At 53.5% G+C, this 69,756-nt stretch overlaps 2 protein-coding genes and 1 long non-coding RNA gene across 6 annotated transcripts in view; 1 reads left to right on the top strand and 2 right to left on the bottom strand.

The window, feature by feature from the left end:
* Positions 1-9,241: 9,241 nt before the first annotated feature.
* Positions 9,242-32,762, bottom strand: PSD4 (pleckstrin and Sec7 domain containing 4). The gene is given in 22 exon segments (XM_047746940.1): positions 9,242-11,520; positions 13,057-13,200; positions 13,472-13,616; positions 14,121-14,287; positions 14,410-14,480; positions 15,492-15,597; positions 15,599-15,653; positions 15,999-16,042; positions 17,162-17,251; positions 17,432-17,443; positions 17,445-17,492; positions 17,724-17,822; positions 17,967-18,038; positions 18,040-18,061; positions 18,476-18,650; positions 20,312-20,481; positions 21,237-21,618; positions 22,124-22,145; positions 22,147-22,203; positions 22,487-22,612; positions 23,709-24,819; positions 32,447-32,762. Coding segments are annotated over 21 exon segments (3,252 nt in total). The 5' UTR covers positions 24,696-24,819; positions 32,447-32,762; the 3' UTR covers positions 9,242-11,262.
* A 23,633-nt stretch (positions 32,763-56,395) lies between these two features.
* Positions 56,396-69,756, bottom strand: part of IL1RN (interleukin 1 receptor antagonist) — a 13,439-nt gene continuing 78 nt past the window's right edge. Inside the window, exons 1-6 of one of the 4 annotated variants that reach the window (XM_047746877.1) lie at positions 69,673-69,756; positions 69,516-69,590; positions 61,423-61,474; positions 60,035-60,123; positions 58,841-58,953; positions 56,396-57,700 (exon numbers count right to left, since the gene is read on the bottom strand). The exon at positions 69,673-69,756 is cut by the window's right edge and continues 78 nt beyond it. In XM_047746877.1, coding sequence (XP_047602833.1) covers positions 57,488-57,700; positions 58,841-58,953; positions 60,035-60,123; positions 61,423-61,474; positions 69,516-69,525 — 477 coding nt within the window. In that variant the 5' untranslated portion in view covers positions 69,526-69,590; positions 69,673-69,756 and the 3' untranslated portion in view covers positions 56,396-57,487. Of the gene's footprint in view, positions 57,701-58,840; positions 58,954-60,034; positions 60,124-61,422; positions 61,591-61,616; positions 61,660-69,515 lie in introns of those variants that run through there. The other 3 variants (XM_047746874.1, XM_047746876.1, XM_047746875.1) reach the window with 3 other exon arrangements.
* LOC125109730 (uncharacterized) lies at positions 61,793-64,791 on the top strand. Its single transcript, XR_007130362.1, has 4 exons — positions 61,793-61,845; positions 63,721-63,843; positions 64,144-64,263; positions 64,511-64,791. It is a non-coding gene; the product is annotated as an uncharacterized LOC125109730 (long non-coding RNA).

The following is a 69,756-nucleotide window of genomic DNA, read 5'->3' as shown; positions in this document are numbered from 1 at the left end:
CGTAGCAGCTAGAACAATCCCAGTCACAGCCCGTGTGAGGAGGCCTCCTCAGCTTTCCTGGCAGCTCTCCCTACTGTTCCCTCATCTTCACTCTTCCCCTTCAGTGACCTCTACCCCCTGCCCCTCCTAGCATGGCCAGGCCTGCCCAGTGTCAGGAGCTCACAGAGGTCTGAGCGGGCCAGGCAGCCCCTGCACGTGGCCGTAAGAGTTCCTGCTAGGAGACAGAGCAGCTCAGACCACTTGGGCCACAAGGTGAAGTAGAGCCCATCTTTCCAAGGTGGGCTGGAGCTGGTGTGATCCTCAGGCCTCTAGGAGTGCGGACAGGGGCAGCTGGGAGTCCTGCCTCCAAGGCCAGCCCCAGGCTGGTTCACGTCCCTGACTTCTCCAAAATTCTTGCCATAAGTTGTTACCAAAGAGAGTCTGTTTTCCATGGGGGCACACACTCCATCCTGGCAACAAGCTCAGGCAAGAGGAGTTGGTGGCCAGTCTACTGATAGGAAATAGGGGACCAGCAAGATTGAGGGGTTCGCTAGGGTTGCCCCTCTCCTGCCTTCCCTCCTCATCCTCCTGCTTCCTTCCCCCAAAGCACATACCTTTTCAGGTGTGTACCTATCTGGGTCCTCATCAGGTGATTCCTGATGTCCTTGTCCTTCAGGGGTGCCGGAGGAGAGGCCCAGAGTCCTCAAGGCCCCTAGTCGGTGGGACTGAGCTTCAGGGGCAGAGGGAAACCGGTGGGGATTGGGGCTCCTTGCCCGGTCCCCTTCAATCCCTACTTCACTCCCACCTTCATCTTCCCTCATCCTCAGTAAGAGTACTAACCCTTCACAAAGGCTTAGTTTCTGCTTATAAAAAAGCTCATTCGCGTCAATTTGTGTCCCTGGTTCTGAACATTGGCTCCATTTTGCACTTGGAGAAACTGAGAACTAAAGATGTCTTGACTTTTTTAACGTCATTCAGAGGAGGAGGGACCACCGCCCAACCCATTGTCCAAGGCCAACTCTGGGTCATAATCCAAGGCTTGGATACCCAGACGTGGCCAGGCCTCTGCAGAGACCTCAGGCAGCTGTGACTTTGTGCGGAGGGTCAGAAGGTCTGTGACCGCCTAGGGCACTGCCTTGCACACCTGACGGGGCCAGCAGTCCCGGATAGAAAGCCTGGACGTCAGGCTACAGGTAGAGGAGCTCAGGGCCGGGTTGATCCTGGTTCCCTTCTATCCCTGGCCCTGAGTTTCTCCTCAGGCCATCCCTTGGCTGCTGTTCTCCTGCCTTTAGGGTCACAAAGCATTTGGGTCAATAGGGGATTTCCCTGTTCCTCTGCCGCAGCTTCTGAGTCACCCTCCAGAGGGAGTGAGCCAACAGAGTGACCACCGTGGTGAATCTTGGGACGAGTCCTGTCCCTCTACCTCTCTCACCTCCTTGTCCTGACACTTTCATCTCTTAGTTTTTGTTCCAGTCCCTTCTCCTCGGGGTCTGATGAAATTATTCCTTTGATGCCCCCGAGCCTCCCCCACTTTGTGGGCGTCTGAAGGGCTGTGGACCTGTGAGAGAGTGGGCGAATGCTCAGGAAGGGCTTAGAGGTCCTGCATCCTGCTCCACAAGTGGTACCAACTCTCCTCTCTCCATCTCCTCATCGTTCGGCTCCTTGTTCTTCTCATTACCTTCTTCTGTTCCTCTTGCTCTTTGGGGACTCGGGAACACAGACATAGAGGCTCCCTCTCCTGGCAGGGGCACAGGCCCACAGCTGTCCACTCCCTCATGCACCCCACCACCTTCCGCCCCACCTGCAATGTCACAGGCCCTGGGACAGAACCCACAGCCAGGCCTTCGAAGAAGCTGGAGAAAGGGGCAAGACGGGCCCCTCCTGGCCAGCATCCTCTCCCCTCCCCCGAAGGCACCCCTTCTATTCTTGCGAAGGGTCGCGCGGGGATTCGGGAATTCGGGGCCAGGACTAGGGGCTCCCCCGGCGGCGGCGGTGGGAAGCGGGGCTCTCTGGGTGAGGGGGAGGGGAGCGGGAGCGGGGAGGTCGGGCCCAGCTCCTCCGCATCTGTGCCTGGTGGCAGCCGGCCAGGTTGTGGAGTGGAGCGCTGCCTGCGGCTCTCCCAGGGAAATGTGATTTCCCCTTGAGTGAAGCGGACTGTGCAGTGTGGAAATTGGCTCTTTTCTGAGCGAGCGGCGGCTGTTCTGGAGTCGGGGCGGGCTTGGGCCCGCGGGAGGCCGCGCTGGCCCCTGGAGTGAGCCGGGAGCAGCCATGTGCTGAGAACTCATTAGGGATAAATCAAACTAGTACCAGCATGAAGCCAACACCCTCCCCCCTCACCGCGCCTCCGGTCCCCACCTCCTCCGAGACCCCCTACTTCCACCTCCTCCTTCTTCTCCGCAGCCCAGGCCCCCTCCCCCACGTCAGGGAGCCGAGCCCACTGCACACAGACAATCACACAGGCCCGCAGCCTGTGGCCCACTCCAGGAGCCCGCCTCCAACGGGAGCCCAGTTGGCTGGCAAATAAATCTTTGTTGTTTGGTTTTTGCTTGTTTACTTTGGGGACAGGGGATTGGTAGCAAGCTGTAACTTCCAGCCCCCAGGCATACAGCACCCCTCCCCACCTCAGCCTCACCCTGAGTGTGGATGGGGAACTCACATTCAAACCCTCTCACCTTCCTGCCTTCTTTCCAGGCCTGCCCCTGCCTCCCCACATGGGTTCCCCCCACATATATCCCCCTGGGGAGATGAGAGCAGAAGTTCCCTGGGCCCAATCTTATCTATCTACCACAGGCCTCCCAGGGGACTTCACCGAAGCAGGACACACAAATCCTCCATAAAAGGGTGAGCTTGGTCTGAATGGATTGAATGTGAAACTCATTCTCCCACCCCCTCCCAGCCCCAAAGGAAGAAGAGAAGAGAAAGAGAAAAGCTTAAGAAGGAGAGGGAGGAGGCTGGTGAAACTAACCAGCTGTTGGTGCCAGGGAAAGGGGGCTGCTCTGCCTACCTTCCTAGGGACTGAATATGAGGGGTACCAGAACCTGCTGGTTCTTGTCATCAGAACAACGTCCTGGTCATCACCTTTGTTTCTCCCACCCCTCCCCGAGAGAGAGGGGCCAGTGATGGAGGGAAGGAGCCCAGAGCTGGGGGGTGGGCCTTGGACCCCTCCCCGTCACCTCCCCACTGGAGACCCCAGGGGACTCCAGTTTCCTCAGCTGTGAAATGCATGGTGTGGGCCATGATGTCCAGCCCTAACACTGTGATTCAATAGTTGCTGGGTCAGTGAAAGGCATTCCCAGCCTCATCTGACTGGTTCAGGTATGAAGACTCTTTTTCCCAAATTCCCCAGGTAACTTTCCATTGAACACCACAGGAAATGCCATATTTCCATATTTGGAATCAGGTCTCTGTTGGGGTGGAGTGGGGTGGCTTCTGGTGCCCACTCACGCAGGGCACTGGGGCCCTGCTTTGGCTGGAAGAGAGAAGCCAGGCTTCCAAAAGATTCCAGACAGGGACAGAAACCAGAGTGAGGCTAAGGCATCACAGTTAATGGTGGGGGTGCGGGGGAAGTCTGCTGAGCTCTCATGCTGACTGCCATGTTCATCTGGGGTTCTCTCGTGAACCATCTACTATGTCCCAGACTCGGTGACAGGCACAGAGCTGAGAACAAGATGAATCCGATTGGATTCCACCACCCACTGCCCCCCCACCCTCAAATCCCTCTGACCAGAGAAATGAGACTTCTAGGAAAGTCACTACAGAACAAAGTGGAAAAGTGATGAAGGCCATGAGTGCTCTCAGGTTTCAGACAATATTTGCAAAATCCTTCCTGTCCCTCCCAGGCCTTTCTCCGGCATCCCTGCCTTCTCGAAGATGAAGAAGCAGCCGTCAGGAACACCAACCACAAACCCTAAACCCCCCCAGGGCCTTAAAAGCCAGACCTGACCTCAATCCCCAGAAAAGGGCTGTTCTCCTGTGCTTGTGTTCCCAGGAGGGAGAAGGAGGGTACTAGATGAGGGAAACGCAAAATGTAAGCAAGATCCTTCTCAAACACTGACTCACCCCACTCCAGCTCAAATGCCACTAGCCGAGAGCCTGGGACCTGAAGCCCTGGGTTTTTCTCTGAGCTGCTTCTTTGTTCCTGCTATGTGGTGCCAGGCCAGGACAGGGAAGAGGGGTCTCAGCGTCTAAACCAGCTGGGCAGCTGCCCCTCCCTGTGTGGGCTTCACTGGTTCCCCCCCTTTGTCCCATCTCAATACCTGCCCCTCCCCAGCTCAGCAGGCTGCCCCCCCCTTCTCCAACCACAGCTTGGAGGAGCAGAATGGAAAGGAGGAGGGAGAGGTGTGGAAGGTAGGAAATGAGACATAGGAGAGCAGGGAGGGGATACATGGGGACGGAGACTCCAGCTGGCTGTGAGTTCTAGGTCCTTGGGTTCTTCTTTCCCATAAGCTTCTGCTAAGTGTTCGTGACAGAGACAGCAGTCTTGGGGGACAGGCCTCCCCTCCCCGATCCCTTCCCCCGCAAGCGCATTGCAGCCAAGCCCCACTTGGAGGGTGTAGGGAGAGGCCCATAGGGGCTGTAGCACAATGATGGGGGGGCGTCCTAGAAGGGGGAGCAGGTGCCTTCTTTCAGCAGCAGGCCCGGGGTGGGAGTTGGGTGGGGGTGGGCTGAGACCCAGGCCAAGGCTCAGGGCCCATCTGAGCATGTCGCCTGCTAAGGAGGAGCGGAGGCGGGGGAGGGGAGGGCGGGGAGGTGAATAAATAATAGGAAATAAAACTTCATGAAGCAGAAAATAAAAGGCAGATTATACAGATGTGGCAATTTGAAGGATCATTGCCTCTGTCCTCTTTTTAACTGCTGCATCTGGAGTTTTGAAGCGGCTTACCCTCTCCCTCCCTCAGCCATGTCCCCGCCTGGCTGGAGGCCCCCACGGGGCCAAGGCACGAGTGGGGACAGCACCTCTAACCTCTCTGCCGGTGACGGTCCCTAGCACCATGCGCTGCTGCCCGGCCTCCACTGAGCCTGTGGGTGGAGGGTGAAGGGGGGGTGCTGGGTGTTTCGGGGCGAAGCCCTGGGCGAGGTGCGGCTAGAGCTGGGTTTGTGTGAGGAAGTGGAACAGCTGCAAGACAGCAGGGTCTGGGTGAGGACAGGGCTGGTCATGAGGAAGGTCACAGGGCGGGAATGACAGGAGGGAACGTGGATGGTCAGGAACGGAGTGAGGAGGGGCGCCCCTTGCCAAAGGGGCTTTGGCTGAGGGGTAGCTGGAGGGTGAAGTTTAAATCTCCGTATCTTCCTGCACACAGCTCCTTTCTCCCTCTTCATCAAAATCCATTCGTTAAGCTTCAGTTTGACACTGTGCCAGGTGCCATATAAACAGACATGGTCCCTGCCCTTAAGGAATTTCCAACCTAAGACACACACACACACACACACACACACACACACACACACACACACTGACATTTTGTTTATTTTATTTTAAATATTAATGTATTCCCCCACCTTGTTCCAGAGAGGATTTGAGACAGCTCACAGGAAATGCATGCAATAAATTAGGAAAATACAAATAAGAACTAAAGTATTGGGACCCCAGAAAATGCAGAGTGAGCAGCCCTGAGCAGCCCCCATTGAGCTGGAGATCGGCCTTGAGTCTCGTGGCAGTGGCCAAGTGGAAGGGTTTCACGGTTGCTTACCTGACTGAGAGAGTCGTTGCTTTTCTGTCCATGTACCTCCTCCAGACCCTGTCTGTGTCACACCAGACGGAGACAAAGACGTCAGAAAACCAGAAGCTTCCGCCTGACACCAAAGGTGAGGCAAAGGCCCATTTGGCTCAAATATCCTCAGAATCCTGGTGTGTCACCTCTCAAGTCACAGAACTGTCACAGAATCATTAATAGAAACAGGGGAGTCAGAAGGGGACAGGTTTAGGGGGACGACACTAAATCCAGTCTTATGTGTAATAAGTAACATCTGTACGGAAACTTATCCTCTCCGGGAAGAATATTGAGGGCCGAGTCCTGCCCAGTTAGACCTCCGGGGCGAAAGTCAGGGCAGAGATCAGAGCTGAAGGTTTATTTACATCGGGAGGCTTTCCGAGAAGCTATCCTGAAGGCCTCTGAAAGCTGCACCTTGGGGGAAGACTGAGTTCGGGGGTAGGAGGAGAAAGCAGAGGAAAGACAGAGAAAGAATGTGGAAGAAGGGAGAAGAACCAGGAGAACATGGAGGCCAGAAGCCCAGGGGGATACAGCTTTGAGAGTTACACTTTTGGATTGCAGGTGTTGGCTCCTGAGCAAAGGGAACCAGCTTGCCCAGCTCCTCCCCTTGGGAAGCGTCTGTTCCACTGGGAGCAGGGACAGAAAGAAGAGGGAAGGGAATGGGGGGATAGCAGGGGAAGGGAGGGATGTAGAAAGTTACAGACCTAACTGGGGAGCAGGGATCAAGGAAGGCTTCCTGGAGGAGATGGCATCCAGATACAGTTGGTTTCCTCCCCATCCTGGTACCAGTAGTACTCAGAATTTCTCCACAGCTGGTCCCAGTCTCCATCCTTTGTGTGATACGGCCTCACCACCACCCCATCTCAGAAGGCGGACTCTGCCTATCCTAAGCCCCTGACCCTGGTGATTGGCTCAGAGATGGGCACATGGCTCAAAGTGGGCAGCTCAGAGAGACTCTGTTGCTGGACTTGAGTTTGAACTTCCCAAGAAGCAGATGGTCCCTCTGTGTTAGACTGGCACCAAGAAGAGGGCCACTTGGTAGCTCCTGGGGCCATCTTGGGACCACGAGGGCTCCTCCTGCTTCCTAGCCTGGGAGATGGAGCCCAGAAGAACAGAGCAGGGCCAGGCTCAGTGCAGAGCTCTCGCTCAAGCCTCACCTGACCTGGATATAGAGCGACTCATTATGGGAGGGATGAAATGTCCTCTCTTTTTTTGGCTAAAGCCCATTTGAGTTCAGATTTGTTACTTGCAACTTCCAGGCAGAAGAAAAACCATGGCCTTGCATTTGGAGAGCAGAACCCAAGCGGGGCCCCCAGGAGGGGAGGGTGCATGGGGTAAGGCCAGTAAGGCCGTGAGCTAATAGCTAACTTGCTAGGCTTTCCTTCAGTGCCAGGCATTGTTCTGAGATGTTTACTTGCATAATTCTACTTATTCCTCACAAGGACTCTGTGAGGTAAATAGCGTTATTATCCCTGTTTGATAAAGAAGCAATCTGGAGTATAAGAGGGTAGGTAACTGACCCATGGTCAGACGGCTAGAAAACAGACCACGGGGGCAATCCAACTCCAGGTTCTAGCTGCTGAGACCAGATCATGCTGGGCCTTGTGCAGGGCTAGGCACGTCTCTGGGTCAAAGGTTGCTGAGAGGTGAGGGGCACGAAGGCTGAGAAGACACTGGATTTGATGATCAAGGGTCACAAGTGGCCCTTCTGGTATGTCCCCATTTCAGAGATGAGTACCACAGAAACCAGTTTGCAAGGTGTGAATGGGAGCCAGGTGTGAACAGGAGCCAGGTGTGAATAGGACCCAGGCAAGGGAGAGAAACAGCAGGCGAAGACCACACATCTGTGGGTCTCAGCTACAAGAAGCAAGGAGTCAAATGCCCGCTTTTCTTTTTCTTTTTCCTTGCGTGGGCGATATACTGCAAGTTGTTTGCAAGGGATAAGAAGGGGGTAAAAGTAGGCCCAAAGACCCAGATGGAAGCCCTGAGGGAGAGAGGTCACGGCAGGCAGGAGAAGCAGAGGTGGTGTGTGGTCTCAGGGAGGAGGTCGGTCCCAAGAACGCAGTGAGCACCTCTTCTGCTAGAGAAGGGAAGAGGAAAGGACAGGTAAAGGTGTAAGCCACAGTGAGATGGCAAGGGGGCAGAAACATCCAGAAGAGTTGATGGAGAGGTGGTGGGGAGGAGCCGTCGTGGAGAGTGTGGCATTCAGGAAAGCCATAAGTACGTGTGAGTATGTACAGGCATGCGCCTGGGGGCGGGGGTCAGGGAGGGAGAAGGGCCAGATGGCGGATTGCCAGGTTGTCCTAAGTTTCCAGGCCACTGGTTTTTCACCCCCTTTTCATTTTTTATTTTAGACTTAAAAGAAGTTGCGCAGGTAGTACAGAGGGTCTCCAGGCCCCATTCCGACTCTCCCTATTGGCCCTATTCACTCAAGTCATTTCATTTTCTTAAAGCAGGACTCCCAGGCTGGCTGGCTGGCTGTCAAGCCACGAGTCTGGGCCTCTCCTGCTGGAAAAGCACACTCTTGGGCTGCAGGCAAGGTCCCATGTGACCAGGCCCCACCGCCCCCACTGCTGTGTTTCCCTTGCCCACCCTCACCCCAGTCCTGCAGCCCTGCTTCTTCCATTATAGCCCATCTGTTGTCACCATCGGACTCTGACTCCCCCAAAAGGAAAGGACCCAAGCCTTGGGCCTCAGTGGTCTTTTGCTCTTTTCTGGTACCCATCAAACAACCAGCAAATAAATGTTATCAGCAGAAAGCCACACAAAACAGAGATGCTGGGAGATCAGGAAGAGATTACATCTGGGGTATCACCTGGGTCATGGCAGGCCCAGGGTCCCAGAGGCTGAGTCCCCCTAGAAGGGAAAGGAGGAGCCAGAGACAAACCAGCCAGCCTTACAGAGCCTGAGCTAGTCACCAAGAACCTGTGCCCGTCCCATTGTCTGCAAAGAGATGCACCAACCCACTTCCCAGGTGGGAAAGGAAGCGAGGGTGGACACAAGGTCAGACATACGCCTGTGGGCCACATCTGCCCCACACCCCAGGAGTGGGACTGGGAGCTCACTCAGTGTTCACTTTTGTGGGGACAATTCTTTGCGGGAACTCTAGGCTGCCCCCATATGGCTCCAGAAACTCTTTTTCTTCTCCATCGGCAGAAAGATGTCAGAGTTGCAACCCTTCCCATGGCTGACTTCTCCAGAAGTTGGGGGGCCTGGCTTGGACCACTGGGTTTAGGGAAGTGGAAGGTCCTGGTTCTGGTGATTCCTGGGGACAAAGAGACTAACTTCCTCTTCTTCAGGGAGCAGAGCTCTGCCCCTGGACACCTGAGCACACAAGCTTGAAAGATGCAAGCCCGCCCCCCAGTGGTCGCATATCAGAACTGCAGCCTAGCCTCGCCCTCCCTACCTCCCCAGGCCTCTGGTCCAAGCCATGCCTAGCTGCATTGGCCAGGTGGGGTCCCACGGCCCCCATCTGTCTCTGAAGGCTTCAGGTGCCCAGGTGAAAGACAGGTGCCAGTCCCACATGAGCAAAGAAGCATCAAACTGCCACATACATGCAAAAATGCAGACAAACCTCTGCTTTTTATTCTGGTTTTAGAAAGAAGGATACACGTTCAGTGAGGTCAAATAACCCACTCAAGGCCAAGCTTGTATCGGTCCTGGGGCAATTCACCTCGATCTGATACTAGGTTTTCACCTATTAGCTGCACATCAGTGACCCAAGCTGCTTTAAAAATATTTATCCGTGCCTCTGACCCCAACCTACTGAATCCGAATCCCTGAGCAGAGTGGGAATGTGTCTTCCACATGCCTCTCCAGCAAGACGAAGTGTGCCTCTGCCCTAACAGCAAGGAACCAGAGGACAGGCGGTTACCTCCTGGAGGCCAGAGGCAGGTTCCATAAAAAGTGGTCAATATCAGTTGTGAAATGAATGAATGAACGAATGAGTGGGTGAACAAATGATTCCGAGGTCCCGAGGCTCTGACAGCCTGCACACAGTGTTCCACACCCGCACACGGACACGGACACACACATTCAGACGTGCACAGGTGCCCAGGCAAAGGGAGACCCAGCCTGGGATCCTGCAGGGGGTCCCAGCTGCGCCAATCCCCCTGACCCTCGGTATTTCGCACACACATGCACACCTCCTTCTTCACTGGCCTGCAGTTACTGTACACTGACTGAGTACCCGGCCCTGCCCTGAGCTGAGCCCTATCCAGAAAACCCCTGTGGTCTCCGAAGGGCCAGCCCCGCTTGGTGGCCTTCCAGGCCCCAGGGCTGGTTTCTAGCATGGATGGGAGGAGAGGGGCCCCAGCAGGAAGGCTGGAGAGGCCATGCGTCAGCCAGCAGGCGGCAGCCGGGCAGCAGAGGCCCCTCTTGGCAGGCAGCCTGCTCGCACACTTGGCTGAACAGAGACAATGGTGGCTGCTTCTCCATCCCAGCCTCCTTCCCACAGGCAGAGCCTGAGGTCCATCAGTGTCCGGAACCTCCCCCAGAGCCCAGCTGGGAGGCAGCCAGAGGGCAGCACAGGGGGACTTCCCAGGAAGGGCAGCAAAGCCCCCTGAGAGCTGGCAGGGGGGTGAGGGATTCTGGAAGGGTCCCTGGTGCCCCTCCTTGGGAATGCAACTTCATGGGATGGGCTGCGTGGGAGGCAGCCAGGCTTCCACCCGGCCCTCACAGCTCCCAGACCAGCTCCTTCCAAGAGGGCCCCCAGGGGATATATCATGGCCTCTTGCCCCTCAGCCTCTCCCAGGTCTGAACCTGAGGGACCTCCTTCCCTGCTCTGAGGAAACAAAGGCCCCTTGTTCCCAGGGCTCTCCACAGAGCTCTGGAGGCCCCATGCCCTCTGGCCTTCACTGACCACCAATGGTTCTGCTCTGATGATTAGCAATTGGGTGTGTGGGGTGTGGCCTCTCCCATCTGCCCCAGGTGCACGGGTGATTGTGGGGGAAAGCATACAAAGGCCTGGGGCCCCAGAGTCAGCATCACTGAGTTTGTCCTCAAAGCCCCAGGAGCCCTACCTCTCAGGGGGCAGGGCCGAGCCACCTTGCTCTCTCAGTCACCTGAGGCTGCCTGGGGTCTCCCAGGACCTCTCACCCCAGGCCACCTGACTCCAGAGCAAGACTGTCCTCAGGGCTGTGGCTCCCCTGGCTTGATTGCCCAGAGGCTTCTGCTGCCCCAGCCCCCCTTCTGGAAGCTCAGGGCCCGCGGGTTCTTGGATTCTCAAATGAGTGCTGAGCTGCCCAGGCCCAAGCAATGTGACCACTTTAGACTGTGGAACAGAGAAGGGTGACATGGGAGCGCAGCCCACCCCTTGACCTCTGTCCTCCCTTGGGAGTGAGCAGGGACGAGGGCAGCTGGGGGTTGCCGTGGGGGTGGGCACAGCAGTAGCGGGAAAGCTGCAGTGAGGACTGCAGAGGAGCAGGGGCTGTCCTTCAGCAGGAAAGGGAAGGCCTCCTCCCCAGTGTGGACCCACTAAAGCAAGTCTCCTCCATGGGGTCTCATCTCAGGTCCTTTCCCCCACTTCTACACCCCAGAACTCGGGGCCTGAGTCCGTGAGGCCGTCCCAGCTTCAGAGCTGATTGCGGTTCCTCTTGGGTATGATCTTCCGGTAAGTTCTGCGCTCTGAGATGTTGCGTTTCACCTTGGCCGTGGTGGGGGCCTCCTCCTGGTGCAGGGATGGGCTGGAGTGGGACTTCTTCAGGCTGGGCTTGGGCTCCTGAGCGCCTCCGGCTTCCCTCCCCAGCTGCTCTTCCCACAGGTCCAGGTCATCCGAGGGGCAGTGCAGACGGGCCACCAGCAGCTGCACGTAGGTCTCATAGCGGGTTTTCTGCAATACACGGCCCTGCCCCCTTAACACCAGCAGGGCTTCTGCACAGGAGGAGGCCAGAAGCATGCAGGGCAGACCTCTCCCACGTGTACAAAGCTCTTGACAGTAAAGATTTCTGCAGAAAGAGGGCTGGACACACAGCCAGTGTCTGCACTGAGCTTGAGAAAGCCAACTTTGCAGAACACGGCAGCCACATCGCCAAATCCTGCAATTACCTGGACAGGATTCTAACAGTACCCACCAGCCCAGCCCTGTTCTAACAGCCTCCACCTTGTAGCACTGTAACTAATGTCTCCAGAACATGTTCCATCCCCGAGACACTAAAAGATCCATAACCCGCTAGGCCTGATCTGTGCGGCATTGCACACAAACAGCTCACATCTGTACTGAAGCCTAATTGAGTCTGAATCGCATTTTAACAATTGGCATCTGGAGAGCGGGATGCTAACTACCTTCATCTGTTTAACACTCGGAAGGCCTCTGTAACTAGCAGCCTTCGGATAGGGTCCCAGTGTAGTAAGTGCCTGCTCACCCTCGGTGGCTGGGTGGCCCAGGAGTCCTTGTCTCCACTTGATCAAGAGGGCAATGAGGTCTAGGGAGGGCCTGGGTTTGCTACAGGTTGCAGCTGGTCATAGGTAGGGAGAGGCTAGAATTCTGCAGGCAGAGCTGGGTCCTGTCCCCCAGGACCTCTGGGAAGCAGTGCACCTACCAAGCCAAAGGCTGGGCCACAAAGGCAGGGAGGGGACAGCATGAAGCCCAGCACACACAGCCAGAGATGACACAGATGCTCCCTTCTCTGGTCTCTGCCTCTGGGTGGCTCTGACTCTCTCTGTTCTCATACTGCCCCTTACCTTCCCCCTCCTGCTTCAGGTCCCAGAATGTGCACACTGACCAGAGGCATAAGGTGTAAGGGGGGATGGAGAGATACTATGGGGGGTCAGGGGATAAAACAGTGCAGCATCAGTCAGAGGGGTGAAAAGGTCCTTGGTGAAGGCTATAAATGAGGTACATCCCTGACTGGAGTAGGATGTGAATTCATGGGGTTTGGACACGTTGTTCATTCCTCCTTGCCTGTGTCCTCCCTGTAAAGTGAAGATCATGGTCCCTACGGCAGTTGTTAGACAACTAAACAAGGTATACAGGCAGTATGACAAACGCCATAAATACTGCCTATTAGGACTAGGCAGGTATTAGGGGAAATAATTAAACTAAACCACAGTTTTTCTTTCAATTTAAGTGAAGCCAAGTACTCTACACTCTTAGGTGAAAGAAACTGATCAAACGTCTCCTGTGAGTGTTTCCAGAAAAGCAGCTTCTATGAGCCCCCAGGACAAGAAGTAAAGGGGTCTGAGTGCACACGGACGCACACACTTTGCGCACAGCCCTACACATGAATTCGCACACGGGGCCTCCCCCAGCCCTGAGCAACCCTGGGGAACGAAGGCTGCAAGGCCGGATGCGGCCACGAGAGGGCGGCAGAGGGCCCAGCCGAGGGGGTGGGAAAGCCCAGCGAAGGCAGAGACTCTGCAGCCTGACCTCATACTCCAGGTACTCCTTCCTCAAGCGGTACTCCTCCAGCTCGCGGCTGCGGCCCCGCCGCTCCGGTAAGTTCCTCTGCAGATCCAGCAGGTCGTCGGAGGCGGCGTCCAGGCAGTTCTCGTGGGATCGATGCTGCTCCTCCTGGGAGCGGGAGGCGGAGAGGGAAGCTGTCCCACCGCACCCCTATCCGTTCCGGGCCCGAGGTGCGCAGCCCACCGCAAACCCCTCAACGTTCTGGACCCAGGTGCGCAGCCCGCCCCACCCTCCCTTGGTTCCCGGGCCCAGTGCGCAGCCCACCCCCTCTCCCGGTTCCTAAGCCAGGCGCGCAGCCCCGCCCTCCCATCTCCCACTTCTTCCCCGGGGCTAGAAGCCCCCTTTCCCGCTGCACCCACCCCTTCCGGAGCCCGCGTACCAGGGAGCTTTGGGCGGGACCTATAGGCAGGATGGGCCTGACGAATCGGCGCTGGGAGCCCACCGCGGCGGGGAAGGGCGGCGCCGAGTGCGTGGCCGCGGCCAGGTTGATGCGCGCGATCCAGGAACTCATCTCCTTCGCGGTGCTGAGGGCAGAGGAGATCGTCAGACACCAAGGTGACAGAGTCGACCCTGCCCTTCTCCCCCCCCTCCCACCCCAACCTCCTATGGTCTGCACAGCCTTCCAGACTCGGGATTCAGCGCTTCAAAAAGCCAGAAGCCCGCCCACCAGTCGAGGTGGTTGACCTGTGCTGGTGGCTTTTATCATCCGTCAAAGAGGAAAATCTAGGGAGACGGTAGATTTTTAGATCAAATGGGGGGGGGGGGGATCGATCACTAGAGACTTCCTGGAATCCTGGGTTCAGAAGTAGGAGGCTCGACCAGGCGCTGGACCAGGGAAGAGGCCCAGTCGGAGGCAAAGTGGGCGGGGTCGGGAGAGCAGGTGCGGCCCAAGGACCTCTGCCACCAGCATTCTCCTGCTTCCACCATGGCCCCGGCCAGCAGCTATCAGAGGGTGATGAGTGAGGAACCCGGGAGAGGCAAGCCGGGGCCTTGCTGCTGATCCATCCCCCCCGCCCCGGGGGACTTACGGAGCCTGGAAGAGGTAGAGGCGCCAGTCGGCAGTCCGCAACTGGAAGACATGCGGCTTCTTGGTGTAATGGGTGGCCGGTGTGGCCAGCGAGTGGTGCACCCCCACGGGCTCGTCCACCATCTGCCCCACCAAACTCTCCCCTGCTGGGGGGCAGTGGTCCTCTCCCTGCCGGGTTGGGGGGGGCGGCACAGGGGCTCAGAAAAGAGGTAATCATCAGTTGCCCACCCTCCGAACCATTCTGGGCCCTTCCCTACCCTGCCTGTCAGGGCCATGCACCCCCTTCCTACCTTCAGGAAGTAAAGGACCATCCCTCGAAGCAACGTGTGGAACATCTTCCAGCCGCGCTTGCCCCACGGCGCTGCCCCAGAAGCAGAACACAACCAGACTCAGACACACACGACCCCCTCTCCCTGCCAACTTCATCCCTCACCAGGTGCACATAAACACGCAGCAACATGCCAGCACCACAAGACACAGTCACAAAGAAGCAGGTGCCACACCTCACACCCTGGCAGTTGCACTCAAGCCCCACCAACAACAAAAGCAGATGTCCACACCGACTGTCCCCTCTCTCAACACTCCCACCCACAAGCACACTGCCACCAGATGTCTTTCTGGTCCCATCCTGAGAGGCGCAGGGGCTCAGCTCCTCGTGCAGAAGAAGGCAGGCTTCTCCAGAGTCACCTCTCCACCTTGCTCAGGCCCTGTGGCTTCTTGAAGCCAAATGCTAGTTCCCCGGCCGGCTACCTCACCCTGTGTGATCCATCCAGGACCCCATACTGTTCTGGTCCTGTCGCTGCCCTGCTATAAAGCCTGCACCTGTCTGCAGTGAGGCCAGATGTACCTCCTGCCATTTTGTTCCCAGCAGACTATGCCTGCTGCTTTGTCTGGGGGGGATGCCCTCTGGCCTCTTCCACCAAGGTTCGGCTCAGATACCATCATTTCCCAGAAGCCTCACCCATCCCTGTCCCCACACCTCACCCCAAGTCTAATCAAAGCTGCCCCTCCCTCCACACCCCCATACTTGATCTCCCCCTCCCTACACCCCTCAGCCATTTCCACCTTTTATCCCAGTCACTGATGTGCTCACCTAACCTCCCCCTTACCACGGGGGCCTGGGGAGCAGGGAGTACCTAGGTATGTCTTGTCTCTGAACCCCTGTCCCTGGCATCTTACCCGGTGCCCAGCACATGATTCCCATCAAGGAAGCAACAAAGGCTGCCTGTCCCTGACCCTGACCATGCCATCCCTCTGCACCCCAGCCCCCAGGTCACCTGCGCCAAGCCGCTCCGCACTCCCGCAGGCACGCACACATTTGGGTTTGGTGGCAGACACGAGCCCTCCATGCCACCTGGCAGCAGACACTCACTCTTCTTGCCGTCCGCATCGTGATGCATCTTCCGGGCCAGGATGCCCTGCTTGTAGGTGGGCACCGTGGGGTTCTGGGCCAGCTGCAGGAAAGGGTTGCTCAGCTTTGCCAGTGGGGGGAGACATCTGCGCCTTCTCTGGTCGGCCTGCGTCTTCTTCATCCCTGGACATCAGAGAATCAGGTTGGGGTACTGACAGGCAGAGGCCACCAGAGGTGCCCATGCACCTGTACCCCAGGATCCCAAAAAGGAGTCCTTCAAAGCCAGCCCATCCATTCCTGTCATCCCCACCCCCCACGGCCCCTGACTTCTCCAGGTGTTACCTGGGCTCCTTCACCCCTTGGAGACTTGCCCAGGGCCCGGCCTCTGGCTGGACCCCGCTCAGAGGGGAACACTGTCCAGCACCTCTCCCAGGCTCATGCAACTCTCAGGTAGGCAGGTGGAGGGAGGACAGGCCCAGGGACAGGGGAGAGGGGCAGGGAGTGGAGGGAAGAGGAACTGTCACTTACATAGCCCATTCAAGCTTCTCACTTCGGATAGACCAGTAGAGGGCCTAGAACAGAAGCACACAGTGGGCAGGGAGCCTCGGCCCATGGGGCCCAAACTCTGGCTGGCCCAGGTCAGACAGGGCCAAGCTACAGTCTGCCTCTTCTACCCCCAGCACAGCTGCCTTCCTCCTTGAGCAGGAAGCAGCTCCCACATGCATCCAGCTACCCACGTGTGCAAGCGTGCAGCCACTGACGGAGCGGCCATGTGCCAGGCACCATGGCAGACGCTCCAGACAGGATGAGCAAAGCAATCCTAGTCCCTCCCTGAGCTTAGGGAGGCCTGAACTAGTTCTCTGGGAAAGGAAATGAATCATCCAGTACCATCCTGCCCTGAGGGATGGGACAGAGCAGGAACAGCCCACCAAGGGGCGGGGCGGGGGGCAGGCAACAAATGGATGGTGAAGGAATGAGTCAACGAGGCATTGGGACTTGGAAATGATCTAACAGAGTATTCATGTCCATGCAGTCTTGCTTGCCTTTTTAGCCCCGGCAATGTCTAGCAGGGCACCAAGCACACAGCAAGTGTTCTAGAAACGTCCGCCATGCAGACAAAAGAACCAGCGCATCGCTGCGTATGAAAAGCCAGCCGTGTGCCCCGCGCGCTGTGCTAGGCCCCTGATGACCCTTATTTCATTGTGAGCACCACGTCGTAATGTAGTCGCTACCCCAGGAGGAACTCGAGCAGGCCAGGGGGTAAGCTGCCCAAGACTAGAGTTCAAACCCTAGAACATCTGGCTTCTAAGTCTTAGACTTACTGGCACTTGAAACTCTCTTCTTTGCTCATTCCGAGAACCAAAGACCCAGTGCATCTCAAGACTCCCCATGCTCAGAATCACCTGGAAACTCCAGAGAACATCTTAGGGGTCCCAGCCCCAGGGATTCTAATTCAGTAGGTCCAAGGCAGGGGAGCCTACGAGTTCGTACAAGCCGACAAACTCTAAGGTGTGGCCGCTGGCGGCTGGGATGCACACTCTAGTACCTTCCGTACACCGGCCGTGGCCTCCCGAGGACACTGCAGCAGAGCCAGACCCAGGCTGAGCATCGCCCCCACCTTTGGCGGGGATAAAGAGCTACAGGGGGAGCCCCGGTATCATGAGCCCAGGGAATAGCCCCGTGTGCCTTACCTTCAGCAGCTCCTTCGGGAAGTTCCCGCCATCTCGCAGGCCGTTCAGGTTGGTGATAAATTCCTGGCAGCTCATGCTCTTCCCAATGTTCTGTGGCCATTGAGGGAAGTGAGGCAGCAGGAACACACTCCCCACCCCCACAGAAGACCTTCCCCCCACCACCGTTGGCCCACTCTGGAACCTCTCTCAGTTCTCCAGACCTACCTCCCCCAGAGCCCTTCCCATGACCCCACCCCAGGCCTCTGGCCTCAAGCTCCCCCGTGCCCTCACCTGTCCGTGCAAGGTCCGTGTTGAGGAGGCATGATGGCACGGTCAAGGTGTGAAACGGAATCTGTCCCAGAGGGAGGCAATGGAGAGAAAGCTCCTTAGAACAGGACTCCTGCCTTTTCCGCTGCCCAGGCTGGGTGGGGTGACCGCAGATGCTTTGGGTCTCCGTAGCCCCCCAAACACACGCCCATGAGCTGGTACCCAGTAAATGCCTGAGCAAACCCAGGGGACACTTCCATGCCATCCCCCAAGGCAGCCCAGCATGCCCTGCCTTCAGGGCCCACCCCCTCCCTACCTGCAGAGGAGAAGGCCCCGGATTGCAGTAATGGAAGCGTTTGGAGAACTGGTAGAGGATTCGCTCCCGCTCCTGAGTCTCCCCGCTGAGGACCAGGGCCTGGAGGAGCCCCTGGAAGGAGGACCAGAGTCCAGGACAGGGCCCAGGCTGGGGCAGCCAGCAGGCTCCAGAGCTGGGGGCCAATCAGATTCTGGCCTCACCGGGGCTACCACATCCCAGTCATCCCTCCTTCCCAGAGAGGGCCTGGAGGCCTTACCGGAGGGCTCGGTCCAGGCTCTGGCCTCCAAACTGGAAGAAGGACAAGTACTCATCAGCCCACAGCCCTACTGAAGTCATTGCTGTGAGAGGAATAGGAATGAAGCCTGCAGTGGGGGGTGGGGGGTTGTCTGGGCTGGGACCGCAGATGCCAAGGGGCCCCAGGACCCATGCACATCCCAGAGGGTGAGAGGGCGAGGGAGCAGCCAGGGTCTGGTCTGCCGTGGGCACCCATCTACTGCTGAGTGAGGAGCACACGTGGAGTTGGGTCGGGGGGCAAGGTGGCCAGGCCCAATGGCTCTAGGCAGGGCTCAAGAGTGTGGAGAAGGGGTGACAAGTGGGACTAAGAGGAAGAGGCGGGCACTGCCCCAGGACGGATTAGGACAGGAACGAGGGGATGAAGGTCAGCCGTGGGGCCGCCGGTGGACAGAGTCTGCTGACCGTGCCTCCCTCTCCCGACACAACCTCCAGCCTTGCTCAGGGTCAAATCCCCTTACTTCTTCTGCCAGGTAGGAGGCCACTCAGACTTCCGGAAGCCTTCCAGGTGAAAGAGGCGAGAGGCCAAGTTCCAGGCCACCTTGTCGCTGCTGACACCATTAGCCAGCTTGTCTCTAGTCTGTGGCCTCTGGCCTTCCTCCGGGCACTGCGCTTGGGCATGGGGCTCTCGGAAGCCTGCGAATGTCCAATAGTGTCCTCAGACTTCCACGAGGGATGGACAGGTGGGGGTACTGGGTCAAGTGTCCCTCCAGGTCAGTCATGGAAGGGGTGATCAGCAGGGGAGCTGGAGTGGTGGAGGAGCAAGCTGGACCAGGGCCTCACTGGGGAAACTCGTGCCTGGCCTTGCCTGGCCAGGCCCGGGCACTGGGACGATCCAGAGACCTGGCGTACCTGACAGGCTGGCAAGGGCGGGAGCCAAGCTTGCACACGGTGCCTTCTCAGGTCAACCACAAGGACGCTCTGAGCCTAGCTCACCTCAGGCAGCAGGTACAGCCCTTTGAAGATGCCAGTGATACTGAACCCATCCCCAGGAGGGACGGCACTGGTGTCCCCGACCCCCCACCAGCCACTTGTCTCCCTCACTGTCCTGCCCTGCTTGTGATGCCCCCTTGCCCTCCTCCCCTTCCCTGCCCCAGCCCCAGGTTTTCCTCCTAGAGCTGGAGCCAAGGAAGGTGCAAGGGTGAGGGGAGATCAGGCTCAAGCATGGTGACAGCTGGCGGCGGGGGTGGAGGGCAGTCAGAGGTTGCTACCTCTGACACACTCGGGGGACACTCAGCATCTGACACTCAGAACTTTCGAGGCAACCAAGCCCAGTCTCTGCCGGACTCTTCCATTTCCCTGGCAACCCGACCACCGGGGCTGGGGGATCCTCCTTATGGGGTGTTGGGATATTCCATAGCCCAGTGACCAGAGTTAGGGAGCCGGACAGGAGCAGCATCAGCAGCACCTGCAAATGTTCCCGGGTAAACCGACGCTTATAACACGAGGCCACACCCGACAGTCCCTCTGCTCGAACACAAACGTCCATCTCTGCCCCTGTCTGGGCTGTGTCTTCGCAGCTCACTCCTCCCTGAGGCTCCTGGGGATGTAACAGCACCCCGCTGCAAAGGGACAGACACATCTCGCCCCCCCAAAACACAGGGCTTCCTGAAGTCTGTGTTAGTGTGGCCAGAAGACTCTAGGAGTCGCAGGAAAAGCCACTGACAGACAAGGCACCGGAGGCATTAGTCCAGTGGGCCGTCGGAGAGCAGAAAAATGACAACACACTGGTCACATCTGAAGAGCGCTGTTCGACAATCAGCTGAGCGAGCCCAGAAATGACCTTGTGGATTAGTGTTGTTACAAAAATAGTATCTAGATGGGGAATTGCTTTTGAGGAAAAAAATAATGCAAATATAAACTGTCATGGGATTGGGTACTTTAAATGGGTGCACTGTACGGTCTGTGAATTATTTCTCAATAAAGCTATGATTAAATTCATTAACGGAGGTTTGGGGCCTGCTTGGGATTCTCTCTCTTTCCCTTTCTCTTGGCCCCTCCCCCTCCAAAAAATAAAAATTAAAAATCAAATTAATTGATTGGAATGAAATAAAATAAAACAATAAAGTATGATAAAAATAGCCTCTGTGACCTCACTGTGAAAGTCAAGCACAAAGGAGAGCTCCCATGGGACCAGCACACTCGGCCAGGAAAATTAGCCCAATATTGTGCTGAAAATAAGACTGAGCTTCTTCGGTGGTAATTATATTTAGCATCCTAGCAAGAAAAGTCCTAATTGATCCTTTTTCAATTACTTACTATGAATATATGGTTCCATTTCAGGTGGATCTACTTACTTTTCTCTTGGGCTGAACTTGACTTTAGTTTTGGTATGATGAGCCCTCTCCTCTCAGATCCAGAAAGACTCCCCACTGATTCCCAAGCCTCCCAGCACCTCCAGAGACTGAATGGTTTCCAGATGCATGGAGAAGAGATGCTTCGTTTTGACTGCCTGAGGTTCTGTCCCCATCACCCCGTGACACGGAGATGGGGGGGAGGGCCGACCCTCCAGTTAGTGCAACCCGAAAAAATCACGGTTCCCCTTGCCTCTTCAGGAGGTCCCCTCCTTTCCCAAGGTGGAGGCCCCAGGTGCTGGCAGCCCCCTGCAGTCTCTGGAGGGAGGCAGACATCTAGCTTGGTTCCCCATGGTCCCCTGGTTTCCTGCGTCTGGCCACAGATTTGGGGTCATTCGATCCTGCTATGGGGTCCCGAGATCCACTTCCTTGGTTCCAGTCACACCTGCCCTTGGTGTTCTGGCCTTCCCCCGAGATCTGAGCCATACCCTCAGCCTAAGGTTCACTGATGGGTTTCTCCCAGACACCTCCTTCAAGTTCAAAGCAGTGTGTCATCCCCCCCAATGACAAGCTCTGACCTTCCCACTCCCTACCCTGCTTAGCATGACACCCATCTTTTCTGGGTACAGAGCCCCCATCAGGGCCCTCAAACACCTCCCCCCCTTCTCTCCTGGTGTCCAAGCTCTTGGGGCATTGCCTTGCCAAGCGCAAATCCTGCCCCGTGTGTAAAACTGTCTGCTTTTTGGTTTCTCATGCTTTCCAACCCTCCAGTGTTGCTCAAAGCTGCAGGCACCCATCATACAATCCTGACTTAATCGATGTTAGTATATTAAATCCCATCAGGCATTTCTCATGCTCCATCCAGGCCAGGGAATTCTTAAATGTATCCACAATTAGAAGCCAGAGAGTGGGGTCGTCGGACACTTACCCTGCCACAGAGGTCAAGCACACGCCAGGCTGGACGGCTCCAGCCTCAGCAGTCCCGGCTGGGCCTTCACTCTTCACTTCCTCCCCTGGCTGTGGGGGCTCTCCTGCCTCCTCTTTCTCCGGAAAGCTTGGCTCTGCCCCATCTGTCTCCAAAAGTGAAGGGCATGAAGCTTCTAGCGTCCGCTCAGGAAGACTGCTGCACCAGTTGGGGCCCTGGGGCGATGGGCTGCCTTCCTGTGAGGACACAGGGCTGGGCCTGGGGCCAGGGCCTCTGCTCTCAGACTCGGGGCTGCTGGACTCCGGCGATGAGGCTGGGCTCCCCCAGGGGCCAGGAGCCAAGGTGCACAGAGCAGACTCCTGGGCACACTCAGCATCACTGTCACCTGAGGAAGAACATGGAGGAAAGCTGACATGGGGTGAGAGGCAGGCTGAGGCCAAGGGGCCCCACAGAGCCAGGAAAACAGCCTGGAGGGCCACCTCCTCCAGCTCCCTCCCTGCAGCTCCACCCCCTGGAACTGGGCAGCACGTTCGTCCCTCCTCAGGTCTGGGGACCTCCCACATGTGGAGGCAGCGGGCAGAAGGCTCCAGGGACTCCAGAACCCCAGGCAACCCCAGGGTTCAGGGCTTTCTAAAACCACTAGGACCCAGGCATCAGAAATGCTGGGTCTTTGGCACATTTCTTCATTGAATTCTACGAAATGAGCATTTTCAAACCCTTGTATGAATGAAGTCATAAGAGAAGCAGGATTTCACCCCTGGTCTGCCTTCCGCACAATACCACGGGACTTCTCAATGCTGGTCTGCGGATCCAAGGACAATCTTTGTCCCCCCCTCCCCAGATCCAAAGCCTCCCGCACCCAATTTCCCAGAGCCCATAAGAGGTCTCACCTTGGTCCTGGGAAATCAGAGGCAACCCCAGGCCAGGAAGGACCCTCTTCCATCTGCCAGCCTTCTGGGCTGGGCAGGGCCTGTTGAGAGAGGCACAGGATCTCCGTGAGCCCTCGAGGCACTGAGAAGCAGGGGTAGGGGAGAATGACTTTGAATATCCAGGGCCCTCCCTCCCTATTCTCTTCCCACCCTGGCAACAGGGCCCCAGTCTCATCCGGAGCCCTCAGATCAGAAGAAGAACCCCGGAGAGAAGACCTGCATCCTACGGGTACTGGTGCCCGCCCTGAGAATCGAGAATCACCGGGGCTCACGTTCCTCCATACAGATGGGGAAGGGGAGGCCGAGAGAGGGGAAGTGACTTGCCCAAGGTTGCATAGGATGCCTGGCAGAGCTGGGGTCAGATCCAACTTGTCCTGTTTCCGAGGTCAATACTTTGTCCACACTGGATGCCACAGATGGGGCGGGGCCAAGACTGTCCCCCAGAGAAGTCTTAGAGAGAAAGAGAGGCAAGAGGTTTGACCCAAGGGAAACTGTTCTTAGGGCTTTTAATGTACCCTGCTAGGCCTAGGGAGCCCCTCCTCCATGCTCACAGATTTCCAGTCTTCTCTGTCCCCATCTTCCTCCCTCCGTGGTCTGCAGTACCAGCCCAAGGACCGGCTATATTATAGGGAGGGTGACAGCACCCAGGCACTGGGGCAGAGCAATAGCCACTTGCTGTGAGGATGGGGCTCCCAGGCACCTCCCTGAGGACCCCAAGGACCCTAGAGCAACAAGATCACAAGAACGCACTCTCACGGGACAGAGCCACAACACTGCAGCCTTGGGGTTGGGGGACAGCGACAGTATCTAGCAGCTCCTGTTATCTTAGGGTCAGGTAGGAGATCCACTCTGGGTAATGACTCTTCTGCATTTTCTCTGGGACCAGAGAGATTAGAAAGTTATAGTCCCACTCTGCCATCTTGAGTTTCCTTATCTCTTGAGCAGAAGGTTCCCTGGGAAAACTGTGTTCCCTACCATCTCATGTCATTTGTCCCCAGAGCTCAGCCCAGTTGCTATTGAGGATATCTGCCATTGTCATGAGGGCCCAATCTATCCACCCTGGGGGGTAGGGTGGAGGGGTGGGAATGAAAGATGGTGAACTCAAAGTAACCAAATGCCGAAATCTCTCAAGAAAAGGCCAGACTCTTAAAACAGATATCTCCTGCCTGGGGCAGAGGTCATCTGGCCTCTTATGGTTGGGAAAGTCCTGGAGGTGGGAGGGGTCGAGTCTAAGAATGGCCTGGAACACACTGCCTTGGAGGATCTGTTTGTTCTCCAAATGTGTCCAGACACAGTCCCTGGAGCTGCTGAGATGGAGACATTTGTGGACTTAATTGCCAGCACGTTCTGTTGACATCATGGCATTTGTACAATGTCCTGTAATTCTGAAGGCCACACTGGGGCTGCTTTTCTGCTGTATTGCTTCAGGATTCCAAAAGGCCCTAGCATAGAAAAAGAGTGTTCTGGGCCCAGTGACCACAGAGAATAGCCCTTCCTTCCCTGTCCTTACACACAGTCTTGGGTGGGTCCCCAGGGCTCGGCTTACCTCAATCTCCCCACAGTCAGGAGGTACTTCAGGGGTCCCCTTGGTGGCCTCATTCACTACAGGCCACGAGAAAGAGTGAGGTTTGTAGGTGGGTACAGGGAACGGAGGCGTGGTGTGCCCGCTGGAATCAGCTGTGCCAGCCCCCAAATCCAGCTCGCTGTCCAATTCCCATAGGACTCCCCCTCCTGGGAGAGGAGGCTCTAGGATGTGGGGACACTCAGGCTTGGGTCCCACATCCACGCAGGAGTCTGAGAGCCCCCAGGAATAGCGAGCTCCAGAAGCACTGTCCGAGCAAGGGCTCTCCAAAAAGAGGGGATTGTCAAAGAACAGGCTCTCCTCCTCAGCACCCCACTCCGGGGAGGAGTCTGTCCTTCCCTCCCTGGGCCACAGGGAGTGCTGGTTCTCCCCCTCAGTGCCACTGCTGTCTCCTCCTGGGGCCTCATCCACTGGTGAGTCATCCACAGGTGAGCTGGGGAGGAGGCCTGAGCCCTGGGGGCCTGCGGGGGCTGGAGGGGAAAGCGGGGAGCTCCACAGGGCAGCGGGGAGGCAGCGACACCTCAGCTCAGCCCTGAGCCCCTCTGTCTTCTCCAGCTCCTCTTCCAGGTCCAGGACACACATCTGGGCCTGCAGGATACCTGCCCAGAACACCACCTGCGTGGACGTGCTCTGGCTCTGCCTCGGGCTCCCCAGGGGATGGCTGTTCCCCGGTGACCCGGGGGGTGCTGCTTTGTGCCTGGGCTCCTCCTGGGAGGAGCTACTCCCCAAGTGCAGGGGCTCCATGCTGGAACCCCCAGGGGGAGCATCTGGCCTCGTAGAATCGGGAGGCTCCAAGGCCCAGGTCTGTTCTCCATGAGGTTCGGGAGGGTCGGGAAGGCTGCACGTGTCCCTCAGGTGCGCCCCTGGGCCAGGCTGCAGGTTGTCTCCCAAATAGAGGTTGAGAAATTCCATGGGATTGGGGTGTTCTGAGAGTCTGTCGTCTCCCATCATCCAGTGTGCAAGCTGCTCTGGCGCCCCCAGAAGTGTCTGCCTTCACAGTCCCATGGTGTGGGTCCAGGGCAGCGCTGGCGGCGGATGGGAGGGGCAGCGGGATGGGGGGATCCACACGCCTACCCTGGAAGTGCCGAAAGCAAATGCGTGTTAGCGAAGTGTGCTCAGCCCCTGGAGGCCCACGTCTTGTGTATCAGACAGGTTTCCGGGGTTTGCCGCAGCCCCGGCCCTAGCCGAGGGGCATGTGCCCTCCACAGCCTTGCCTGGTGTGAGGGGGGCACCAGAGACGCTGTCCACCCCCAGTCGCCCCACCTCTACTGTTCGCACCACGGCGGCCCTGCTCCGGAGACACCTGCCTGCTGGCTGAAGGTGGCCGAGTGGCCTCCTGGAAAAAAATAAATGGGACATCTTCTTGGGCATTAGGGACAGAGAACTTAGACACTGAAGTGGCTGGTGGCAGGAATGGCAGGTGGACGTCCCTCAGAACAGCATGAAAGCCGTGGTAAACCGAAAACACACGTCAGCCAAGAGCGTGGGAGCCACGCAGACACAGACTCCAGGCCAGGAGCCCTGAGGGAGGCACAAACACCCAAGAGAGGAAGGCACAGGCTACCTTATTTCTACTTCCCAGACCTCCTATCTGCCTCACCTCAGCTGGAGGCCCCGCAGGAGGACCCCCCAGTCCTGGGGCCCCAGCCACCAGCTGTGATGGGAGGGGAGGCCATGGCGGAGCCCATGGGGGCTGTACCACACCAGCTCAGACTCGCCCCATGCATCGGCCACACTAGCACCATGTGCATGCAGCCGAGGAATCTTTTTTTTTTTTAAAAGATTTTATTTATTTATTTGACAGACAAAGATCACAGGCAGGCAGAGAGGCAGGCAGAGAGGCAGGCAGAGAGAGGAAGGGAAGCAGGCTCCCTGCTGAGCAGAGAGCCCGATGCAGGGCTCCATCCCAGGACCCTGAGATCATGACCTGAGCTGAAGGCAGAGGCTTTAATCCGCTGAGCCACCCAGGCGCCCCGCAGCCGAGGAATCTTGAAGGGTATTTTCCAGGAGCACGTGTCTCCCTCCTCTGCAGGTAGACAAGTCACATGGCTCTCTGGGTGACCCTGCTTCTTCAAAACAGTGGCTTGTTTGGGTCCCAGGGACACCCGTTTCCCACTGGGCAGAGGATCCCAGGCAGCTCAGGGTTAAGGCTATGGCCCTTCCAGCACAGTATGGTCCCCAGCAAAGAACGCACCCCTGACTCCACACATCTTCTCCGGTCTTCCCTTTGGCCACTTCCTTCACTCAGCATCTGCACCCTGAAGTCTTACATGCACTTGTGCGCTGTATTAAACTATTTGGGGGAACAAGGTATAAAAAAACACACACCGAGGGGCTTAGTGGGTTAAAGCCTCTGCCTTCAGCTCAGGTCATGATCCCAGGGTCCTGGGATCATACCGGGCATTGGGCTCTCTGCTCAGCAGGGGGCCTGCTTCCTCCTCTCTCTCTGCCTGCCTCTCTGCCTAGTTGTGATCTCTGTCTGTCAAATAAATAAATAAAATCTTAAAAAAGAAAGAAAGAAAGAAAGAAAGAAAGAAAGAAAGAAAGAAAGAAAGAAAGAAAGGAAGGAAGGAAGGAAGGAAGGAAGGAAGGAAGGAAGGAAGGAAGGAAGAAACACACCTGCTCCCAACTTGTAAACCACTACCCCTACCCCTGCAGCTGCCTACCTACTGGGCTCACCATCAGACATCAGACTCAATAAATAGGAATCCCCAGGGCTGGAAGACCAGGGTCAGATGAGGGGCCTACTGTCCAAACCTATTTCCTGAGGTCACCTAGGAAACATGGCTTGGCACTACACCCTCTTTCAGGAGGGTGCCAGACAGAAATGACACAGGACCACCATGAATTTCAGTTTCTTGTTCCTCCTGAGAGCCTCTGCCTAAAAGTCCCTCAGAAATAGAACCCCTTTCTGGACTTTTCCCTCTCTGTCCCAACCCCCCACCCCCACCCTAGTCCTACCTCGGAGCAAGAATATGTCATTGCTGAACTCGGCCTCATGATCCTGAACTTGCAGTCCCTGGGGAAAGCCAGCCTTCAGGGCCACCAGGTTCTGGCAGTGACTGTGAAAATTGTGCTTTCTCCAAAGCTGGGGCTGTTGCTTATTTTTAATCGTGGATACGATGCTCTGAATCAAATCAGTGTGCACTGGTCTCGCCCTGGGCTCTTCTTGCATGGGTCTCCTAGCTTAGCCTTGGCTCCTGCTCAGTTCTTTGTCTCCACCCCTAGCCCTGCCCCATTTATAGGCTGAGGATGCATAGGCTTTGCTCCCTAAGTATTCGGTTGGCTCCTCAGAGGGCCAATCCCAGAATACCTCCCTCCCCCTAAGCAGCCGTCCATTTCTACTCTCCATCCCTCTCTGTGTAAGAGAGCTGCCATGGTCCTCTATCCAAAGGGGAAGGAGGAGTGAGTCTCACAACCCACTGTCTATACTCTGGCAGCCCTTCCAAATCCATGCATCCCTCCCCAGGCCAGTGGGAGAGAGGAGGTGAGATCCCCCCACCGCAGCCTTCTGGAGCAAGCGGCCCACACGGTACTGAGAACACTGGGAAGGCAGTTCCATTTAGGAGCCAGAGGACAGAGGTGGAGGGAAGCACCTTATTATAGCTCTCTTCCCTCCCTCCCTGCCAAGACCTGGTCTATTTGTGCTTGGCTGGCCCTCCTCCCCACACCCCTGCTCTGGTTCTCATTGCTCCACACATCCATACATGGTATGTGACTGCGTGTCAGCCTCAGGAGCATGGCCCTGCGCCCACGAGAGCATTTTGTCTGGATGACAGCACTCCCCCTACTCTCATTAGTGAACTCACTTAATGGGAAAAGTTCAAACGCCCATAACTGGAATGAGAAGAGCCAGCAGCGGCCCATGGAGAGGACATCCTGCCATTTGTATGAGACAAGAGCCCCACGTGTTCCTCTTTGCGAATACATACATCTAAATAAATCTGTGCATGAATTAAGGAGCCATAAGGGTGGATGTTCACGACTCTGCGAGGCATCAAAGGTCACTGGATCTGCCTGCCCAGGTGATCCTCAATGCGCTCCATTGGAAAATTCAGAGAAGCTGTCACAGCTTTCCAGAGACCAAAAAGGAGGGAGCAGATTTCTGGGGCCCAAGGAGTCTAAAGGGCCTGAGGGAGGTAGGGATTGGGACTGGGGAATGAAGGGAAGCAGACAGACAGACAGACAGATGGAGCACTGGGTAGGGAAAGAGGTGTACAGTTTGGTTGGGCCACGACTCCTCGGAATCAATTAAACTCACCCTGGCTCCACCCCAGCCCTCACTCCCCGTCTCAGAGCATTTAGCGCAGGGTGTGACCCCCAGTGCTTTCCGGCACGCTCTCGTCTGCATCCCCTTCCCAGAATGTGAGCACCAGGAAGACAGACTCCTTGTGCTTCTGTTCACCTGTCTCAGCACAGAAGTACTGAAGGACTGAATCTGTTGCGTGCATATGTTATGCCCACACCCACCTCCAAAGTTCTGGGCATTCCTTATACTTCAGTTCAAGTACATTTAGAAGTACATTTGGAAGTTAAAAGTCAGTATCACCTCGAGAAGTTCCGGATCACCCTTGGGACACCTGGGGGGTGGTGACAGAGCCCACTGGGCAGTGTTCCTGGCTCTAGGCTGGCCATTCCAAAGGGGCAGCACACAGCTCCACGGTATGGAGCAAATTCACATACAGGATGCCTAATCTTTGGGACATGCTTATACTAAAAATTTCCTCTGTTTAACTGAAATTCAAACTTAATGGGCATTCTGTATTTTACCTGGCAACCCCACGTGCAACTCACGGGGGAGGGGAAAAGAACGTACCAAGCCCTCGCAATGCACCTGTCATGCAGCTCAGTGCTTTACAGCCATGAGCTCATCTGCAGGTCTGGACAGCCACCCCACACATGAGACAAGTGGTAACATTTCCTTCCTACTAAAAAGGAGCAAAGACTCAGAGACTGAGAGAAATGGACCCAGGGAGCTCAGCTAATAAGTAGGGGAGCTGGGGTCTGCATCCAGGCCTGTGGCTCTCTTAAGCATCACTGTCTCTCCCCCATACATACATCAATTCCCTTGGGCCTTTGTGAACTGAATGAAGCATAAATTATTTTGAAGCAGAGAGTCTCTTGAATTCATCAGTTTTACCACTGTCCAGTGCAGTGCCTATTTGACTCAGAAGTGGTCCTCTGAGTTTGTGGAATTCTGTGGTACAGAATTGTGGTCCTCTGAGTTTGTGGAATGGAGAAGATGGATGGATGGATGAATGGATGCAAGGGAGGGACAGAGGGTAGAAGGGAAGAATAGATAGATTGATAGATGGATGGATCAATGGTTGGCTGGAAGGGAGGGATGGATGGAAGGATGGATGGATAGATGATGAATGGATGGGTGGATGGATGGATGGATAAAAGGGAAGGATGGAGGGATGGGTGGATGGATGATGGATGAATGAGTGGGTGGGAGGGATGGATCCTCAGAAAGCCCCTCCTCAAAGATCTTACTAGAGGACTAGGAAGACTGAGGCTTAGAAGAGATTAAGCATCATTTTGACCTCACGATTTCCTCCCAAGGGCAGTCTGCCATCTTCCTCCCAGGAAGCCCAGTGCCCTTGAGGAAGAGCTTTCCCAGAGGTGAGGTCCTGCCAGGCCAGGAGCCAAAATGTTCGTACGGGTCCTGACTCCCACACAGCAACTGGATAGAGAGGAGGAGATGTGAGGAAGACCCACCCACTCAATCACCTTGTTTGGGCTCTCTGCCTGTGCGAGGCCACTGTCACTGAGGATTTAAGAAGTGTCTCTCCTCCCCTGCCCCCTTTCTTCTTCTCATTCTTTCTCTTTCTCTTCCCCATCTCCTCTCTCTTTCTCACCTCCTTTTTAAATTGCTCTTCCCTGAATGAAGCGATAGGATGAACTGGGGGGTAAGGTCACTTCCTATGGCCATCAAGGCAGCCCCACCACTCACCTGAGTGGGGGCAGGCTGACACGGCCAGGGTCAAGGGTGGGGCAAGGGTTTCTATTTCCTGGAGGGAGGGTGGCACCTTTTAGGCGGAGGTGGGCCAGGAACTGGGGACCAGAAGCTCAGGTCTCCAGCGCCTAGAATTTTCTTGGTTTACCTTCTTTTCTCAGCCCCAGTGTTCAGTGAAATCTCTGTTGAAATGGCTTGTCTCGGGTATCCTAACCAGAACAAAGGAGGAAAAAGGTCTGCCACATGCCTCATAAGGTGGGTTGTGTTCACCTCCAAAATAAGTGGCCCTTCAATGGTTTGTGGAATGGAAGGATAAGTTCCAGGAGAAGTGGAATGACTCTGGAATCCAACAACATGCTCTGAGCTCTTCAGACAGTGAGCAGAAGGAATGGGAAGGAGCTGAGGCTGGCGGAGAGGGAGGAGGTGGGGGGGGACACCCCCTCTCTACCTTAGTGGAGAAAACTGCTGGGCCAAGCAGTGCCTGGCTGATGGGAGTACAGGACGCAGAATCTGACTGCTGGGGGATCAAGGGGGCATAAGTCCCTCCACCCCTACCTGACCTTGCCCTGTCTTCAGTGCAACCCTGTCTTGATCTTGGGGGCGAGGAGACCCATTGGCTCCTGGGTTGTAATTTGGAGAGTGGATTTGCTTTTCACCACCCCCACCCCTAGCTTTCTGCTTGGGCACACAGCCTGTACCCTCTAGTACAAGGAGACCACAGGAGGCTGGAGGAGAGCCTGCCCCGAGCGGGGAGATGGTGCCTTGAATGTCTGCAGCCCCCTCTGCCTGGAGGCTCACGGACGAGACTCACTCAAGTCCTGCCTACAACTGACAGCTCTGTGACTCTGGTCAAAAACTTTCCCTGGTTCCTTATCTATAAAGTAAGGAAATAAGATGGAGTCAAGCTATTCTATAGATCTGTGATAAAGCAGAATGGGTCTGGGAGCTGCTGCTGCTGCTGGCCCGGCCCCCTGGTAGGTGCTCAGAAACAGCACGTCCTGCTCAGTTCATCTTTGCTCCTTTGCTGGTCATTCAAGAAGCCAAAACAAACAAGCACACAGACAACCCTCCCAGTGGGCTCCCTGGGCACTCAGCCTCCTCCTGGAGCCTCCCAATTCTGTCCCTCACTCCATTTAAGCTTCCAGACTCAGCAGACGTTCCTTCCTTTTGCCATGGCAATTTTTCCTTCCAATGGAAAAGCAAAGGCTCCTCACCCGCCCAGGGATTTAGGAGGCAGCCTGTGCCCACACAGCCCTCGGGAGAAGCCAGGTGAGGGATGTCATCCTGGAAGGCAGAGGAATAGAGAAGTTTCTTATCTGGAGTTACAAGACAGATGCTCCTGCCTGAACCTGGGCCAGGGCGCTGTGAGAGACAGCACTAGGGGCAGCCCCACATCCTGCCCACACGGAAGTAGACTTCATGCAAGTGTGCACCGGGAGGGGGGGGCACGGTGGAGGGGCAGTGGTGCTGAGGACCCTGCAGGGGTGGGTGTCAGCTGGGGCTCAGGCAGAGAGAGAGAACAGAGAGGGTGCAGAGAGGATGGGATATAGAGAAGATGGGGGCAGAGAGAGTGAGGGAAGAGAGAATGGAAGACAGAAAAGATGGAGGGCAGAGAGGATGGGACAGAGATGCTGGGGTATAGAGAGAATGGGGCAGAGCACCGATGCGTCTCCAGAGCAGCTGCCCCCTGGGAAGGACAAGGACCCCGAGGAGGGCTCAAGGCCAGGCTGGACCACTCTCACCCCTTCTTGGGTCCCCCCCTCTCCTTCCCCAAAGAGCCCACAGCCCAGGTTCTAAGCCCTGTGCTGGGTGGTTCCTCATCTGTAGAAAGCAGCAGTTCTGGGATGTTCTGAAGCTCCAGAAGGCTGGGGAGACAGGACCCTCTGAGGCACGTTGCTTTCAACCTGGCTAAGGTTCAACAGGCCTGAGGGGTATTACTATCTGCTGACAGGTCACTCTCCCCTGCCTTTTCAACAGAGGAGTGACACCAACCATATGATCTTAGGCTCTAGGAGGACCTTCCCTCTGGGAGACTCCCGTCTACCATGAGGATGACAGCTACAAGCAGAAGGCCTCAACGTCCCGAACAGAGAGGCATCTGTGAGTAAAATGATGGCCGTCACACCTAAGGTCAATGGGTCAAAACATCAGCTGCCCTGGCAAGCCGGCTACTGGCGTCCCTAGCACCAACCCAGCCTCTCGGAGTATGGCGGAAGGTGAGGTAGAACCAGGAACCCCCTCATGGTGGATTCTGTGTCTGATCTCCCACAGTGACTGCACCCAGAGCTGCCCCCCCACCCAAAGCCCAGGCCTGCCTGGCTTCCTTCTCTTCAGCCTCTCCAAGGCTCACTGGAGGCCTCTGGCCACAAAACCCCTCACTGGGTACCGCCCCACAGTCATCACCAGGGACCCAGGGAGGCCCACAAGGGGTTCAGGAAGGAGCCCCTCCCCCCCATAGTGGCAAATTACCCCCCCCAAGCGGCTCTGGAGAGGCCAGGGTAAGTGGGGGCCAGACTGGGAGGGGTAGGTTGAGGAAGGAGGGGTACAGGGAGAAGGAAGATGAAGGTGACCACTCCAGCCCTGCCAGGCCCACAGAAGGTATGGACACAGTGGGCCCACAGAGTCCTCCTTCCTGTCCACCTGCCCCAGCAGCTACCACAAGGGCCCACACGGGACTCTCCGCATCCCCTGCTCCCCCCAGCTCCCTCCCGGCCGCCACCCCCCGCAGGCCCACCTTGCTCACCTCCAAAGGCCCTGGGAGAGGGCAAGCAGGCCTTCCCGATACAAGGGCCGTCCACCAGTGAATGGAGAATGTGGCTGCCGGTGCTTCCGACTTCCGCTCCCCTCACCACCACATGCTCAGCCCTCCCACCCAGCGGCCTCCCCAGATCTCCCGAGCTGCTCGCCACCTCACACTTCCTGCCCACAAGACAAGCGCCTCCATTCCCAGGCCCACTGCCTCTGGCCCCCTTCCCCAGGCCGCCCGCTGCCTGGAGGCCCCTACCCTGCACCAGGCCCAGAGAGAAGTGCCAACGCCCTTCTCCCCAGTCAAGGGCCCCAGTCAAGGGCCCAGGGAGAGAAAGGGGAAGGTGCTGCGCCTTCAGCTGTAGACAGGCCCCACCCCCTTCCTCCCTGTGGTTGTCCCCAGGTTCTCATCTCTGCCCCAGCTGGCAGTCCCTGGGGGACAGAGGAGGGCCCTGGGCCTGGCAGCTTTTCTTTTTTCTTTTTTTATTTTTTTTTTGCATAAAAGATATTGGGAACTCTGCGTGGCTTCCTCTCCCATAGGTAACAGCGGAGCCGAATGCCGTTGTCTTGTTTTACAAAGCGTCCTCCAGTAGCACCTCAGCCACCCCTCTCAGCTACTTCATGAAGCATTGCTATGTCCATTACAGACAGGAGGCAGGCTCAGAGAGGTTATGCTGCTGCCTACGGTCACACAGCTGAAGTTAGAACTCAGAGTGTCTGACCAAGAGAACCAACTGCCATCCATTCCCCATTGCTGAATTCCCAATGGGTGTCTGCAAGACACAGGTCCCAGGTGTCCACAAGTGAGAGACAGAGGCTGGTGGGGAGCCACGCTCATGCACCAGTCTCTTCTCCCTCTGAACAACCACCACCAACATCCCTGCTGAGGCTCTAAAGCCCCTGTTTCCCACCCCTCAAGCTCCAGGCCGCATAATTCTGAGCGCCCCAGAGACCCTGCCACTTGGGAGTCCCAGAAGCAGAGCACCTTCTGACCCAGGCCACCCTAGCCCGTAGTTTACAGGCCCTAGCTCCAGCTCTACCCCTCCTCCAGCTGTGTCCCTCCCCTACAAAGCCACGCCTATCAGCCCCTTCCCCACCACACTCAGAGCACCCAGGAGCCTGGAATTCTCTGCTTGGGGGGCAGTGGGGGGTGGGCACGTGCCATCTGCCTGCCATGAGGCATTGCTTCACTTCTCTGTGCACCTCCCTCTCTGAGACAGGGAGTGGTGCAGACCTCACTTGCACCTGTAGGCAGGTGGCCCTCCCCATGCATTGTGGTACAGGGTAGAGAAGGGAGAGGGGAGGCGGGGAATGGCAGGGGTTGGAGGCTGGAAGTGGGCCCAGCTGCATGCAGTAGCCACATTTGCAGGAGGCCAAGAAGCTCAATTCAAACCTGGACCTTCTGGTCACTATTAAGATGGGAGGCAGGAGGATAGGACACTTTACAAAACACTTTGTCAGCTGCGGTTGTAATTTTTACATATTCGAACACATCCAATGGGGCCCTCCACTGTTCATTCTCTGGGCCTGCCCAACGGGAGGGCAGGCTTATCTCGCGAGTGCCTCAGACTTAGGGCAATGTTAACCTGGTTCGTCACCACCCCAGGCAGCCCCTCCTTCTGTATTCGGGATTTTATAGAACTATGCCCAGGTGTGTATACCAGAAACCCAAAGTCACCTCACCCTAAATGCAAACCCTCCACCAAGGCCTCGGACTTCCCAGGGCCCCCACGCTGGCAGGGCACCCACTCCTCCTGCAGTCCCTATGTGAGAAGCTGCTGACCCCTCAGGAATAAAACACAGGACATATGTCCCCAGGGAGTGTCCAATCTAGTGACGGGGCAGAAAATAGACAAACAGCCTAAGTCTTCAATATCTGATTGTAAACTGTGACAGATGCTGAAGTAGAACAGAGCGGGGAGCATGGAGGGCCAGCAGCAGGGACAGAGGCAGGAGATCAGCCTTGCTCGTGGGGGCCTGTATACCCTGGTAAAGGGGGGCCAACATGTCTAATTCCTTGCCTGAGACTGGAAAGTTCTCCATGAGTTAAGGGGACAGAAAGCAAGCCAGTGTGGCTGGTCAGCCAGCTCAGGGGATAGTAGGAGAAGATGAGGCAGGAGAGGCAGGACCGGATGCCAGGGGGTCCCCAGTGGGCAGCCAGCATGCAGGCTAAGCAGGGAAGGGACAGTTCAGGGAGCACTGCTTTGTTGGTTTGTAAGATCATCTGTTGCTGTGTAGACAAGAGCCAGCCAAGGGCTCACCGAAAGCAGGGAGACCAGCGGAAGCTCCATATTCCTGGGGAGGCAGGCTTGGAGCAGGGCAGAAAGGGCAGAGCAGGGTAGCCAGAGGACTTGGGATACACACTGGGCTGAGTGGGCAGGCCAGCTGCCATCGGGGGGTGGGGGCAAGCTCTGGATTCCTGGCTACAGCGACCAGATGGGACAAATGGCATTCGCAGAAATAGCAGGATGGGGGAGATGAGGCTTAGGGGAGAAAATCCCGAGTTTGCTTTTCAAAGTATCAGGTTTGAGATACCTGCAAACCTCAAGCAGTCTCCTGAAACCAGGCCTGCAGGAGATGGGAGGGCCGGGCTGCCAAGGTGAACTCGTGTGAGCAGCACGAAGGGGCTAAACCAGCGGCCAATGGAGACTACGAGGGACAAGCCTGCAGAGGGAAGTGAGGAGGGGCTGCCAAGGAGAAGAGAGAAACATGGAGAGGGTGTCATCACCGAAGACAAGAGGAGGCGATAACTAGAAGGAGGAAGTGGTCAGATCTGTCAAGTACTACTAGGAAAGCTAAGAAGATAAGGTGCAAAGTGGTCATCGAATGTGGCCACACGGAGGTCATGTACAAGTAGGGCTGGGGGAGCAGGAGGCACGAGGGGCGCCAAAGCCGGTGGCCATGAGGTGGGGACTGAAGAGGAGGTGAGGACCTGGGGTCACCTCCCAGACCCCGACTCCGGGCTGCCCCCTGCAGTCCAGCCTGGACGCAACCGCAGGGATGCTGGCTCGAGCGGGTCCCGTGAGTGACTGACTGTTCCTTGTGTTTGTGAGCCCATATGCTCCCTACCATGTGACCTTCTCAAGGGCAAGGCCCTGCGGCTCAGCTGTGGAGCACCGAGGCTGTGCAGCAGAGGCCTAGCTCCTAAGTGCCCACAGCCACTTGATGAATGAATGAGGGAAAGCAACTCGTCATCTCCTCCTTGATCATTTGGGGACAATGCCACGGGAGAGGGAATGTGCCCCCTCTTTCCTCCCAGGCTGTGAGGCTAGTCTGCAGGCATACAGGGCATGTGTTTGGCGGTGTGGGGCTTTCCTGCTTACAGCAATCTCCAAAAACAGATGCCCTGACCTGAGCAGCCACCAGCTCCCTTCCATCTCCTAGAGCTCTCATCTCCTTCCCAAGGTCGCCAGGACTAAAACTCTGGAGGCGGGGCTCCCTGGACACAGGCAAGGAGGGCACCAGCTCAGTGGCTGTGGGGCTTGGATGAGGGCAGGATTCTGATGGCTTGAGCCTTGATCTACCTCCCCTCCCTGTGCTCGGCCCACCATCCCCTCCCCAACGCCTGGAGGACACCCAGCCTCCTGACCAGGCCACAGCCCTGGACCATGCAGCATTGCCAGGCAGCCCCTTCCTGCCTCCCTCAAGGGAAGTGACTTCCTGTTTGCCCGCAGAGGAAGCGGCTCAGCACAGGTAGGGAGGTGGCAGCCAACAAGCTGAGCACAGAAGAGGGAATGGGGCCCACCTCCCAGAAAAGGGGCTCTGGGGATTCCAGCACCCAGTCTGCCCTCCTGAGAGGTGCAGGTATGAGAGGAGGGGGGCGGCGGGGAAGGGAGCAGCACCTGACTTACACCTGCCCGTCCCCGAGGGCCCCCGTGCACTGACATTCACCAGGCCCTTTAGAAGCAACATCTCTAGGGCCCATGAGGCCGGAGCAGGAACGGGGTGCTATTATCCCAACTCTGCAGAACAGGTGAGGAGAAGGAGGGTCTGAGCAGTTGGTCTGGCTGCATTTGAACCCCGGACTGCCAAACCGAAGTGAGTCTACTTTCTGCTCTACCCTGTTGCCACCTGCATACCACTGATGGGAAGGAGGAGGCCTTCTCTCCAAGCGAGCAGCACTACTGACAGCACAGCCTGAACCATCTCTCCCAATTCGAAGCTTCTAGAAACTCCTGGGCGGATGCGGCTCACTACCGGCATTCCAAGGGCACCAGCTACTGGACAGTGTGAAGCTGAAGCCAGAAGCACCTCAGTGGGCTCTTCTGTGCCCAAAGGACAAACTTCTGTCCTTCAGGGAAGCCTGAGGAGAAAAGGCCCTATTCCCTCCCAGCTCTCCAGCCTCCACAAGCCTGAGGCCTCAGGCTGGACAGACAGGAGGACACCTGCCTCCCTAATCATTCCTCTGCAGGGTTAGATGGTTACAGGTGCACTGGCCCATGTGACTCTGAGCCCTCTGGGAATCTGAGCCCAGAGCTAGGGGCTGGGAGGAGCTGGGGGTTGGAGGGCTTGTGAGAGTTTCCCTGCCTGATGCCTATAGTCCTGGAATGGGAGGGAGAAATCTCTCAGAGGCAGGGCCAGAAGGAAAGGGAGCCCAGTCCGGCAGTAACACCACCACCAACCACCCAACACCTCTGTGGGCCCCAGTGCAGCCCCTGGTTTCCTGGAGGGGGGGCCAGGAAGTGACGATGATGACAGTGAATGAGAAGCTTCTACCTCTTGGACTTGGTTGTCCAATTCCGTGGCAGGCACAGTAACTTTGGAAAATTGTTCCTACCCCACAGGTCCAGATGCCCAGGCCACAGCTTCCCAGACCCCAGACTCTGTCTCCCAAGGCTCCCCTTCTCCGCTCCCTCCCAGCTCCGAGTATCATAGACCGGCACCCTCCCCGAGACCTCTCATCCTGGGTCTGCCCTCCTTAGGGAAGCCATGGGTGGGATTCCAGGCATTCACCTCGGTCTCCAAGCCCGCTTGGCCCCCAACAGATGCTCACCAGCATCTGCTGAAGTGGGGGGCATGCAGTTCTTCCAGCGGCAAAAATGCCTACAACCTTAGCACCCACAACTGGGAACCGGATAATAGATTACAGTAGAGCCCCTAGCCATATGGTGAGCCCCAGACACCTTTAACTATCTCAGTTCTAGACAGTATTTAATGCAGGGGAAAGATGCTCACCGCATATTATTAAGAAAACCAATTATATATTCAGTATGCCCTCAATTTTTAAAACCTCGTTTGTGTATTTAGGCAGCAAAATACCAAAGCATCGGTTATTAGTGGCTGTGTGTGGCAACAGGATATGTGATTCAAAGTTCTTTATGCTCTTTTTGGTATGTATCTAATTAAAAAAAATAAGTATGTATTATGTTTGTCATCAGCAAAAATAATAAAAGTATTAGGAAATTAAATATGTTGAATTAAATAATAATTGACTATTTCTGCTCACTTTAAGGACTGGGATGTTCTTTGCCAACCCCATCCCTCCTCTCCAGTGGAGGCAGGGAGCTACCAAGCCACCGGGAGGGCCTGCAATGGTGTTCACCGTTTTCGACCACTCTCTGTCACCCATCCTCAAGTGGAGGCCAGAGTGACCTCCCTGCTGGTGGTGTGGGGACATGTCTGGAATCCCAGAGTGGCCATGAAGATTATTTTAAGGTAAAGACTTTTGAGGGGGCACCTGGGTGGCTCAGTGGGTTAAGCCTCTGCCTTTAGCTCAGGTCATGATCTCAGGGTCCTGGGATTGAGACCCACATCGGGCTCTCTGCTCAGCGGGGAGCCTGCTTCCCCCTCTCTCTCTGCCTGCCTCTCTGCCTACTTGTGATCTCTCTCCCTGACAAATATATAAATAAAATCTTAAAAAAAAAAAGACTTCTGAGATTTGACAGGTGCAAAAAGAAGTCCTCTGAGAGTTTCCCACATGAATAGCACAGCAACTTCTGGAAAATAAGGGAGCCATAAATTCCTTCTTCAGGGCAGAGCCACTACCAGAAGACAAAATAAAAACTATCCCAAATCCCTTCTCTAGGAAAGATGAGGGACACTCAAAGGCCACCCATACCATACAGACAAACGTTATCACAAACTTTGTCATTTCTCGTTTGTTCTAAAAACCCATTTGTCTTTCCTAAAGAAACCTATCGGTTCTTCCCATACAAGCCCTTTTCTCTCTGCCCCCAATTCCCCTATGAAGTTAGGTATATACCCTTTTAACCATTTCACAAGTCAGCTACTTCTCTGCTTGGCTTTCAGGTGCATGCCAATGAAACCTCTTTCTACTGTTACTCTTTCATCAGTTTAATTTGCCTGTCTCAGTAACTGAATCTAAGAGGGTAGACAAAGAGTCTTTTCCCCTCTCCTACCTGGCAAAGATGACCTCCTTCAGGACTCCATGAATCTAAGGCTATGTCTGCCTAAGTAGGTACATGGTACACATAATGAACATTTTCAATAGTTGAGTATTTATTTGAATATGCATTTAAAAAAATATAACTGATACAACAAACCTGTGCTCTCATAGATGTTATTCTTAGGACCACGTGGAAGGACACAGTGGCTTCTTTATTTTCAAACTGTGTGTCGTCAAGGAAAACTATGAAATAAAATTGTGTAGGTGGAAAACTCTTCTGTCAAAAATCATGACAAGAAAAATAAATGAGTAGACACCACATACAGCCGACTCTAATCTTTGAGCATTTACTTTAAAGAAAGAACTGGGAGTTATATAGAATATGATAATGCTAACTGACCTTGACCAGCCGTTAACTGCTGAAAAGAAATTCAGGCTTACAATGAACAGGAATGCGAGGCTGAGGTTCCCTGTTACATAAAACAGAACAGGTATGCTCTGAGCTAGGGAAGGAGGAAGACAACACTTAGAGCAAGGCACTTCCTGGGGTCTCCTGAAAGGCCCCGGACTTCCCTGCAGGTGCCCAGGCTTACCCTGCCCATGGCAGCAAAGCCCTGGGCTTCTCATGCCCTCTCTGTGCCAGCAGGAGTTGATCTGTCCTCTCTCTGCAGTCGCCTGCAGGGACAAGGGGCGGCCTGGGGTGGCAGCTTCTGGGGCCTCACAGCTCATTCCCGGGAAGAGAGCCCGCACACCTACACCACCTGAACAACTCTTGCTCTTGTCTGGCCTCCTCTGAGGCAGCACCAGCAGACACCAGGAAGGCAGAGCCCCCAAACCCCACGCCTGCCCGGCTCCCATGCTGACACAAGGCCTCCCTGAGGTCATGGAGCCAGCAAAGGCAGAGTTCCAGAGTGCACCCAGCCTCCCTGGCCCGCTCAGCCTGTCTATCTGCTTCTCCTACCTTGCCTGCCTCAGGCTCTGCCCTGCCCAGGCGCTCTAGTCCTATACTCTCTCCTGGGGTGACCTCCCTCACCCCACAGGTTCCTGTCCCATGTGCTCACTGACACCGAGGGTCCTAACTGCCGGCAGGAATCCTCTAGCCGGATGAGCAGGACTTAAATTTAGCAGCATGCCCTGCTGGATGTCCGCGTGCCCATGAACACGCCTTCCCATCCCCATGCCCGGACCCACCCCTCCTGGGTCCTGTCCGACGTGTCACAACCTCCCTGTCTCCCAGGTTAACAGCCCCAATGCTAGCCCAGACTCTTCCTGACCCCAGTGCCCCATCCTGTGGTGGCTCCCTCCCCAGCAGGTAACACTCTTCCCCCCCTCAGCCCGATATCCCCCCCATCACCAGGAGAGTGACAGGGACCTCCTGCCCCTCGGGTTCATGCAGGCAGAAGGCCCCAGTTCTCCAGGGGATCCCTCCTGCCCCCTTGAAAATACTTCCCGCTGACTCCCACCCTCTGCCTTACCCATGCTACCATCAGGGAAGGCCCAACACTGGCATGGGAGCTCCCCAACCTCTCCCATACCCCGGAGCACAACCCTGAAGTCTAGGAGAGTCTCAGGGCCTCAGTGTTCCTGGTACTTTGGTGCTCTGGGTCATCTCTGCTCCTTTCCCCACTCTCCAATGCATCTTTCAAATCCTCCTCACTCTCCAAGGCTGTCCCCATAAAGCCATTTCTCCAAACAGTCTTTGTAGACCAAGCCACTAAGAATCAACTGTTACAGGAATTCCACAATCCCAGCTAGGGAACGCGGGGCAGACTTGGGAGCGACAAACCACGGACTGAACACGGCAGTCAGATCTCTCTTTTTAAAAGACAGCATCAGGTTTAAAAAGTAAGAAGAGCAGGAGTTGCATAAACAACACAGTTTATGTAAGTCTACCATACATGCATACAGAAATCAACACCATCGCTTTCTCTAGAATACGTCCCAATCCCAGGATAAACCTACCAGAAATACACCAGAAGGAAGGCTGTTCACAGGCAGGGTAGGGGGAGATGGGGAGGGGGCGGTCGATGGGACTAGATTTGAGGGGTGGAGAAGAAATCCTAATAAGACCTCGGATAATTCAATCACAACAAACCACAAGACGAAAATCCAATGTAAACTCCAGGCCAAGGACATGACGAGTCCACAGAAGGAGAAAGACAAAGAGCTAAAACCATGTATGAGGCTCCTAACAGTGCTCACTGTAAATTCATAGGAAAACCACAACGTGGTGTCCGCTGTTTTCATCTGTCACATTGGCAAGAGCAGAAGGTTGAGAACCCACCAAGCTCGGGGAGCGGCGGGGAAACTCAGAAGCTCTAAGTCACACTGAGGCTCTAGAAGGCCGGCCGGCAGCAGCCCCCAACCCCTAAAATCCTCGTTGAAGTCTGTCATTCTGGGTTCAGGAATTTCTCCTGCTGAAGTGGTCACAGAAGTGAGTGGGTACGTGAGCCCACGAATGCTTAACTGGTCACTGTCCGTCACAGCAAGCACACACACAACAAGGCAGAGAACCACCTCGAAGCCCATAGAGGCCTGGCTAGGTAAACACCCCACTCAGGGAGCCATGACACATTTATTTGAAAAAGGATGAAGTGTTTCTGTATATCCTGAATCAGAATAAATATCTTAGGTAAAACGATAATCATAATCATAATAAGCACAGAACTGAGTACCATCACTATTTGTGTAGAAACAGAAAGTTATACACACTTACATGCTCCTTTACTAGCAGAACCTATCTCTTTGGAAATATTCTCTAGAAATCGGCTCTAAAGAGGGGAATTGAGAGCACAGAAGTAGGGGTGGGGGGGGTGGATTTTTCACTGTGCACCTTAAGAGCTGTTTCAATTAACATTTATAAAAAGATTTTAACACAACCAGTAGTACCTTTAAAAATACTTTCTGAAGAATTTTTAACCCATGCAGATATTATCTTCAAAAGAACAAAAGAAGTGGAATGTGCTCCTAACCCCTACTGTCTTCTCTAACCACCCCCTGCTGTTAGGTGCTAGGATCCCTTTTCCACTGGATTCCTCTCCTTTGCCGACAAACATCCCTTCAGCCAAAACCTGCCCTGCCCTGTCTCTGAGCCCTTAACTGTACCACTCCATTGTAATTCCCAATTATTCACCTACTAGCTGTGTGAAAGTGGGCAACTTTCCTACTCCCTACTCTTATTTTTCTCATCTGTGAAATGGGACAGTACCACACCTCACAGACTTACTGTGAGGATTTGTGGGGGGGGTTTTGTTTTTTGTTTTTTTTTAAGATTTTATTTATTTATTTGACAGACAGAGATCACAAGTAGGCAGAGAGGCAGGCAGAGAGAGAGAGGAGGAAACAGGCTCCCTGCCGAGCAGAGAGCCTGACGCAGGGCTTGATCCCAAGACCCTGGGATCATGAACAGAGCCGAAGGCAGAGGCTTTAACCCACTGAGCCACCCAGGCGCCCCAAGGACTTGTGTTTGCACATAAAATGCTCAAAGGACAACCTGACATATAGTACATCTTCAATATATATCAATTATTATATACTCTTCTGTTTTCCTTTTCGGTCTACTGAGATCGCCTAATTAAAGAATGGAAAATGAAGGGTGCCTTGGTGGGTCAGTCGTTAAGTGTCTGCCTTCGGCTCAGGTCATGATCCTGGGATCCTGGGAGCTGGGATCAAGCCTGGCATCCCAGGAAGGAAAGCAGGAGGCCTGCTTTCTCCCTCTCCCACTCCCCCTGCTTGTGTTCCCTCTCTCACTATGTCTCTCTCTGTCAAATAAATAAATAAAATCTTTTTTAAAAAAAGAATGAAAGATGATAAGAATCTTTCTAGAAGGCTAGTTTTTCTGCCCCATATCCAAACCCTGGGTTTGTCAGGGAGGCTATGAGTCTTCCTGCCACAGTAGTGGGGAGAATCATCTACTCTCCCGGGATGCCTCTGGTCCTCAGGCTGAGGCCCCATCCAAGGAGAGCCTCTGAAATGCCTGCTCACCTCCCAGAGTCACACCGTTCTCTTTCCTGTTCCTCCAGCATGTCCAGCATGCCCAGCATGCTCAAGCCTTATTTATGCCTCAGGGCCTTTGCACTTGCTATTCCCACTGCCTGGCATGTCCTTCCCTCAGAGCGTTGCATGCCTATATCTTATCTACATTCAGGTCTCCACTCAAATTTCATCTCCTCAGCACAACCTGTCCTGACCACTCTATTAAACATAATAGCCCATCACCTTCTAACCCTTTAAGCTACTTTCTGTCTCTTCATAGCATTTATCATTATGACCTTAAAGTCACTGTTATTGTTGTTTATTGTCCATTTCTCCCCACCAGAAAATAAGCTCCATGAGGGGAAAGACTGTATTGTTCACTGATCACATCCTTAACACCTACAATACTGCCTGGAACATCCTGGCCCTCAGTAAGCATTTGTTGAATGAACAACCGAGCAAGTGAACCCAAGAGCCTGTCTTCTGGGGAAGCTTAGGTTCCACCTTGATGGAAGGCCCCCAACAGGTGTACCCCAAGGACTCCAGAGAGGAGCTACTCACCGCCCACCCACTGCTCACTGACCCCCTCCGGGGCAGCTCAGTAGTTCCCCCTCATGGAAACAGGGGACATCCTATTCTCAGCCCCCAGAGTTTTGGGGCCTGAAAATCATACTACCCTCCTCCCTCATTCAGAAAGCTCGTACCTTGTCTAAGGGCCAGTTTCTCCTGTCTCACCACCCTGCCCTTCACCAGCCGGTTTCTTTTGTTTTTACAGCATTTATCACTCTCTGAAATAATGCGATTCACCTGCTTACTTGCTTATTTTCTCTCTGATACAATTCATATGTAAACAAGCAGTTGTATTTCCCATGCCTACCTGCCTGATTAGTAGTTAGCACTCAGTAAACACCTGAGTTGAATGAATGAATGAATGAATGGCTCTTCTTCACAGGCCCCAAGAAGAGAAAATACAGTGTCTGAAAGAAAAGAATGAATCACTCAGTACTCTCTGCTCTCTAACCTTGACCTTGGTGTATTTCTTATGCAGAGGGGCTCACAGATATCCAATTAGTTGCTAATTACATTCAATCAGCACTGGGCTGGGGAAAGGACTGGGCTAATGAGGTTCAAGGGCAGGTGGAGCCCCAAGCTGCTCGGGGCCCTCACTTTGATGCTGGCCTCCTGACCTAGCATGCTGGCCACTGACACAGGGGTCTGGGTGACAGCACTGACCAGAGCAGCAAAATCCATCTTGCAGCATGGAAAAAAAACAGCAAAGAAGGCACATCCCTGGCTCCCCCGTCCTACGGAAAGGACAAGCTAGATTCCATTCTAGGACCAGAATGGGACCCTAGAAGGGATGTGAGTTTGTTAGCTGAGCAGACACTGTTCGCTTCTCAGGAATCTCTGGTGTCTTCTGCCCAGACACACCCAGGGGGGCCAAGTAGAGGGGCCAACGTCCAAGTGGGCAGGGAGGATGCCAGGGGCCACTGCGGGACATAGAGACAGACAGTGGCAGCGAACCCCTCGCTGTCACTCAGTTCTAATACTGCAGCCCAGATCCAGCCCGGCCAGCTGGAGAAACCTGTGGAGCCACGGCAGCCCAGGCCCTGGCTAACTCTCCCAGTGGGGCACCAGTTGCCACCGTGTGCCGTCCCTCTCACCAGATTAGGTTGCAAACCGAGGGCCCGAGCTGGCTCTCCACCCTCCTGCGGCCTCTTCCCGCTCTCCCCGTCCGCAGGCGCCCTCAACTTCAACGCAAGGCCCCGCAGCCCCGCGCAGGTGCTCCCCGGCTCGGCACGCCCCGCGCCCGCACACAGTCACTGTCGAGGGCGGCGGGGGCGCCCCGGCCCGGCCTTCCCGCGTGCCCTTACCCACTTCCCGCCGGGCTCCTGCTCCGGCCTCCCGCCGGCCCGGCTGCCCCATAGCCCGGCGCCCGGGCGCTGGCCGGGAGCGCAGGGCTGCGGGAGGCGGCTGCGCGGGGCCGGGAGCGTCCTGCTGGGGCGCCGGCGGGAGGGACTGGGTTTCCGGGAGGGAAGGCCGGCGGCGGCGCGGCCGGGGAGGGGCGGGCTGGGGGCGAAGCCGTCCGACTGGTCTGACGGCGGCGGCGCGGGCTGGGCGGTCCGCCTGCGTTCTCCCGGGCCGAGCCGTCCACAGCCGGCCGGGTCCTCTGCTTCGTCTCTCGGCCCAGAAACCGGAAACTGAGGCCAGACCTAGATGTGTGTGCACGCCTGGAGCGGGGCGCTGCTCCGGGTCCCTGCAAACCCATTGCTTGTATTTCGTGGGCGCGAGAACAACTGCGTTCTTGGAGTCCAGAATTTCAGCTGTCTGTGACTGTCGGCTTACGGGGCTAGCTAGATGCTTGGCTGCTTTGGGGATTGATGGCATGATAGCAAATAGTTGCGTTTTTTTTTGAAACGAGCATAGTTGAGCAAACATATCCACAGACATTGGTTGACATGGGCAAGAAGCTTTTGTTTTTCAGGAACCCACCTGATGGCACTATCTGGTCTCTATTTCTGCAGCTATGTAAGGCTCCGTGTGTGAAAATCCAAGTTAAGTGATTCGTATTTCCAACATAGCCAGTGATCTGTAGCTCTCCTAGAGACTGCAACCTGGAGAAACCCATCTCTTTATCTGATGTCGCCTAAAATGGAGCTGACTAGACTCTTTACGAGGAAGAGAGAGGACAGCTAATGGTTATTCTGTTAACCAGGTGCCAGCCAATAGTTCCCTACCTGTCTTAACGCATGTAATCCTCACAACTACCCAACGAGGTAGGAAGCTTTTCATGTAATAAAGAAACAGACACAGAGAGGTAAGTAGCCTGACCAAGGTCACACAGGCAGAAGGACCTGGAGTTCATGATCTACATTGCCATGCAGGGCTAATGCTTTGTCGTTTTTAGAGGGGGCTGTGATGCTACCTATAACTTATTAATTTATCAATTCGCTCTACAAACATTCCTTGTGAACCAGCAGCACATACATTGGGCATTGACTAGGCGCTACGGGATAAAGGACGAAGACTGACCGTACAGATTGTTGAACAACCCCTGAATTTCAGTGGGTCCACTCATGGACATGGTATCTTCTCCATCTCAATGGAATTAAACTACAAATCAACAACAGTGTTTTATCTGGAAAATGCCAAATCAAGTAAGATACCTCTAGACAACCCATGGGTCAAAAAAGACATCGCAAGGAAACAGGAAGCACTTCAAACCAAAATGGCATAAAGACAGAGAAGCAGATCAATGCAGCAGAATCAGACTGTTCAAACACAGATCCACACACATCTGAGCAATTGGCACCTTTTCACAAAAGCGTCAAGGTGCTCCAGTGGAGAAAGAAAAGTCTTTCCACAGATTGTTCTGGAACACCTAGAAATCCACATGGTAAAGTGTGAACCTTGGGACTTGTATCTAGAGTAAAGAAAGAAATCTTTCAATTCAATAACAAAAAGACAAATAGCCCAACTAAAAGATGGGCAAAGGATCTGAATAAACATTTCTCCAAAAAAAGATACACAAATGGCTAATAAGCACAAAAAAAGATGTTCAACATCATTAGCCATCAGAGAAATGCAAATCAAAACCACCATGAGATACGCCTTCACACACTGGGCTGACTACAAAAAAAAGACAGTTAATCTTTCTGTTGAGAAAGTGGAACCCTCATGTACTGTTGGTGGGATTATAAAATTATAAAATGATCTTGCAGCTTTTGGGAAACAGTTTGACAGTCCCTCAATGTTTAAACATGGAAATACCATATGACCTAGCAATTCCACTTTCTGGTATATACCCAAGAGAAATGAAAATATATCCCCACACAAAAATTTGTCCAGGAATATTTATAGCAGCGTTATTCATAGTAGCCAAGAGTAGGGCAACCCAAATGTCAATCAGCTGATGAACGAATTAAGAAAATTTAGCTTACGCATACAGTGGAATATTATTTGTCCTATCTGATCCATGATACAATATGGTTTTAATTTCTTTTCTTTTTTCTTTTACAGATTTCATGTATTTGATTTCTTTTCTTTTTTCTTTTACAGATTTCATGTATTTAAGAGAGAGAGAGAGAGAGAACACAAGTTGGGCGAGGAAGAGGGCAGCGGGAGAGGGAGAAGCAGGCTCCCCACGGAGCAGGCAGCCCAATGCAGGCCTCGATCCTAGGACCCCAGGATCATGACCTGAGCTGAAGGCAGCCGCTTAACAACTGAGCCACCCAGGCGCCCCGGACTTAATTTCAAAAGCATTTTGCTGAGTGAAAGAACAGTCACAGTCACAAAAGACCACATATTGCATGATTCCATTTGTATAAAATGTTCAAACTAGGCAAATCTATAGGGACAGAAAGTAGATTCGCCATTGGCAGGACAAGGGAAAAGGGGAAATGAGCAGTGAAAATATGGAGCGTGTGTTTGGGGTGATAAAAGGATGAAATTGATTTTGATAATTGTTGCACAACACGACACAGAGGCTTGTATTCGAGTTCTCCAGACAGCTAGGACCGACAGGATCTAGAGAGAGATTTCTACAAAAAAGGAGATTTATTATAGGAATTAGCCCCCAATCTGCTGTCTACAGGCTGGAAAACCAGGATCATTGGTGGTGTAAGCCCCAGTATGAGCCCCAAAGCCCAGGGGAGCTAACGTGCCAGAGCAGGAGAAGAAGAGGAAGAAATTCATCCTTCCTCTGCCATTATGTGCTTTTCAATGGATTGGATCATGTCCACCAGCATGAGTGAGGGCCACCTTCTCAATCTACTAACTTAATGCTAACATCTTCCAGAAATGCCCTCCTAGACACACCCCAAAATAACGTTTTACCAGCTACCTGGGTGTCTCTCAGCTCCGCCAACACATAAAATTCATCATGACAGTACTACAAACATTGGATCGTACACTTTAACTGGTTGAACTGTGTGGCATGTGAAAGATGATATGCAACAAAGCAATTACGAAAGAAAAAAAATCTGTGTCTCACCTCACATCACACATAAAAATTAATTCAAAATGGATCATAGACCTAACTATAAAAACTGAAGCTATAAAATATCCAGAAGAAAATAAGGAGATAATTTTTGCAACTCTGTAAGAGGCCAAGATTCCGTACAACAACAATTGGCTTTAAATTTTTGTTTAATTCTGTTCGTCAAAATACCCTGTTAGAAAAATGAACAAGCAAGTTCCAGATGGGGAGAAAATATCGACAACACATATATTTGACAGAAGAATTATATCCAGGTTACAGTCTGTATATCAGTAGTAAAAATCAGACCACTCAGTTAAAATAAAGGCCAACAGACTTGAACAGCCACTTTACACTGAAAGATAAATAACCAATAAGCACACAAAATGATGCTCAATATCATTCATGCAAAATAAAACCACGAGATACCACATCACCCCTCCAAGAATAGCTAAAATTTGAATACTCATAATCCCAAATATCAGCGAGAAATTAAAACGACCAGGGAAAAAAAATGCACAACCTTTTTGGAAAGCAACTTGTCAATTTCTGATCAAATGAAATACACACCTGCCATGGAACTCAGACACACGGCTCCTAGCAACTTACCCAAGAGAATGAAAAATAAGTGTCCATGAGAAGACTGTACAAAGGAATATTCACAATGGCTTCATTTATCAAATACGAAAACTGGAAATGACCTCAAAGCCCAGGAATAAACAGTTGTGATTTATTCATCAGTTGGAAATGAGCTCAGCAAATGAGCAGTATTGCCCACAGCACATGATTGACTCTCAGAAACATTGTGTTGAATGAGAAATTGTCATTTCAAAGCAGCAAGCAATTTTGTTTCGGGGAAAAATGAACACTTGGAAAGGCATTTGGGGCAGGCAGGTCTCTCGTTCTGGGTGCAGAAAGGGGCCATTTGATTATGCATTTGCCAAGCAGAAACCAACCTCCAAAAGAGGAGGCCTTGGAGAATGGTTCTGTGGGCAAAGTGAGCTGGAGAGGAAGGACTCTGTACACTGCCTCCTTATGTTTCCTTCTCAAGTCAGGATCAGACTTCCCTGTGCCTGCAAAATGTTGTTGCTGCTGCTTCTGGGGAATCTGTATCTTAGAGCAGTAACAGATCACAAGTCAAGTTTTTCACTGGGACCTGAAAAGCCTCACTGAGTGGTTTTGGGGGAGACAAGTGCCACCTAGTGGTACCAGCGCTGGAGAAATCCATGTTCTCTCCCTTGCTCTGAACCCGCTTGGACGCTTTTTGAGAACTGGACGCTCTGGGATTATCTGGAGAGGTTGCCCTTGGCACAGACGCTGTTGCATAAGGAGAGGAGGGAAGTAAGTGTTCGAAGGTTTGGAGCTGAGGTTCTGACAGACACCAGTGCGGACCCCTTACTGGGTCAGCCCAGCAGTCCTGTTGGGGGCAGCGAAGGGCTTTGGGGGAAGCTGGAACGGGACCGGACTCCCGGATCATGTGATTTGCCTTGTTTCCGCAGCCTGGAGACATCTGGAGACACTTGGGTTATCACATTATAAAGCCGGGTTTTATAGAGAGCTTTGATAGACTACTTTTACATACGTTATTTAATCATCAAAACAACTCTGCCAAGTATTACGATCTTGGTTTTTCGAATGAATCAAACGAGCTTCAGGAAGCTTCAGTAGCCTGCTCAGAATTCTCCAGCTGTGACAGGGTGGAGCTGGACCTTCCTGAGCCTTCGGACTTCAGGTCTGGGCTTCCTGTTGCTAGGCGACCCTCTCCGCGGGGAAAGTGGCGCACCTGCCTCCCCCTCCCCCGCCCACTTGCGGCAGGCCCCGCCCCTCCGCTGACTGCAGGCGTGCCTCCTGACAGGCGGCGGAGGGCGTCTGGAGTGGGTAGAGAAGCCCAGGCAGTCCCCAGGCCCTTTGCTCTGGTCTGAAAGCAATGGAACCTCTGCCCAAGAATTTGATGTTACAGACAACCATAAATTCAAAGCTCTGCCCCTTCTCGAACTCATGGGCCCTGTGCTTAGTGGAGCTCTTTGGTCTGTTTGGAAACGCAAAGGTAAGCCCTGGACCCCACTTGCGGGGGAGGGAGGTCAGGAGATGAAAGCTCCTTTGCAGAAATGCGAGCACTGGGGGCCGGCAGCTGGAGGGTGATGGGGAAGGGTCTTTACAGAAAGAAGGCCAAGAACATTGCGTTTGGGCAGGCCTTGGGATCCTGCCCTGTGGGGTGGAGAGGCCCGTGATTGTCTAGGACTGTGGTGTCTCCCACTCAGTTCCTGTTGTGACTCATGCTGTCTCTGCTGTCACCCTCCATTCACTATCCAAACCCTTCTTTTTCTCCTCATATGATTCCTTCACACCCCTGAGACTTTTGTGGCTCTCAGAACAAGGACATAGAGATGCCATTAGTACCCTTAGGCCCCCATATCTACCCCCAGGAGAAGGAGTAGTTGTTTCATGCCACAGGAGAAAGGAGAGAAAAACTTGAATACAAGTTCTAGTCAGGTAAAACTACTCCCCATTACCAGTATATATTTGAGCGGGTTTCTACTCCTGGCTGGATTTGCTGGGGAGCACTCAGGCTGTTTTCTCCAGCACGAGGAACTGACATAGAGCAGGTGCTTGATGAAGAAGTCTGTTGAGTGCCTAATCAGGCACCTATGTGGGGAGAAGTTCCTGCCTTAATGAAGCTTAAAATGTGGTAGGGCAATAGATTTAAGTGAGCAAACAAGAAATATATAACATGTCAGAAGATAATCATGACCAAAAAGAAAAATAAAGCCAGGTGTTCAGGGACAGCAAGTAAGGGTGATGCAGGTGGCTTTGCGGGGTAGGGGCAGGGGGTCGGATGCTGTCTTAGATGGGGGGCCATAAAAGACCCAATAAGGTGCCATTCATGCAGAAGTCTCAGGGAAGAAGAGGAAAGCAGCCCAGGGGATCTCTGGGGTAGAGCACTGGAAGAAGAGGAAGGAGTAAATGGGAAGTGCATAGGAAATGAATATGCTTGGGAATTTGTTTGCAATGAGTTTTCATCAGTTTCACGGAAGTAGCCGAGTGCTCTGGAGGTTGCAAAATGCAATACACTTTTGTCCCCACCTTCAGGCATTCAGGGGAGGTTAAAACATGCACTTTTGGAAGGGCCATGTCAGTACTCTGCAATCAGGGCTCCGAGTCCCAGGGGGAGATGTCAAGAGAGCAGGGTACAGAGGGCTGGCACAGATGGTCCTCGGCGGCTTCACAGAAAACGTGGCCCAGGAGCCTGGATATGAAGGTTGACTAGGAATTCGGTGGTGCTGAGGAAGACAGTGTGCACCCCAAAATTGGACCTGGGGTGCTGACACGGTAAGTTTCAGAGCTTCCAAGTCCTGTTCACGCCTCGGGACAGAGACTGTGACACTGACCATCACCAGCCAGGCCTGGAGGGATCTAACCCCTGCCTACCTCTCCCTGTCCCTGTGCTTCAGCCACAGGCCTTCCATGAAAGGAAAGAAAACTTCCATGACTAATCAGAAAGACCGCCAAGGAGAAAGAAGGTTCCCGATGGTTCTATCAAGGCCCAAGGAAGAGTGTGCCTTGCCTCTAAGAATTGGCCGTTCCCATCCCTTGGCAGGGAGACCCTCTGAACAGAGGTGGATAACGAGGTGTGGCAGCTTGAGGTCACTGGTCACCAGGATCTGGGACCTCCGCTCTGACTCCGAGTCAGCTGACTGTGTATCGGCTCTCCCTGGGGAGAGGATAGAGATCCACTCCTCATTATAGTAAGTGTCTAGGCCTTTTTGTTTATCTGTCTTTTGTGAGCTCCATTAACCCTTTTCCAGCACACAAAAAAGGGCACGTGTCCCGTGCAGGCATGCCACTGGGGCTCCTGCCTTGAGTTCTGGTGAGGCAGGGGCACATTCTTCCCAGGGAGGGGGGCGTGGAGGTAGTTCCACATGTCAATCAGCCTGCTACCAGGTCCTCAGCTGGAAACAGAACCACAGGAGCTGGATTTTCAAGCAGATACTAGAAGACCTTTGGAGCTTCTTGAGTCTCACCCTTTGCACAATAGACATCCATGACAGATACTTTCCGCTGCATATTTCATGCTTCAAGAGGCAAATAGCTCAAACTAGGACCGAAGCTTGATTGAGAGGCTGAGTGAGAATATACTTCCCTTGGCGTGAAATCCAGCTATTTCTCAGAGAGTTTTTATTAAAAAAAAAAAAAAAAAACCTAACTTTCACCAGCCTGAGAGCATGAACTGAACTAGTTATTGGCCTTCTCAAGGTTCTTTCCGGAACAAAGATGGAAGGTAGGCATACAGGAGTCTCTTCAGTAAAATGCTGACCTCTGGTGGACATTTCTTTTTTTTTTTTTAAGATTTTATTTATTTATTTGACAGAGAGAGATCACAAGTAGGCAGAGAGGCAGGCAGAGAGAGAGAGGGAAGCAGGCTCCCTGCTGAGCAGAGAGCCCGATGTGGGACTCGATCCCAGGACCCTGAGATCATGACCTGAGCCGAAGGCAGCGGCTTAACCCACTGAGCCACCCAGGCGCCCCCTGGTGGACATTTCTTGAACCGTTTTTTGGTTTGGTTTCGTTTGCTTTTTGGTTTGGGGTGGTGGTGGTTGTTGTTGTTGTTGTTGTTGTTGTTGTTGTTGTTGTTGTTGTTGTTGTTTTTAAAACCCAATTGACTTGACGCAGCAGAAGTCCCAGAGGCAAAACATTCTTTTGAAAGCTGAATGTCCCTCTCTTTAGGCTTCATCAGGTTTGAGGATATGAACCCCAAAACACATACTTCACTATCCAAACTTTTCTGAGAGTTGGGTTTAATATCAAACATGCTAAGATTTTCTGCTATGATTAGGGATTTCATAATTTTATGAAGAGAAAACACAAAATTATTTGGTTTCCCTGAGATCTGCAGAAATTTTATGCCAATTTAACATCTACTATTAACATAATTTATGCCCCAAAAAATGAAGTTCAAAGTGTGTCTTAACCAGACTGAGAAAGTAGAAAACCTTCTCTTACCTTCAACTCAAATTGAAATATAGTCAAAATATACCGCTGACTTGGTAAAGAGCCTCTCCCTGAAGGTAAGGACCATCTCCCTCCTTTGCATTTCCAGATGCCGCCAGATGAGGCTCACTCTGAGGGAGCAGCTGGGAGGACTTGAATTCAGGAACCTTCTGGTCCAGGGGGTCTTGACCTGGACATGCCCAGACCACCCGCAAACCAGTCTCTGGGGGTGGGGTCAGTTTTTTTTTTAAAGCTCCACAGGTGAGCTGAATGAGAACCACGGACCTAGTCTCACCCCCTCCTTTTGTAAAGTGAGAACACCTCGGCCCAGAGAGGAGAGGGTGCTTGGTCGAGGTCACCCAGCCAGTTAGCAGGGAAATTCTGACTAGACTGTGAAAGCCTTAAAGACTGGAGCCCTGTACTTTCAGTTTCGAAGTTTCAAATGAATTCTTCCCTGCTCCTGTGGTCTGACAGCACAGGCAGGCCTCCAAGAGACAGAAAAGGCCACAAGTCCTCTCCGAAGCTTGCCCATCTTCCCCCCCTGAGCTTTGTTCTCCCAGCCGAGCCTCCCACCTACCAGTCACCTGACTGCCTCAAGCACAGATATGTCACTTTCACATGCTGCCCAGGCCAGCCTGTCCTGAACCCTAGGCGGTTGATTTGTTCACAGCAGACTGTGACCTGTTAGCTCCAAAGCCCACCTGAGACCAAACTCAAATGTCTCCACAACCAATTGCTTTAAACATCACCCAAATAAGCAAATTTGTAGCCATTTATGGCCAGCCTGCTTTGCATACCCCCATGAAACTGCTCCTAACATCTGCGAGCTGGGGATAAGCCCCAGGCCATAAAGACCCCAAGCTGCCTCTGTGCTTCGGAGCTCTCTGACCCAGAAATTCCTCACTGTGCTGCTGAGTGACATCACCTAGACACATGATTCCGCTCCCCCCCCCCCCCCCCCCCCCCCCAGTCCCCATCTCCTCCTAAATAGCAACTCCCTACTGCTCGGGCTAGACTTCTGAGGGCAGAAGCGCACCTGTCAAGGCCCCGCCCAGTAAAGCCCGGGTGCGCTGCTGCCACCTTGTGGCCGTTTCTTTTTCTTTGATGTGCTCCAAAATCTGCAACCAGCAACGCCCAGGGTTTTTTCCTTTTTCTAGGCTTCTTTCTAAAACTTCCGAGGCCTAAGTTCTCTGTCTTCCCAAATTTTCTGACCCACGTAATACATGAGTTCCTACTGATATATCAATGACCGATTCACTGCTTAATCCAATATTGATTAACCACCCTGGACATTCCAAGTGTTGCTTGAGGGACTTAGGATATGTCATAGAACAAAACAGATCAAAATCCCTGAGTGAGCTGGTGATGTTCTAGAAGGGGCTTAAAGCTTTTCTTCTCTCTCTCTTTTTAAAGATTTTGTTTATTTATGAGAGAGAGGGTCAAGCGGACTCCATGCTGATCGCCAAGGGGCTTGATCTCAGGACCCTGAGATCATGACCTGAGCAGAAACCAAGAGTCAGACGCTTCACCGACTGAGCCACTCAGGCGCCCCTAAAGCTTTTCCTCTCTTAAAGAACCCTTGAAACCAGAGTAAGGAGGTCTTGAGAGGGGAGTTTTGGGTATCATCAGTGAGCTAGCGGGAGGGATGTTGAGGACATGAGTTGGGTTTATAATCATGAGAGTCGGTTTAACAAATGTTCCTGAGTTCATACACCGCACGAGCACTGCACTTTGAAGGAGACCTTCTTAAACTTGAACTTGCACTGAATCACCTGGGGACCTGCTTCAGAGGAAGATACTAAGTTAGGAAGTCTGGCATGGGGCCTGGGGGTCTGCCTTTTACTCCCAAATGCTGCTGCTGCTGCTGCTGCTACTGATGATGATGATGATGATGATGATACTGATCTCGGAACCACACCTGGAGAGCAAGGCTTTGAAGTAGATTCCCTTGAGCCCTGACTCTTAGAAAACAAGTGACAGTAATACGACCACAGTCATATGGCAAAGCTTCAGTAAGTCAGCCCCAGGCTATGGCTATCACCTGCATTTAGAGAGGAGGAAACAGAGCCTCCAAGACATTAACTCGCTTGTGTGGGAGTGCATGTTGCAAACAGGAGAGCCGGAACACTCGAGAGCCCGTGCGCTTGATTGTCCGCTCCCTCGCCTCTTACTTAGCTACGACCGGCTGCTTGATCCGATCACATGAAGAGTCCAAATCTCAAGTTTCCCTTCTGTCAGCAGAGGGTGGGATGGCAGTAGGGCCCCACAAGTGTTGTTGCTGTTGTTGCCATTAAGCCCTGAAGGGTTTTCTGCCCTGAACGTCCCCCTTCGCAGGGACTAAAAATCTACCAGCGGCTGGGATCCTTCCCTGACGCACAGCACCGTTCCCATACCGGCTCATTTTATCCCACGTCATCCCCGGGGAGCAGGTGTGTGGCTTCTTCCATCTTCCACGGGAGTAAGAGACGGCTGACCCAAGGGTGGCCTTCTCTGAGGAGCTGAGATCTAGAGATAGTAAAGATTTTCTCCAATCGGTGGCCTTTTAACCCGTTGAACTTATTTATTAGCAGTGAAATCTCCTCTTGTAGCCAAGTGGTGCGTGAAGTCCAGTTGGGGAAGCGGAGAGGAGCAGAGGGCTTGACCGGAGCCAGGTTCGAGACCTGCAGCCCTGCCTCATGGCCTAGCTTTGTTGAGTTCTGTTTCCCGAACCTTGGAGACAAGTGCCAGGAGCTCTGTTTGCAAACCCTGTCTCAGCCAGCTCTCTCTAGGAACAAGGAGCAGCAGGCCTCAAAGACGAAAGCCACCCAGTCGGGCCCGACTCGAGGGCTCCAGAGACCAAGTCCAGAAGTCAGCAGAGCCCGGGAGGGAGGAGGGACGACACTGGCAGCTGGCCTGGCTGGTAGCCGAGCAAGGTCCAAGGATGATCTTAAGCTCCTACACCTCGAGGGGCCAAATTCAATAGTCTACCCAGTGATCTCATCATTTCCCAGTGCCCCCTTTCCCCATTCCCCAGAGGGGCAAGGCTTTTCTTTTTTTAGATTTCGAAATTGTGAAATATAGTATACACCCAGAAAACCGCCTAACCGCAGCCAAGAGATAGAGTGTCGTCTGGATCCTAAAAGCCTCCGGGTGCTTCCATCTGACCCTCTGTCTCCCAGGGGGTCACCCAGCCACCCCGCTTTCAGACACAGCCCATCCCTGCTTCTCTCTCTGTTTGCACCCCCCGTCTGCATACCCCTCCCTGCAATGGCTCAGTTTGTCCTGTTCTAGCTTTATGTCCGCAGGAGTGCTTAATGTGACTCCCATTGTGACTCCCACAGCCCGCGTCATGTGGTCAAGGTGCACCTCCCTGTGGCATGCAGCCGACTGCCGTCCACCCGCTTTCTGTGCTCTATATGAACATACATAATGTCTGTATTCATTCCTCGGTGATGGGTGTTTAGATTGTTTTCTGTTGGTAACTATCGTGGACAGTGGTGCTACCCACCTTCCTGACAGGGAGATTTGCTCTCCCATATCCAGAGAGAGTGAGGCCCAAGGAGGAAAGGATTCTCAGAAGAGAGGCAGCCAGGCCTAGCCCCCAGGGTGAGAAAGGCCCCTTGGCTTCCTCGTTTCCCAAGCTCTCCACGCACCAAGCCTGGCAAGGCCAGAGACATAGCCAGCAAAGTAGGTAAGTTTTCAAGATTTTATTGTAAAACAGAGCTTCAGTCACAGGGAGTAGCAGACTTTTTACTCTGCACACATAACACACATTCAATGAGCATATGCCGAGGGCCAGGCCCAAAATCCACCCTGGTCTGATCCCCGCTCTCAGGAGCTCAGAGTCTGGGGCTCTGGGGTGGGAGACAGACGGAGGCACAACCGTCCTTGAACAAGTCTCAGAGTGTCTGAAGTGCTAAAAAAGTCCAAGAACAATTCCTCCCTCCCAGGAGACCTGGCCCCAGGGGAGCCAAAGTTGTGCACCCTGGGAGCTGGGAGCTTCTGATGGGTGGGCTGGGAGAGGAAAAGTGGGGGGCCGCTGTACAAGGCCTGGAGTGGAGATGGTGCCGGGCCTGGGCAGTGGGGGCCAGACTTGAGGAATGTGACAGAGAAAAACTAGGGACCAGCATAACAAACTAATTTCTCATTTTTGCAGGTTAGGGTGTTACAAAAATAAGACAGGGAAACCAAAAGGGAGAGCTCCTTTCCCCCTCCCCTTCCCCCTTTCCAGAAAGGCCACAGTCTCTAAATAAAGGACTCTCCTTCAGAATGGATGCAGTTGGCTTAAAAGAAAAAGGAAATCCTTGTCTTCCATTGTGGCACAGACTCTGTGAGTTTTCCTCACAGAACAGCCTCATTTTGCAAAACAAGGTTTGGGAGGCAGCGTGGGGCGTGAGGGATCCGGGATGCGGACAGGCAAAGGGCGAGGGAGGAGGACAAGGAGTCATGGCGGGCAGAGCGGAGGGCCAGCTGGCCGAGTAGCCTGGCTTCCGTCCGGAAGGCACAGGCCCGGCTGGAAGGCCTGGAGCAGGGCTGTGGCTTGAGCTGCACGTTAGAAAGACTACCATGGAGGCAGCATCGAGGTCACTTAGCTGAGGGGCTGGTGACAGTGTCCTGTCACGGGGGCTCTCAGCCATCCTTCCGAGGGTCCACCCCACCAAGGTTGCCCCTCCGAGCCCCCGCGATAGCCAGGAGGCCGCGGGCAGCGTGGAGAGGCGTCTCTGGAGTCATCAGCGTGCTGGGCATGGGGGAAGTGTGGCCTGGGCCCACCACTAGTCCTTCTGGAAGTAGAACTTGGTGACCGTCATGGCCTCTTCGGGCGTGTTGGTGAAGCTGACGGGCCGGTCGGCCTCAAGTGCTGTGCAGAGGAACCAGCCGGGACAGGCAGCGGACTCAAAGCGGGTGGTGGGGCCGCTGTCCGAGAGGATGAAGGTGAAACGCTTGTCTTGATCCTTGTTCTTACTCAGGTCGGTGATGTTAACTGCCTGGAGGCCAAGACAGGAGCAGTGAGGGCTGGGGAGCCCAGAGATCCCGTGCTGCCTCCCTCCCTCTGCCTACACTTGGCCCCTGGCTGCCCTAGAGAAGGAGCTGGAGAAACACTGACCAGGGACCCCTGCAGCTGGCCAAGTGTCCCAGGCCGTCTGGGACAGCAGTGACACAAAGAGGCTGTCCCACAGTCACGCGACTTTGGGAAATCTGGCCACTCTAGCCTTGGGCCAGGACGTTTGGTAAACACATGGCGTCTTCAGAAGAGGACAGTGCACAAGGAGGCCGGAGTTCTCTCCTGGCCTGCGCCTCTGGCAAGAGGGCATGGGGACGGGGGGTGGGCAGAGGTCACCACAGCACATTTGGCACAGTACACACAACGTCCTCCTCATCCCCCCTCCACACGGAGTAGTCGCCCTCTGAAAGAATGCCCCCGTCCTGCGGTCGGGTGAAGGGACGGTGCCCCAGTTAGTTACAGCCACTCACACTGAGTAAAGATCCTGACCCACAAGCCCCTGAGGCAAAGCCATCTCTTCCCATTCACACTGCAGGGAGCAAGGAGCACAGGGCCCCAGATGGGATGCCAATGGGTGGGTTTGAGTAAATAAGGTTTAGAAGAGAAAGGTCTTGAAGCTTCGCTTCCTCGGAAGAGGGCGAGTCCAAGTGGGTCCGGGGCCCTCGGGCAGGAGAGCGGCACACAAAGAATAGGGCCTCCAAGGCAACTGTCCTTCCCAGTCCCCTCCCTTCTCGAGACTAGACTTAGCCCTACGCCTAGCTTCAGCAAATGGGATGTGAGTTGAACGATGTCAGTGAGGGTTTGATACACATTCGCACATGGAGGCTTGTCTTTGTGGAATAATCTGGCTTGGAAGCCAGCAGCCATGCTGTAAGGAGGCCCACGCTGACCTCGGTGCTCCGAGAGCATGTGGAACAGCAGCCTGGGGAGTGAGAAGCCATCATCGCCCCCACCCCCAGCACAGCTCCCCACTGATGCCACTGCGGGAGGGTCGGGAGCTACGCCAAGTGGAGCACATGGCCTGCTGCACCTGCCTCATCAACCCCAAGTCCCGAGAAAGAGCCTACTGCCATTGTTCCAGCTATGGGGTTTGGGGTGGTTGTTATCTGAGATGGGTCCTTACCTCCAGCTGGAGCCTGGTCTCATCACCAGACTTGACGCAGGACAGACACAGCTTCCCCCCATGGATCCCCAGGAACACGGTATGAGGCTCAATGGGCACCACATCTAACTTCTCTGGGGAAGAGCAGAAGGCAGGGTCAGGTTGCAGAGAGAGAAGGAGGCAGCCCAGACTCTCCCAGCAGATTTTTGTCTCCCCCCTGCCCACCCACCAACTAAAACCCAAAGGTCAGAAGGACAGGAAAGCCCCATCTTCCTGGTCTGCATTCAAACAGAAGATCAAACCAAGTAGTCTCTGAGTTACTCTTCAAAGACTGTGTCACCTAGATTCTGCTCTGTGTGGTTCCTGTCCTTCCTTCTCCCCAGGACACCTGTGCTCCAGGTCCCCAGGGGTGCAGGAAAATAGCACACTGGGCCCTGGGGCTTGGTCTACAGGCACCTGGATGACTTTGAACCTGCCTCTTGGCCTTGGTAGTCTCTAAGCCCACACAGCAGTGAAAATCTCAGCCTTCCTGTGCTTCAGCATGTTCATCAGGAGAATTAACAGAAGGACAAGAAAGGCCAGTCTCATACTCTTTTAGGGCGAGGCAAGGAGCTGAGAACAAGGGGACGGGGCAGGGTGGGAGCCATCCCATTGTACCAAGTCAGCCAACAAGGACGTGAAAACATCCCAGGAAGGTCATGCTCAGAGACTCTCTTACGGTGCCATCATGCCGGCCTCATTTCCCTCAAGGAAAAACTGAGGGATGGAGTGGGGGAAGCCTGCCCAAGCTCATGGAGCTTGTTTAGAACAAGGACCGGAACATGGCTGATGTGGTGTCCGTGGATAAGGGACAGAACCCAGACTTAGATGTGGTGCGTTCGTTTTGGGTGGTAGTTAGGATCTGAACAACATAGGAACATGGAAGCCTTCATAGTCATGGAGGGAAAGGGAGCACCTTGCCTTCTGTGCCCTCTCCCTGCCAGCTGTGGCCCTGGGACACCGTGCCAGCAGGTGGGGGCTCCAGAACTAGATAACCGTCCTACCCTCTTGAGGCTGCCCTCAAGTGTGGCCAGGCCTCCCCCAGCTTCCAACTCAGCCACAAAGACCCAGCGGGAATTAGGACTTTGAACCGAAGGTTTTGGGGAGCAAGCCACAGTCTCTAGACCAATGTGACCCAGGACCCACACGGCATCCACTCTCCTGGCAACCACTTACCTTCCAATTTAGTATTTGATCCTTGCAAGTACCCAGCGACCAGCTGGTTGTTCCTCAGGTAGAAGGTCTTCTGGTTAATATCCCAGATTCTGAAATGCAAAAGACCCCCGCTATGGTGAACAACCTCTCTATGCCCAGTCCTGTGCCCCCCACTCTTCCTGTGTCCCCCAGAGCTCACTGAACCTGAATTCAGCTTTCTGACACGGGTGTGGTGCTTTAGCCCAGCCCTGGCATGCAGGAGATGCTGAGGTCTACATGGACGAAGAGGAGGCCCAGCTGCCACCTCTGGAAAGCAGTGTACCCACGTTCTACCATGGTAGCCACCAGCCACATGTGGCTATCGAGCCCTTGGTGAAGGGCTGAGAGCCAGGCTTGCATAGCCCCAGCCTGAACATGGGCCCTCTGTGCCCTGCTGCACACCTGTGTGACCTTGGAACTGTGCCTCATCTCCTCACAAGTGAAGTGTGGCAACCAATGCCCGTAACATTGGGTGACTTTGGGGAGCTCATGAGCTCAGTGAAGGATGGCTGGACAAAATGTAAAGGTCTTTGCACATGTTGAGCATCGGACCTTTCCAGATTCTTCTGAGCTCCTGGATGAGTCTCCTACTAGCGACCTTGAGGTGCATCTCCTGGAGCCCCCAGTCAGTAGGAGGAGGCAGAGGCAAAGCCCATGAAGAAGTTCCCATGTCTAGAAATGCACACACACACACACACACACACACAGAATCCCGAACTGCATCTCAAACCAGGGAAACTCAATTCAAGGGTGAAGTCACCCTGGTGTGGCTTAGTCCCAGGATGTTACAGGACAGAGGGCCCATGGGGATAGAGCCATAGCCTGTCAATTTTACAATGTTGGTGACATCTCACAAAACTCCTGGCCCAATTTTTTTAAATCGCAGACATGCTCAGGGGCTCTTTGATCTTCACAACAACCCAGTAAGGCAGGCAGAGGGTTATCCTTAACCCCATGTCACAGATGGGGAAACTGAGGCCACAAAGGAGTGGGGTCCTCCATCATGTCCACACAGACCCAAAAGGCTGGCCGGCAGTCTGGGCCTCCGGGCTGTGCACCGCCCATAGCGGGCCTCCTTCCAGCTGCCTTGCCCAGGCAAGAGCCTCAGCATGACTCCACGCCTGTCACTCACTGAGTTGCCAGAGTCTCTGGGACAATCAGCCAGGCCTCTGGCCAAGTTCTGCCCATCTGAGATATTCTGAGACACACTCCCTGAAGACCACGGATGTGGCTCCCCTTTCCTGAATAATGGACCTCCCTTTCCAGCCCAAACTCAGATCGCAGTCACTGTGGAGGCCAGTGGCCCCACACGGCCGGTAGTGGCCCCATTTGCCTGTCTGTCCATCATGCCTTCACAGGGGCGGCCTTACCTGAAGACTTGCATCCTGCAAGGTCTCTTCCCTGAGGGATGGCAGGCTGTCTCTGAATGGAACAGGAAAAGGAGGAAAGGGATCAGGTAACTGAGGGGATACCTGCAGGTGTCCATTCTGCCGCCACAGCAAGGCAACACGACACTGCCATTTCAGGCCCCGAGTTGCCGCTTATAAAGAAAATAGTCACTCACCCAAGCCGCTCTGTCCTACTCTGAGAAACGGAAATGCCCTCATATTTCCAAAATGAGAAACCCTTGTTGTTGTCACTTTCAACCGTGCTGAGTGTCGCAACGGGGTGTCGTAACTGATTCCCTCCCCTTTTCCCCCATGCAATTTCCCCAAAATTAAGATTTCTATTTCCCCTTCACTGAGTTCCTGGGAAGATCGCGATGAAAACTGACTCCCTCATTGGCCTGACAGGTATCCTGAGACTGTTTGTTGACCTTTTTAAAAATAGATTTAAGAAAAAAAATAGATTTAAGTAAAAAAAATCCTCCTTTTTAACAAGCCAAGTGGTGGGGCCCTTCAGCACACAGAACAGTCTCATGACACTTTGTGTTCTTTGAAGGATGAACAGCCGTGCTGGACTCTGGACCAGGGACTAGCAAACATTCTGTAAAGGACCAGATAGTAAATATGTTAGGGTTTGTCTCTGACATGATTTCTCAGCTCAGCTATTGTTGCTTAAACAGTGATAGGTGATCTGTAAATGACAAGTCAGTTACCTTCTAACACAACTTAATTTACAAAAACAGGGCATTTCCATTTTTCAGAGTAGGACAGGGCAGCTTGAGTTTTTGTAAATGAAGTTGTTTTTGGCTGCATTTGGCTTGAAGTCCGCTGAGCCCTGCCATGGAGTCAGTTTCCTGAGAGGTGTTTCGACCTGAGCTCTCTCCCTGGGATCCATGTCTTTAAAGTATGGTCTTGGAAAAATGGGGTCAACTTAACCCTTGGACAGATGGATCCAGATTTCACCTCTGCCACTTGCCATTTGCTACCCATGTGACCTTGAACTTCTTGGGGCCTCTGCCCCTGCCCCTTCTGCCTCAGTGCCCAGAGTGGGATTGATCATGTCTTCCTCTATGGGTGAAAAGAGGAAGGAAGGAGGAGGTAGGAAGGAAGGGAGAAAGGGAGAGAGGAAGGGAGACAGGAAGGAAGAAATTCTAGCCTGCAGTGAGCACACATAAGCATTAACTTCTTTCCTTACTATGTTCTAGAAGTTAGGAAAAAGTTATGCATATTCCCTTTTATGGATGGCAAGAGCATGGACAGGGCTTTGCATAATCAGAGGGCCCAGTGTTAATGCAGAAGCACAGATTACACCATTGGAGAACTGGGTGGGAGCTCCGCAGTCGTCTTACCCACCCTATCATTGTCTTGAAGAACATTCAGAAAGACTCAAAGAGGGAAAGGGACCTGCCCAAGGCCACACAGAGGATTAACAACAAAGGTACGCCTAAGAATCCGGGTCTTCAGACTCCCAGTTAGTGGTCATCCTGTTCAACAGCTGATCTTGATGAGTCTGACTTTGTTTTTAACCAGCAAATCAGTGTCATTGTCCAAATGAGGGCAAAATCCTTCAAAGAGGATGGCTACATTGTATAGTTGAAAGTTGCTAAGAGAGTTGATCATAAAAGTTCTCATCCCAAGAAAAAAGATACTTTTATAACTATGTATATAAAACAGGCGATAGGTGAAAACAGCTATGTTGTATACCACTAATGTTATATGTCAATTATACTTTAATTAAATATAATTTAATGTTATATGTCAATTATATCTCAATTTTTAAAAAAATTAATATGTTATATGTCAATTACACCTCAATTTTAAAAGATTTTTTAAAATGAAGGTTACAGATGAATTTCTCAAATCTTTAAAGAACTCTTCTTTCAGAGAAAATGGAATATTTCTGCAAAAATTGTATCACTTCTCTGGGTGATTACTTTGAAGGACAAAGTGACTTGTACTTGTCCCCTCCGTCCTCCCAAGATGAGTGACCTTGAGGAAGGCATTTGGCTTTCAAACACATGCAAGAAAGAATATCTACCTTCGAGGGCCAAGGGGGAGTTCTGTTGGTTTTGGGGAGGGCTGGCTGGAGGATGTGATGGGTAAGAACCTGCTTGATTATTTGCCGCATTCATTCAGCATTTGCTGAATTGGGGGTTATAATTTCTGGAACACCTACGAATCATCAGGGGCCTAAACTGGTCACCACCCCTGCTGAGATGGAAGGCAGCAAGCCCCCACTGTGGTAAGTTCTCTCCTACTTGTCTTTCAATGCCACTTCTGAAGCCCTCCTCGATGTCACATCAGCACCCCTTGAAAAACATCCCTGGAGACTGAAGAGGAGGATGACTTGCCCAGGGGACCCCAAGGGGCTCCGTCCTGCCTGCCTGCCCTCAGACAGCATTCCAGGTCAAGGTCGCACCCACACTGTGGCTCCTGGGTAAATGCTCCCCTGTCTCCAGCCCAAATTCAGAGAGACAGATTTCTCCCAGAGAGAAGAACCCTGAATTCTCCACCTTTGCTGGAGAAGTGGCCTAGCAGCCTTTCCAGGTGGGGAGGAGGGAGTCCCTAGGGCCAGGTTGAGAAGTCAGGCTGACCTGGGGCTGACCTCTCCCATGTCACTTAGGAGCTGGGCCACCCACGCCCTGTTCTCTTGTCTGCAGTTTCATTATCCATTAGACCGGGCTGATAATTGAGGCCTTGCCACAGGTTCCGTGAGGACTGAGATGTTGCACACGGTGTACTCAACCCTGACCCTGGCACGTAGCAGATACTCACACAATGGAAAGCTATTGCGTCTGCCTCTTCACCCCACGTAAAGTGGGAAAGGTCAGTCACAATGCCCCTAACCCCATCCACCCTACTCGGCTCACCGGGCTAGACTCCAGAGGGGGAGGCCCTCACCGTCTGGGCTGGGGGAGGAAGTGAGCGGGGGACCTGAGGCTCCTCCCCTCTCCTCACGCTTCTGGCCACAATTCCACTCTTGGTTCCGTCTTATCAAAAATAGTTGGTGTCCCTATGATTTCTGCCCACAGGAAATCTCTGACTAAACTTATTCTCGGTTCCGGGTGCTCAGCCCCTCACTCCAGTTCCCGAATTCAGTTCAATGACCACACCATATTGTGGACCCTGCCTTCCCACTCAGACCTTGTGCTCTCCCTGTGAGCTTCAGGCAGCAAACTACAGCGAGTGCCTTCTACATGTTAAGCCCTGCCCTGCCCTGGTGACAGCAGAAATGACAAAGGCCCACTCAGAGGGAAATAGGACAACCATGTCCTCGGAGTGACACTCGACAGGCTGTACTGGGACCAAGCCCTGGCCCACTATTGGTGCCTCTAGGGCACCATCCACATAGGAAGGGTTCAATAAATGCTATTTCTCAATCTCAGCTAATTGCATCTCTCCGTTCTAGGATTGCCATCTGCTTCCTTTTCTGGGGGGGGGATAGTTTCTGCCAAAAGTTTCAGTCTTGTCTTTTAAATCCTTGGACATGGTATTCATGGTTCTTGTAAAGCCTGCACCTGCTCAGGGCGTTATCTGAATCCCTGCTGCGTGTCCTTCTGGAATCCGCTTCTGTCTGGTGCACAGGTTGTCTTGCGTATACCTGGCTGATTTCTATTGACTGCTGGGCACGGAAGTATAACAAACATTGTAGAGGTCATTTGAGGCTCTGGACATATTGTCTTTATCTAGAGATGATTCCCTTTTGCTTCCCCTGGGCAGTGAGGCTTGGGGACCTTCCCCCCAGCAGGCTTCCGATGGTCACAATGGGGCATCAAGAACTAGGCAGGCTACTCCATTTCTGTTCAGTCCTGGTCTTTAGGGTCCCAGCCCAGACCTGGGGTATTTATCAGGGCCCTTTCTCCTCAGTGGGAGATAAAACACAAATTTTATCCTCTCCCACCCCCTGTCCAACCCCACACGACTGTCCAAAACTCAGCTGGGGCTTTTGAAACCATAAAATGTTTCCTGGGCCAAAAGGCCCCCAGGTTGACCTCCACCTGTCGGGGCCTCTGCAATTCTTCAAAGCCCTGGTCATTCTTTGATGCCATCTGATTATTTCGAAATATATTTTGCTAGCTTTGCTGGTTATCACAGCAGGAATTTTGGCCCTGGGCCAGATGTGGAACCCGATGTGTATTTTTTGAGTTGTATTTTTCAGGATGGCAGAGTCCAAACAGCATTTGGGGGTAGGGGCAGAAGTCATGAAAAAGTCTGGGCAGAAGTCTGAGGAGGAAGGGCCTTTAATGCCACATCAAGGGGCAGGGAATTTATCTTAAAGAACCTGGAATCAGAGGGTGACACTGTCAGATTTGTTTCATTAAGATCACCCTGGGGCCTGTGGACAGATAGATGAGACCTGGTGTGTGATCTGGGGCCACTGAACCTGAAGGCAGGGCTGTGCTGTGCTGGTCCATGATGCGGACAGCTGGCTTCTCTAGAAAAGTTCCCATTAGTAGCTTTTGCTGGTTTCTCTGGGATAAACACTCCCTCCGTGGATGATCCCAAGCCACCAGCAGGACCATGCTGAATGCAGAACTGGGAAGAGATGCTCACAAGCCGATCCTGCCGGCTCCGGCGCCCCACAGAGGTGGGGAGATCTGACGGCTCTTGGTCCTTCTTGGGAGAGACCATCTTATTTCCCAACTCCAGTCTCTCCCTGCCTCAGCCCAGCAGCTCAGCCCCCAGGTCCCATTCTCCTCACAGCCAGAGATCCCTCCCTACAAATCCAATTCACCAGGACACCTCAGCGAACCTTGGTGTAAACGTTTCCAGCTGTGTCTGCTGGCCCACAGGCAGGTCACACAAACAGCATTCATCAAAATTTAAGCAGCCGGCTTTGGGCGGACAGATGTGCACCTTAAGTTGCAACAGCTCGATCTCACGTTTAGATCCTTCAGCCAACTTCTGCGTACGTGAGCATCACAGCACACAGCACACATGCCCAAACTTCGGAAATTTTTACTAAGATAATGGTACAAAGTCTCTGGTTACTCTTTCCAAAAGCTGAGTAAATATATCAGTACAAATAGGAGGAGGAAGGGCAAATACCATCTCACATCTTCTCTTGTCAGTTTCCACCTACCCAGCCCTGCCCTGTAACCAAGTCGATTTTTACCAAACCCAGGAGCTTGTGAGAAGCTGCCCACGGCGACAGGCCAGGTTTGGAGACAGAGGTTCTCCCAGGTGTCTCGGCCCACCTGAGTGCCCTCCTGGCCTGGGGACGATTGTCAGGAGATTGTATATAAAGTCAACTGTTATCAATCACGGCTTCACAAGAAGCGTGCTCCCCTCCTGGTCCAGATGGCAAACTTACTGTGCATCTTGTACAAGTTTCCAAGTCTTCCAAGATGGTTTTTGCTCCAGCAGTTCTGGGTCTGATATGGATCTGAACTGAAAGCCATTCTTTATCTGCTTATCTGGTCCTTCTAGAGGCACATGTTTGCTCCTGCCTTCTTGGTTTTGGTGACCAGCTTCATAAGGCAGCTAGCTTCTCCAAAGGCAGATGGAGAGGGAGTGGGAGCAGGGCAGGAACTGGGGGAGGGCACAGCTGGGTTTCTTACCTTCTGCGCTTCGGGCTCAGGCGGTGTGCTCTTTCTTTCCCATGGATCTCACTTAGTCCTCATGACAACTGCGCAAGGTGGGTATCTTTACACCCACTTTCAAGACGGGTTTATACGTGCACTCACTTCACAGAATAAGAAATCAAGGCTCAGAAAGATTAAATTACTTGCCCCAGATCATGGCTGAGGCAGAATTTGAACCCAGCTCTTGCATCCCTTCCCATATGCCAGTCCTGCCAGAAAGGCAACTGACCTCTTTCCTCTCTGCTTCATTGCACAGGGAATAGAAGCAGCAATTACATTTGCTCTTACAGCATTCCTTTTGATTGGAACTCACGTCTTCTAGAGAAACAATTTATTCCACAATTGCTTGGAAATTTTAGGAGTTTATTTCTTGGTAGTAAGGAAAGGATGATTTAAAAACCTTATGGAGCTTAACAAGAAAGCTCTGTAGCTGGTTTTGGACTAAGGTGGCCATTTGCCTGGTTTTTCCAGAACTTTCCAATGTTAGTACAGAAAGTCCTGCATCTCTGGAAAGCTGAGATGATTGGTCACCCTATAATACAAATCCTAAAAAGGTGCTCATACCATCTGGTGGCTAGCACTGCAAATTGCAGGCACAATTAGCTGCCCATCATTGTGTCCTGCCCAGCAGAGATGTGGTCCGTTTTATTAGATAGATACATAGGTAGATAAAGCACACAAGAACCAAAAGCCTTAGCCTTCCACTCAGGAAAAGAGACCACAGTAGATGCAACGTTGGTCAATCACTCCCTTTCGGATCAAGTTAATTTTTAATTTAGCCATTTACACTTCCTCCAACTATGTAAATCAAGGTAGATCCGCCTCTAGTAGCTCCACATTGGTTTCAAACTTAGGCTATAAAAAGGAGTTTCTCTATCATTATCACTGCCTCCACCTTTACATCCTCTTCCTCCTGCCTCACCTTCTTCACGCACCTTAGCTGTGAGGTCAGTGGTGTTAGAGAGGAGGAAGAGAGCCAGTGAGAGAAGTTTCACGTCCCAGGTGCACACCCACCATGGTCCTTGCTCCTCTGTCCTCGAGCTCCCAGACCTTGAGGCAAACCCTAAATCTCTCCATGGTCTCCATCGTCTCCCTTCTCCGAGCCCTACTCCTGGCCTCCCAGAAGACATGGTGTCTTCACTGGGCTTGCACACCCTCGTCTCCTGAACTCAAACTTACTCAGCACCTACCATGTGCCAGTTGAAAATACTTCAAAGTGGACTGTTTTTAAGCATAAAGGTTCCTTCACATTCTATCACTGTCTGGTTCTGGGAATGGTGTCCTCTTTACACATTTGAAAGAAGCGTAAGACCGTGGGCTGACATTTTAACACACTCCACTGGAAACTGCCTCACCTGCTGAAGGAAAGGGGAGGATTTGCTGCTCTTGGAAAAACTGCTTGTGGTTTATAAAGTCCTTCTTCCTGCATGAGCTCACTCAGTCTCTGCACCCCCAGAGCACAATAGGGTGGTTTGGAACAGACCGTCTGCAGCGGACCCCAGCTCCTCCCCTTAGAGTGGCTATCTGGTCTTGGGCAAATTACTTAACCTCTCTGTCCAAGTTCCCACTTATGAAACAGTGAACAGTCTTAGTACTTCCTCATAGGGTTGTGGTGAGGATTAGAAGAGATGGGCCATGTTAATTGCTCAGCGGAGTGCCTGGTCTGCCAGCTTATGGGAGAATTGGCTATGACTGTGCCCATGAGACCCTGAGAATTGGCCAGCCTCCTCTTGATACTGAGAAGAGGGAGACCCAGAAAGGGAAAACAGTTCACCCATTCAAGGTCAAGCACAGAATTCAAAACTAGGTCTTCAGACTCCCAGGTTTAAGATCTTTTCTCTGTGCCACACAGATCTTAAGCAGAGATTGCAAACGAGTAGCAGACCACAGGTTGAATATTTTCTTTGCTCACTCTGTTGTTTCATTTAATCAAAATACTTCTGAAGGAAATCGGAATATCTGACTATTCCTGAAAAATGAAAAGTTCTGACCACCTGAGCCTGCACCCTCGTGAGACAACCATCCGCTGGAACGAATCAGGTGTAGCCACGGAATCCCGGTCCCTGCCCTTGCGTCTGACCCTTCAGATCTTGGGACCTGGTGCCCAATTCTGTCAGTGTTTCTCATTGAGCTCACATGGTTCTTTCTCCCATTGGATGGAAATATATCCCCAATTTCCACGTCTCTCTCACCAGTGGAAAATGACCAACAGACTCTAAGAGCTCCAGGATTTTTCTTGCAGCAGGTGTGCCTCCTCTGTCACCTGCGTGCCTGGCAGGCATTGGGCTAGTGTCCCCGGCCCCACAGCATCCGTGGGGCCTGCTGCTGCCTCCCCCTCGGCCAGGTCTCCCAGACAGGCCTGGAGCTACCTGCCCTTGACGTCTCCCTGGAAGCTTGCTCTTGAGAGTCTGAGAGCATTTGGTAAACACGAATGGTAGCTATTCCCTCCCCCACCATTTTTCAGATGGAAAAGTAGGAATGAGAGAAACCTACCTGCAGCCATGGGAAGGGCCTGGTAGAATCCACGGTCCTCTGAGACTGTCCAGCCTCTGGCTCCAGACCAAGCTGCTGCACAGAAAGGAGAAGCAGTCGGCACTACCTGCGCCACCCACACCTCCCAGGGCGGAGCTGCTCCTTCCCTCTTGATTACCTGCGGAGAGGAAGAGGAAGGGCCTGTGCCTGCCTTCCACACACCCATGCAGGGCTTGCCAGGCCCAGCTTCCAAAAAGGTGAC

The sequence above is a fragment of the Lutra lutra genome, chromosome 9 (genome assembly GCF_902655055.1).
Source record: "Lutra lutra chromosome 9, mLutLut1.2, whole genome shotgun sequence".
Lineage (NCBI taxonomy): Eukaryota > Metazoa > Chordata > Mammalia > Carnivora > Mustelidae > Lutra > Lutra lutra.
The sequence above is the reverse complement of the archived record's forward strand: the minus strand, read 5'-3'. Positions and strand labels throughout refer to the sequence as shown.